The following is a 72,089-nucleotide window of genomic DNA, read 5'->3' on the forward strand; positions in this document are numbered from 1 at the left end:
ATGAATTGGTTTTATTGTTCTACGCCATTCCTCATGTGGTTTAAGTGATTAGACGACTTTATTCTTCGGGTCGGTGCGATTACAGAGATGCCAGATTCACATCGGGTTTTCATGTTGGGTGGCTGTCACACACTAAGACACTTTTTTGGGGCACAAATTTATGGAAAAAAAAACAAAAAACAATAACTTGGATTGTTTTTTTTCTGCTGTTCACCATGTGGTAGAATTTATAAAGCAGCTTTTTTGTTTGGGTCAATACAGTTACAGCGATACCACATTTATTTTTTTGATTGTTTTATTCTTTTCTTCAAGCGCTTCAATGAAAAACCAGTTTCTGCTATTTTTTTTCATGGCGCTCACTGGAGGGGTTAATTAGTTTGACAGTTTCATAGATTGGGTCAATACCGATGTGGGGATACCAAATATGTACTTTTTTTTTTTTACAAAGTGTATTTGTGTAATATTTTTTGTTCACTTTATTTTTTAAATAATTTTTTTCAATCTTAACCTTTTTCTTTTTACTTAGTCCCTCGATGGGACTTTAACTTATTACTCTGATCACTAGTCTCATGCCTTGCAATGCCCCAGCAACGCAATGCATGAGACCTGTGACATTATTAGATAGGCAGAATGCCTGTTAGACCATGCCTATGACTAGGTCTCACAGGCCAGAATACTTGGCATACCAGGTCATTGTTTGACATCCTGGGTGCCACGAGAACCATTGGCTCTACGTGATTTCATCATGGGGGTGCCAATGGGGGTAAGAAAGCAAGCTCACAACCTTCTATATGCCGTGATTGCTATCGATTGTGGCATCTGGAGGGTTAATCAGCCAGGGGTGGTCCCAGCTCTTACCGGAGGAGCTCGGCTGTCAGCTGTGCCGAGCTGCCGGCGGAGATCATGTGTGGGAAATGCCAATATCTCAGCACTTCACATCGGTCAGTGTGATGGATCAAAGTAATCAGAGAGCAGGGAACGCTGAAATGGGTCCTCACATCTCTAGCGGTGCTGATCTGTTGTCACTGTGTGTATATGGACAGCAATGCTCGGCCTGACTGCAGAACTCCCAAACCGAACCTACAGTCTGTGTGTCCAACATTAACCTACTGAATAATACGGATAGACCACTGAGAGTGCAACTGCCGAGACCTACGCTGGTTTCTAGATCTTTGGAATTTGATTCACCAGGACCAAGAAAGTGACTAAGAAGTTTCAAGTCTATGGCACTGACGGGAAAAAAAAAACAATCACATACATTTCTGCAAGATATAGATACAGCAAGGGCATAAATTATTAACCTACTTCTGTATAGTCCATATAGATACTGGGTAGATTTATAAAATGTCCTGAATTGCTGTGACATAATGCCCCAAACAGTCTCTTCAGAGAGGAAGAGGACTAGAACTCTAGTGCCACCTATTGGAAGTAGCAATCCTAACAGTCAATGTTGACCCTTTAACGAAGCCTTGTCACATGACTTAGGATAAAAGCCAAACCAGAATCTCAATTTGCAGACACTGTTTCGAGGTACTGCCCCTCGTCAGTGCAAAGTGGAGATCTGGTTTGGCTGATTGAGAGGTGTCTGACCGGGATCCAAGAAGTATCGTTTCTCCTTGCGGAGATGCCCCAGACACTGAATCACCCATTGTCTTCATGTAGTAAGTTTTGTCCATTTTAGGATTAGATTATTTCCATGACAAGCAAGCTGCTGTTTACTGATTCACAGACTTAATAGACTGACCATCATCTATCTACTAAGGAGAGTTACTCAAGTTATTAAGAAATCTTGGCAATATTCCGGTACATCAGTCGTCACATTTGTCTTACATGGTGACGGAAGCTGGGCAAGGCAGGGACTGGACCATCACACACCTTTGTAGCGCCTGTTGCCCAAGAATGTATAACCTGGCTGGTATGTACCGGCTCAGATCAAGATTATCACACCAACGTGAAGTGTAAATTCCTGAGAAGTGTTTTATTACTGCATATATTGTGTGCATGAGCATTTTTCTTACCCCCCCATCGTATAACCAGAGGTGGGCCTCTTTGCAGCTATAACATCTGCTGTCTTGGTAATCCTTTCTACAAGAGTTTGGAAGGGTCTGTTGGAATTTTTGCCCATTCATCCAGAAGAACGCTCGTGAGGTCAGACTGATGAACGAGAGGACCGGGCTCATATTAAGCTACTGGTAACATCAATGGGATAGAGGATAAAGTCTCGAACTAGGAGTCTGACCGCTAGAACTCCCAGCGATCCCAAGAATGGGAATCTGAAGAGTCTCATATAAAGGAGTTGAAGTTGAGCATGCGCACCACGAGATAGTCCAAGCTGTATTCTCCAGCAGCCCCGTGGAGAATGAATGCAGCGGAGGAGCAGATGCTATACCTTCATTCCATTCCAGAGTTCTTGGGAACACTGGAGATCTACAGTCAGACCCTCAGAAATCAAAATTGATTGGGGATAATTATTGACTTGGTAAAGGCCCTTTAAGGTCTATTCTGGAAAAAGACGCACAGCTTTCAATCAGAAATGTGTCTCTCTCGTGTCATGGTGTGGTGTGTGCAATGGTAATCATTGTGATGTCCCAAACTGAGAAACGTTGCTGTTGTAGCTAGTGATGAGCGCATGTGCTCAGATAGGGTGTTATCCGTGCATGCTCGTGTGCTAACCGAGTGACTTTGGCTTGCTCGACACACATGCTCGAGTCCCTGCGGCTGCATGTCTCACAGCTTTTAGGCAATCACTGCCGCGAGGCATGCAATCACGGGGACTCGAACATATTTCTTCAAGCACCCTGAAGACACTCCGCACGCGAGCTTGGTCCGAGAACACCTTATCTCGGAACGTTCGCTCATCACGGCTTATAGCCTCTACAGCTGACGAGAGGCTTCAGATGGCAGAATGGTTCATACACGAGTCAATGACATCTCAGTGCCATCCCCCAGTTACAGGGAACCAAGTCAGTGGGAAATACTAAATCTTATTTCTTTTAAAGGAAAAATTCTACCATAAAACAAAGCTGCATGAGCGTGTCTAAACTCCAGGTAGGTGGTCTGCTACAATCTGTCTGATTAAGAGGGGATACACAGATACAAAAGAGTGGATGGTTCCATTGTAAAATGTGCAATTAGACGCCCCTATAAACAAGGGACAATCGAATAATTGGTGTGTAATGCAATCGTTCCTTCTCAATTATCGGCCTATGTAACGATGCCAGCAATCACCCGAATAACAGGAGCGACTGGATGGTTAATGACCTTTGTGCTTGCATAAATGGAGAATGTGCCGCCGACATCACGAATGCTGTATCGGGACAGAACGCCCCCATTAGTTTGTGTCCACCTGTACAAATACGCCATTTAATAAGCAGTGATTGACTTGTATATAATTGATCTGTGATGGTAATGTCCCGAAATCTTAAAGGACATTATTTAATAACTAGCAAACCATCCAATAATATGTGAATAAATCCAGACATTTTACAAGTCCGGCAGGAGCCCTGCACCATCTCGCCCTCACCGGTATTATACCACCCGTTATATTCTTAGACAGTAACTGCGTCGTTTTTGTTTCCTTTAATCATAAATCAATAAAAACAGAGAAGAAACTATCACATCTTATTAGAGAAAAATGCCTCTCTCCCACTATAATCACTGACTCTTCCACTATTTACTCAAAAATCTGTATACAGGTCCGTCTGTAATGAGGGATCAAATCCCACCTTCTGCCTCTGCGGAGGGGAGAGGATGCAGCAGAAAGGCATAAAAAGGTGAAACTACTGACATTTCAAGTGCAAAACTGCAGGATACGACTGATGTAACGGCCAGAAATGAGTTATTCTTCATATATATGCACATCAGCTCCTGGAGAAATTTACATTGGAACCTTTGAGTTAAGCAGATGGAGGATAGCGCTTTATGATGATGAATAAATGCATCAGGAAGATAAGAATGGTGCGGTTACCGGGTACATAGAGCGACGGGTGCCATGAATTTCAGATGTTCGGTGCTCCGTGTAGCTGGAGAGGCTTCTAATGAGACCGCGTCAGACTGCAGCTAATTCACTTGTGACAGTAAGTACTGGAATACCTAATACAACCAGTATATACTCGTTATGGATGACACCTAAAACGAATTGCCGTCTGAAGGGCATGCAAATAAGAGAAAGTTTGTATCAACGTTTACATCATCACATTGGAGAACGGCCTCCATAATTAGGCCGATTGCCTTAGGTAGAAAGGTCCCAGCAGATTTTGCAGTGAAATATTACACTTAATACGTTTGTGAAATGAATGAAACAATTAAAAACAAAGTCAATCACAGACAACTGCGCATTTTTTTTTTAGAGCTCCAGAGGCAGCTGGGTGGCATCTCCCTGGTTGACCTATTGAGGAGATTCCCAGAGATCAGCCATTATATGTGGAGGAATCCTGCAGCACCCCCACAGGAGATACAGAGCATTACACCGTTCACAGGAACATCAGTAGGTCGGCCACGTACTGAGTGAACGGATGTATTGGTTCTTCCAGAACGACAACCCTTTGTGCTGTGGCTAACTGATGAGGCTACTAAGCAGGAGGGTAGGGCCATGGGACATGAACCACGCGGCGTCTCCACTAAGGATTGTCACTAATCTATCTGATTTGTAAGACACGTCCTAGATTGGCGGGGACAGGTGCCAACGTGCAGACAGTGGGAGTCTAGCCAAACCATCTGAGAACACTACCATAGGAAAGGAGAGTGCGCACGTACCACCCATGGGTAATTTGGTAGGAGGCCTAGATTACAACATTGCCACTTCATGTCTTTGTTGGAGGGTCTTGCCTTTTATACCAGAGAGGGTAGAATCAGTGGTGTTTGTCAGCAACAAAAAAAAAAATACCGTATTTTCTGGTGTATAAGACGACTGGGCGTATAAGACGACCCCCAACTTTTCCATATAAAATATGGAATTTGGGATATACCCGCCGTATAAGACGGGGGTTGTCTTATACGCCCACCGCGTGTGCGGTGTGTATGGTTCCCAGGGTATGGAGGAGAGGAGACTCTCCTTCAGGCCCTGGGATCCATATTCATGTAAAAAATAAAGAATAAAAATAAAAAATATGGATATACTCATCCTCTGACGACCCCCAGCTCCTAGCGGTGCAAGCGTCTGCCTTCGTTCCTAAGAATACATTGAGCGTAGGACCTGTGATGACGTCGCGGTTCCGTGACCGGCTGTGTGACCGCAACGTCATTGCAGGTCCTACGCTCAATGCATTCTTAGGAACGGAGGCTGCCGCTTGCAATGCTGAGAGCCAGGGGCCGTCAGAGGATGAGTATATCCATATTTTTTATTTTTATTCTTTATTTTTTACATGAATATGGATCACAGGGCCTGAAGGAGAGTCTCTTCTCCTCCAGACCCTAAGAACCATCCAGGATCGCTCCCTGCACACACCGTACCCGGTGTATAAGACGACCCCGGACTTTTGGGACCATTTTTAGGGGTTAAAAAGTCATCTTATACGCCGGAAAATACGGTACATGTTTTCATATCAACTAAAATAGGAGAGATGTAGACTGACTTAATGAATGGGGATGATCAAATAGCTTCAGCGCTTACTGAATAGCTGCATCGGGTACCCGGAGCGCTCCCAATAATCAGCTGTGTCCGGCGCCTAAGCTGCATGTGTCGTGGCTGTGTGACAGTCACTACACATGCATGGACAGCCTGTTTGTGGCTATTCAGATAAGGAGTTATCCGAAGCTATTCGCCTATCCCAAGTACCCAAGTAATAAACTCTTTAAGGCCATGTTCACACAGTGCGTTTTTTTCTGCGGAACCGCAGCGTTTTTGCCGCTGCGGTTCCGCAGCTGTTTTCCATGCAGGGTACAGTGTACTGTACCCTATGGAAAACAGGAACCACTGTGCACATGATGCGGGAATCGGGAAAAAAAGCCGCGCTGAATAGCCGCGGTAAAAAAGAAGTACCATGTCACTTCTTTTTTCGGAGCCGCAGCGGTTCTGCACCCATAGACCTCCATTGTGAGGTCAAACCCGCAGTAAAACCCGCAGATGAAAAAAATATCTGCGGGTTTTACTGCGGTTTGTGGTGCCGAACCGCTGCAGCAGGAAGTGCGGGGAAGCGGGGGAAGTGCGTGGGCGGAGTGTGGCTGCCCCCCCGTGCTCCGATCCCGCCCCCCCGTGCTCCAATCCCACCGCCCCGTGCTCCGATGCCCCCCCCAGTGCTCCGATGCCCCCCCCGTGCCCTAATCTCCCCCCCTTATACTTACCCGGCGTCCCGGTGTCCGTCCGGCCGTCTTCTCCCTGGGCGCCGCCATCTTGCAAAATGGCGGGCGCATACGCAGTGCGCCCGCCGAATCTGCCGGCCGGCAGATTCGTTCCAAAGTGCATTTTGATCACTGAGATATAACCTATCTCAGTGATCAAAATAAAAAAAAAATAGTAAATGACCCCCCCCTTTGTCACCCCCATAGGTAGGGACAATAAAAAAAAAATTAAGAATTTTTTTTTTTTTTTTCCACTAAGGTTAGAATAGGGTTAGGGGTAGGGTTAGGGGAAGGGTTAGGGGTAGCGTTAGGGGTAGCGTTAGGGGTAGCGTTAGGGGTAGCGTTAGGGGTAGCGTTAGGGGTAGCGTTAGGGGTAGCGTTAGGGGTAGCGTTAGGGGTAGCGTTAGGGGTAGCGTTAGGGGTAGCGTTAGGGGTAGCGTTAGGGGTAGCGTTAGGGGTAGCGTTAGGGGTAGCGTTAGGGGTAGCGTTAGGGGTAGCGTTAGGGGTAGCGTTAGGGGTAGCGTTAGGGGTAGCGTTAGGGGTAGCGTTAGGGGTAGCGTTAGGGGTAGCGTTAGGGGTAGCGTTAGGGGTAGCGTTAGGGGTAGCGTTAGGGGTAGCGTTAGGGGTAGCGTTAGGGGTAGCGTTAGGGGTAGCGTTAGGGGTAGCGTTAGGGGTAGCGTTAGGGGTAGCGTTAGGGGTAGCGTTAGGGGTAGCGTTAGGGGTAGCGTTAGGGGTAGCGTTAGGGGTAGCGTTAGGGGTAGCGTTAGGGGTAGCGTTAGGGGTAGCGTTAGGGGTAGCGTTAGGGGTAGCGTTAGGGGTAGCGTTAGGGGTAGGGTTAGGGGTAGGGTTAGGGGTAGGGTTAGGGGTAGGGTTAGGGGTAGGGTTAGGGGTAGGGTTTGGGGTAGGGTTTGGGGTAGGGTTAGGGTATTTTCAGCCATTTTAACTGCATAGAAAACTGCATAAAAAAAAGGATCAAAAAAAGGATCAAAAAAGGACAAAAAAAAAAACCTGCGTTTTCTGCCAAGAGCTGCAGTTTTTTAAAAAACAGTCCTGAAAAAAAAAGGATGGAAATCAGGAACGTGTGAACATACCCTAAGACGCTGGTAAAAGGAAAAGTAGCCAATTTTATTCTAAACATAATGTAACCACCTTACACCGAGTCGGGAAAGTGTAAGACGCAATATAATATATATTACAGGATTGTGGTCAGTAGAAGCCGGAGTCCTGAGCCGCCCAGTTTGGTGCCTGAAATAGAAAAATAAAAAAAGATGAAACATTTGCTGGAAGAGCATCCCCAATCCATCTTTGACGTCAGCCTGGGCGTAATGCCCTGACTGCCCGACGGCCTGGGCGTAATGCCCTGACTGCCCGACGGCCTGGGCGTAATGCCCTGACTGCCCGGGCGTAATGCCCTGACCGCCCGACGGCCTGGGCGTAATGCCCTGACTGCCCGACGGCCTGGGTGTAATACCCTGACTTCCCAACGGCCTGGGCGTAATGCCCTGACTGCCCGACGGCCTGGGCGTAATGCCCTGACTGCCCGACGGCCTGGGCGTAATGCCCTGACTGCCCGGGCGTAATGCCCTGACCGCCCGACGGCCTGGGCGTAATACCCTGACTTCCCGACGGCCTGGGCGTAATGCCCTGACTGCCCGACGGTCTGGGCGTAATGCCCTGACCGCCCCACAGCCTGGGTGTATTGCCCTGACCGCCCCACAGCCTGGGCGTAATGCCCTGACCGCCCAACAGCCTGGGCGTAATGCCCTGACTGCCCAACAGGCTGGGAGTAATGCCCTGACCGACCGACAGCCTGGGCGTATGATCTGACCAACAGCCTTTCTGTGGCTGGAATAACCCTTTAACAGGACCATTTTGATAATATAGAAATCGGTCCCGTTTAATAATATTTACAGCTGTCCCTCATACTGTGCCACAGAGCTGCAGTGCCGGACAGGGTCCTTAATGCGACGCTCATTCTTCTTACCTCGGTTCTGGTGTTCTGGTTCATCTTCTTCTCTATATTCATGGCTAGCATTTGACTGCGGAAGGCCAGACTCTTCGTCTTCTCGATGACTTGCTGGTAGGGCGATACGGCATTGTTTCCCATCACAACATGACCCTACAATTAAAGCAAGAAGCACATTATGCAGCGACCAGCCGTATTTATGAGCCGTCTAAGAACAGGCTGTTCGGGCCAATTGTAAATCAAAGGACGGTGTGCGGAGACGGGCGATGCAAGGTGCGAAGCTTCACAAGAAGTAGTATATGGCTGCATAAGAGTGGGAGACATGACGCTATGGGTTTAAAATAGAAGATCTGAACTACCACTATGTCTAAAATAATGAATTGCACGACTGAGAGGAAAAGCTGAAAGTTAAAAGGATGATATCCCCCTCCCCACCTGCGTCAAGGCAGGATTTGGCATGGTCAGGCTGTCCTGTGACGTAACGGGAAGTGTAAATCAGCAGACGTGCTCCCTCAAAATCAATGTCAAAAGGGTACTCCCTCTATAGAGGCGAGAAAGACCGCAATGATCCACCAATGAGAGGTTTGCACCGTGCACGTCTCATCACGATTAGTACAAGGACAGCAGAACTTAGTGTTGTCCTGATAATGGCGGATGTCCAGGGAGCAATGCAGACATAGTGCACAATAGAGATCCCTGGATATAACGTGTCTACAGGGGCTGTATAAAGACGTGTGCGTATACAGCGGTCTGCAGCCCCCGGCTAACATCTAAGCTCCAATAGTGAGCGGACATGTTGTGTATTACATACAATACATTAACACTAGGACTACCGGACTGGTCACCCCTCCTAGAACTACCGAATGGAGTCATTTTGACTCCTGGCTTGTTTTCGTTTATTTTTAGAGTTTCTTGCTCCTAGTATTGTTGTAACTTTAATTTATAGAATGCAAAATAGCAAGAATATCGTCAGGCTTTAGCGCAGTTCTTCTAGCCATATTAGCAATTAGCAAAACTGCAGGCCGTATTCTACAGACATTATGTCGTCCACTCGAGAGTTCACTGACGGACGTCCGGTATATGTCCTGTGTATGTCAAGTATATTTGCAAAAATGCTAATTATTCTAAGTCTAAGCCAATAATTCTTAACATACAAGTAAATGAATACAAAGAAATAATAACATTCAGCGACAAAGACTAGCAAGATATAGTAGGGAGTCAAAATTACTCCTTTTGGTAAGTAAAAGGTAAATTTTGAAAAAATTGGGTGTGTTCACACTGATGTTTTTTTAGCAGAAACTTTCCAAATTCTTCTCAAATACTTAAAACGTGGTTTTGATGAGGTCTTAATGAACTGCCGCTTATTCTGCTCATGTATTAATGCAAGTATCCCTTCTTAATTTTTTTGCTGCCCTTCGAATTGGTTTAGAATGATAATGTGGCCCTTGGACCAGAAAAATGTTGTGCACCCTTGGTCAACACCATACAAGTGAATGGAGCAACCAGGACATATGAAAACACTCTGCCCATTCATAAAGGGGACTTTGCTCTGAGGATCAGTGGAGTACAGAAGATCAGACTCCAGTGATTATACATATCTGTAAGTGGTGAAACCATTTTACCAATATTAGGAAATGACAGGAGGCACTCGCCATTACTCAGCAAAGCAAAACATAAGATTGCGGTGGCTGTAGAGCAGGCACTGTAACACCCAGCTAGGGTTGAAAAGTAGCTACGGTTTGGGGAGATTTTGTGTTCTATGTTTTCTGCTCTTTAATTCAGAGCAGATCGATGGAGTCCAGGTCCTGAGACCCCTAGCAATCGCTCAAAAGACCTCTCAGAAGTGCACAGTTCAGAACACAGGAGCGTACAATAGAAAGCATACGACGGTAATAATGCTGGTAATGATGGTGCCTGAAGTAGGTCCTATGGTGGATATATGACAGGTCACAGTGCCTGAAGCGGACTGCATGCTTTTACAGCTGGGTCTCCATCATTGGAGAGCATCCCGGTAAAATCTTACCAATTTGGAGTCTATCTTGGCATCCAGTCTGGCATTTCGAATTAAATTGACAATCCACCGCTCCGCCTCTTCTGGGCTCATATTCAGCTTATCGGCCAACATGCTGCAAATGGGAAATGGAAGAGATCATTACAGGAGGTAAAGGTGCTCCGGTCACAGCCTAACGTTCAAGTCTTGCACACTGTGAACCACTTGATTGTAGAAAGCAGTCACGACAGTCGGTACGAGCAGCTCTGAGATCTCAGAAGATCTGGCATCACATCTATTACAGTCAAACATCTAAAGTGCAACCATCTAAGATCCCAGGGCAGCAGCAGAAGGCCAGGACCTTACAGTTATAGGTGTGTGTATGTATATATGAGCACAAGCACCTCATGGAGGGGAAATGATTGGGGCTGTGTTTGCAGCTACAGGACTCCTTTGTATATGAAAGCATTATAGAGTCATATGTGAGGTCATCTATCCAAAACTGGATCATGCAAGAGGACAATGATGCCGCGCACACCAGCTTTGGAGGATTTGGGAATGTTTAGCTTGCAAAAGAGAAGACTGACAGGAGACTTCATCACATCACATCCAAAATTACTGCAGTGTGTACTCTGATGAAGGACCTAGTGGACCGAAATGTCACACCTGTACTGTTATACTTGGATTAAAGTCTACTTTTCACATCTGCAACCTGAGTGTCAAGTTCATCTTTAATACTATAAGGTTTGCGACCCTTCTTGTGCACCTTTCTCTAGGAGTGCCGTTATTTTCTTTCACTATAAGGTTTGGGACCCTACTTGTGCACCTTTCTCTAGGAGTGCCGTTATTTTCTTTCACTATAAGGTTTGGGACCCTACTTGTGCACCTTTCTCTAGGAGTGCCGTTATTTTCTTTCACTATAAGGTTTGGGACCCTACTTGTGCACCTTTCTCTAGGAGTGCCGTTATTTTCTTTCACTATAAGGTTTGGGACCCTACTTGTGCACCTTTCTCTAGGAGTGCCGTTATTTTCTTTCACTATAAGGTTTGGGACCCTACTTGTGCACCTTTCTCTAGGAGTGCCGTTATTTTCTTTCACTATAAGGTTTGGGACCCTACTTGTGCACCTTTCTCTAGGAGTGCCGTTATTTTCTTTCACTTTGTACAGACAATAAAGACATTTCAGAATAACACATAACTCAGATACTATGAGTAGTGAGGACTCTGCTACTCTGAAGCTGACAATCTATGGAGGAAATAGGGCGACACAAATGATGGATGGTAACAATTGCTTGTACAGTCATCAATGTAATAACCTGGTCATGAACGGGTCACCGACCAGTCCTAAAATATTATTCACAGAGATGGAATATTCTATATCAAGTACAGTTGGTGCAAATCTATTCACGTGACCCGGTCATGCGGCCACGTCCATGATATGTATCTGATGGACGGGAGTCAGGAGAATCCCCTACTTGCCGGCATTGTGGCTCTTCTTTTGATTAGCCGGCTTGATGCATTGTCATGGCTCCAGTTATTGACCATAGGACACAGACGTAGCTGATGGACAGGGTCCAATAAATCGATTTGCACCCACTCTATTATTAAGCAGTTCTGTGCCCAAAGACTGTATGGTCAGAAGGATGGGATTGCTGAATGAATGGAAACTTGCTATACTGGAGAATTTGCCACTTGGTTGTACCTTAATGAAAGTCTAGGCTGGGGGTCCTCAGATCCTAATAAGATGACATGTGCCCCTTCCCATCTACTATTTTCATCAATTATCACCTGTAAAGTCAGAGCTGTTAATCCCGTTAGAGGGGTGGGACATAAAGAAGCTGAGCCCTCAACGAACGCCAACCGAATTGCATTAACGGCAATATCAGGCTTGGCAGGAAATCCAAAGGCCGGACCCCCGTCAACCAAAGTAGCAGCAAATCCGAGCAATACGCTGTCTCTTTAGAACAGTGTTCCCCAACTCCGGTCCTCAAGAGCCACCAACAGGTCATGTTTTCAGGATTTCCTTAGTATTGCACAGGTGATAACTGCATCACCTGCACAGGCAATAATTCCATCACCTGGGCAATACTAAGGAAATCCTGAAAACATGACCAGTTGGTGGCTCTTGAGGACCGGAGTTGGGGAACACGGCTTTAGAACATACACGTACCCCTTTATTTATAGGTTCATAAAAGGACAACTGACAATAAGGAAGTTATTGATTCTAGGGGAAAACTAGGAGAAGTTTTCTCTGGCTGTGTTGTAACCGGCCAGGCATCTCAGGGTTAACCCCCTCACCCAGCGCTACCATCGGCCTCTTTTTGACCGTTTATTGCCATCGAATGTTGCATTCAGCTCCCGATTCTCCAAATTCTGTCCAGACTTGTGAGATAATAGGTCTAGAGAAGTGTTTCTTATTAAGTCAATTAGCAAGATGGTAGCGGCAGCTGGATGTCGGCTTTGATGTTCTTTGTCACGACACTTGTTCCCAAAACATCACAAGACGTTCCCCCTCCTCACTAAACCAACATCCATCCCATACCAGTGGGGGTCCCGTTCCTTAATTATTACAGGAGCGTCATAGGACCTAAAAATACACCCGGGTTACACACACAAGCATTTCCTGACAGCTAATACAAGGGCAACTCCCGACCTTGTGCAACTGTTTAATTAGCCGTGGACACGAATATGCAAACGAGGGAGCGAGCGAGCAGTCACCGAGCGAGTGACCAGTCACTGCTTCCTGCACAAACAGTGAGTAAGTCCCGGCCGGAGCAGACAATGCACTCTCACGCCAGACATGTGAGTACATAAACCATAAAGCGGCCCTGACTCAGGGGCTTCAGCCTCGGATCGGGTTTCCTAAATTCTCCTTTTCCTTGTTTCACTCACATGAATATGATCTCATGACCGGCAGACAGAAAACACTGGAGCAAAGGCTCTGTGGTGCAAGGGTTAATAAACGGGACGGAGGGCGGGGGGTGGTAGAAACTACTTAAAGGGAAAGTAGAGAGTCTGGAGAAGAATCACTGGACAGTAGTGATAGGAGAGGGCCTAGTGTTTACACAGGCTGTGGATGTTGGTCGCTCACGCAACTAATATTATCTATGATATTTTTTTCTAATCTATAAAAAAAAAAAAAAAAGGACAAACTGCAAAGATAAAAAAGGCAACTTTTTTTTTTTTTTTTTTTTAAATTAAATATAACATTAAAGGGGTGCTCACAATTTGGAAAACCTCAGTCCAACAGATGTAGTTAAAAAAAGGAAAAAAAACAAACAAACAAACAAAAAAACCTTCTTTACTCACCTTCCCCGGGTCCCACGTAGAGTCTCTTGTGCTGCTTTTAGCATCTGTTGCGCTGTCACGTCGACAGCCAATCAGTGAGCTGCAGCGCTGTGCATGTGACATCGGCGCTCCAGACGCTGGGAGCAGTGGCAGAGACTTAGTGCCGGCTCAGGACAGGGCGAGTAGAGTTGTGGTTTTGTTTTTTTATAAAAAGCGTGCAGTTCAAGCTAAAAGCTTTTTAAAACAGCATCCCTTTAAATGTTAATTAAGAGGAACAGTCACCTCTCTGGATAATTGCATTTCCCATATATATTCTCATGTATGGAGGTCGTCCTGTTTCCCCCCCCCCCCCCCCCCTTACTCCTAATTGACACTGGGCGTTACCAGTTAATGCGGTGTCCTTACACAATCTAGTATGGTAAAAAACAAACGGACACTGACTGTTCTGGACACCCCCCTTCAAGGATAGTACCGCCTATTTGTCACTTTATGCAGAGAATGTGGATTCCAGCTCCTCAGTCTTGCAGTATAATCCTCCTACAGGTGCACGGGCACACGAGCTTCTCAGACGATGAAAAGTTATCCGGCACTCCGAGAGTGGACTAAATTCTTCACATTCATTCTAAGAACATAAGTATAGACCGGACAGCTGATTCAGCAAAACTAAGGCGTTTCGCCCAGGTGGTCTTTAATCAGGGTTCACGATTCATCCACTCACGGACTCCCGGATATCTATTCACCGCTATTTGTCAATTTAGTGGTACACTTCCAGGAGAAAGAACGTAGGGACGACTGTACGAAACTTGATTTAATAGAATAAAAAATCCTATCCACAAGTTATTTCATGTTAAACATACAAGGAGAGCCGCCCGAACCTTCTAAAGGAGAGCCGCCCCAACCTTCTAAAGGAGAGCCGCCCGATCCTTCTAAAGGAGAGCCGCCCGAACCTTCTAAAGGAGGGCCGCCCCAACCTTCTAAAGGAGAGCCGCCCCAACCTTCTAAAGGAGAGCCGCCCCAACCTTCTAAAGGAGAGCCGCCCCAACCTTCTAAAGGAGAGCCGCCCCAACCTTCTAAAGGAGAGCCGCCCCAACCTTCTAAAGGAGAGCCGCCCCAACCTTCTAAAGGAGAGCCGCCCGAACCTTCTAAAGGAGAGCCGCCCGAACCTTCTAAAGGAGAGCCGCCCGAACCTTCTAAAGGAGAGCCGCCCGAACCTTCTAAAGGAGAGCCGCCCGAACCTTCTAAAGGAGAGCCGCCCGAACCATCTAAAGGAGAGCCGCCCGAACCTTCTAAAGGAGAGCCGCCCCAACCTTCTAAAGGAGAGCCGCCCCAACCTTCTAAAGGAGAGCCGCCCCAACCTTCTAAAGGAGAGCCGCCCGAACCTTCTAAAGGAGAGCCGCCCCAACCTTCTAAAGGAGAGCCGCCCGAACCTTCTAAAGGAGAGCCGCCCGAACCTTCTAAAGGAGAGCCGCCCGAACCATCTAAAGGAGAGCCGCCCGAACCTTCTAAAGGAGAGCCGCCCGAACCTTCTAAAGGAGAGCCGCCCGAACCTTCTAAAGGAGAGCCGCCCGAACCTTCTAAAGGAGAGCCGCCCGAACCTTCTAAAGGAGAGCCGCCCGAACCTCCTATAGGAGAGCCGCCCGAACCTCCTAAAGGAGAGCCGCCCGAACCTCCTAAAGGAGAGCCGCCCGAACCTCCTAAAGGAGAGCCGCCCGAACCTTCTAAAAGGAGAGCCGCCCCAACCTCCTAAAGGAGAGCCGCCCCAACCTCCTAAAGGAGAGCCGCCCAAACCTCCTAAAGGAGAGCCGCTCAAACCTCCTAAAGGAGAGCCGCCCGAGCCTCCTAAAGGAGAGCCGCCCGAACCTCCTAAAGGAGAGCCGCCCGAACCTTCTAAAAGGAGAGCCGCCCGAACCTTCTAAGGAGAGTCGCCAATCCTTCTAAGGAGAGCCGCCCGAACCTTCTAAGGACAACCGCCAATCCTAAGGAGAACCGCCAATCATCCTAAGGAGAAGCGCCAATCCTTTTCCTCTGCTGAGGTTTCAGACCTGACAACTAGCAGAATCACGGCAGCAATGTACAGGTGTCAGGGTTCTGCTATTAGATTGTCCACCAGGAGGCCGTTGTGGGTAACAAGAGCCACTGAACCTTCTAAAGAAAGCCGAGTCGCTGAACCTTCTAAAGAGTCACACCGCCGAGCCTTCTAAAGAGAGCAGTGCCGCCGAACATTCTAAAGAGAGCTCCACCGCCGGGGGGGCGTGACCGGATGTGGAGCTGAGCGGACGTGCGAGGCTCGAGCTCCCTAACCACCAGCTATCATAAGCGGCCCAAAGCACAGTGAGGTGACCGGAGGAGGTCAGATCTGAAGATAAGATAAGCCAGGCGGTGGTGCACTCCAGGAATGAAGCGAGGGAGAAGGAGGGGGCAGGCGCCCAGCAGGGTCCAGGTCTTTGAAGCGATGGGTAGTTGGATCCAAGATGGCGACCGCAACTCTCACCACGCAGCCGCCGGCAGCAGCAGGAGTGATGGCAGTGTGAAGCAAAGGTCAGAGCTGCACAGTGAATCACTCCACCAGCCCCAAACTCCCAGCAAAACTGAAAGATCCCTGAGCACACAGAGCTATTCACCAACGCTGCAGTCCCTGCTTTTCCCCCCTGCTAGGAATGCTGAAGGTTCAGAGCCTGAAGATTTACAGCCACTAAACACAGCCCTGACCGTCTCCTCAGACTCTCCTATTACAGACTCCAATTCTGCCCCTGTCACTGTAGCCACACTCAAATCCCTTCTGGGAGACCTGAAGCAAGCCATTCATACTGATATCACAACGGCTTTCACTGAGCTACATAAAGAAATAACGCAGATTGGCGACAGAACCTCACACATAGAGGGGAAACTGGAGGAATATACTACGGCGCACAACCAACTAGTAGACGCGCATAATGAAGCGGACGAAGAAATCATGGCCCTAAAACTGAAGCTTGCAGACCTAGAAGACCGATCCAGGCGCAATAACCTACGTTTCAGAGGAATCCCTGAGAGTGTGTCAGCGGATACACTAAAGGAGTTTCTAATGGACTTCTTCACAATTCTGGTGCCGTCAGCAGAACAGAGGGACCTGCTGATTGACAGGGCACATCGGATCCCCAAACCAAAGTCTGCTCCCAGCTCCGCACCGCGAGACGTGATAGCCAGGCTGCACTTCTACCATTTCAAGGAGGCAGTGACCAAGTCAGCGTCAGCAAAGCAAGAACTTCCAGAAAGATTCCGGAACATTCTGGTGTTCACCGACTTGTCTGCGACAACCCTGAACAGGAGGCGAGAATTCTCATCCGCAACCAAGATTCTACGGGACAACAGTATTGTCTACAAGTGGGGATATCCAGTAAAGCTCATCGTGACGAAAAACGGAACTTCACACGTCCTTGCGTCTCCCAGAGAGGCCATGACCCTGCTCCAGGAATGGTCCCTGACATCAGTGGATGAAGATACCAGCTCCCCACTAAAGAAAAGACCCCCGACACTGAACAAAGAATGGACCTGATTCTCACGCAAGTACTCTGTTACCATATGTATCCCCTGTGTGCCTATGCCAGGACACCACACTGTTATTTTTTTGCCTGGCTGGCAGGTTGAAGGGGCATGAGAATATTGCTTTCGTTTTTTCTATTCTCTCCCCCCCTTTAATACTGGATAGGAACGACTATCCAGTTGGTTCACATAGAACCGGACTCTGAGTTGTACAAGTTGTACTTGTTCTGGTTGTTGTTAATTACTTTAACCCCTTTGTTTCCCTTATTATTATCCTGTATCTGGTGACTGATTGAATTTTTTTTTCTTTTTTGTAACTGATGGTATTTCAAATATCTAGCATTAATGTGAAAGGCCTAAACAGCCCTTTCAAGAGATCGTTATTATGGAAGGAAGCCCAGGCACTCAAAGCGGACATACTATGTGTCCAAGAAACTCATTTAAATCGTGATGATACCCATAGACTACAACATAAAAATTACCCCCATATCTATGTGTCATATGCGGCGAAAAAGAAGAGAGGGGTAGCGATTGCAATAAAAGACACTGTAGCGTTCCAGCTTGTTGATAGCGTTCTGGATGATGAAGGCAGATATGTAATATTGATATGTAGCATCAATAACAAGGTGTATACAATTGCATCTATATATGCACCCAATACAGGTCAAATCACTTTTATTAAAGACCTCATAACTAAATTATCCAAAATAAAACAAGGATCCCTGCTAATCTGTGGAGATTTTAACCTCGTCCCGATCCCCAACATAGACAAATCTTGGTGCTCAAAGAAAAAGTCCCAATCCCATGCGCTGTCCCAGTGTCTTATATCAGAAGAATTGTATGACACGTGGAGGGTCCTTCATGCTTCTGAAAGGGATTATACATATTACTCCCACCCACACAAAGTATATTCAAGAATAGATCTAATAGTAGTGGATAAATGGCTCCTACAAAATATACAATCAGCAAAAATTGGGAACATAACCTGGTCGGACCACGCTCCTGTAACATGCCAAATTAAAGAGACGTACAATAATTTAACTTATTCTCCGTGGAGAATTAATAACTTCTTAATAGCCTCAGATAATATTAAATCCCAACTTAACGACCTTCTCCAGGAATTTTTTGATATCAATAGTACCCCTGACATATCCCCGACCACAGTGTGGTGCGCCCACAAGGCCTATATAAGAGGGCGGCTAATACAGATAGCAGCGCAACACAAAAAATTGAGAATGCGACAAATAGAAGAGCTCAATAAAAATATAGCAACAATGGAAAACATCCATAAACATAGCCCATCACCCACGGTATATAGGAAACTACAAAAGGCAAGATACGAACTATATCAGCTATTCCAATATAAATATGAGCATAATTTGAGGAGGAATAAAGCTAAATATTATTGGCAGGGGAATAAGGCGAGTAAAATACTTGCCAATAAGATTAAAGCGAGATTAACAAAGCAAAAAATAGCTCACATACAAGATGATCAAAAGAACAAAATATACAACCCTAAAGAAATTGCGAATACTTTCGCAAGATATTACTCCTCACTCTATAATCTCAAGACCGACAACCTTATCCCACAACCCAACGCTGAGCTAATTAATAATTTCCTGAATAGCATATCTTTACCCCAAATCCCAGAGGATAAATTGATGGCAATAAATCAACCTATAAGCCAAAAAGAAATCCAACAAACCATTCAGGCAACAAAAAATAATAAATCCCCAGGACCGGATGGTATAACTAATGAATACTTGAAGTTATTCAACCAAATATTGTCCCCACATCTATTATTAGTCTTCCAAAATATATTTGAAACAGGCAAAATACGAGAAGAAATGTTACAAGCGACTATAGTCCCTCTTCCCAAGCCAGGAAAAACTCCCGATCATCCAAGTAATTTCAGGCCAATATCCCTACTAAATACTGACCTCAAGCTGTACTCCAAAATCTTAGCAAATAGACTCTCCGATGTAATCCCTTCCCTGGTGCACAGAGACCAGGTTGGATTTATCAAATCTAGACAGACATTGGACGGCACCAGACGAATGATTGACCTCATCCATGTGGCGGGGAGCGACCGGACGCCTTCTCTGCTCCTATCCCTGGACGCGGAGAAGGCGTTCGATCGGGTGCATTGGGGATACCTGTTTGAGGTTCTGGCCAGATTCGGATTTACGGGTAATATTGCTAAAGCAATCACTCTGCTATATTCTCACCCATCAGCATCGGTTTCTGTCTCTGGAATGATGTCGGACAGGTTTACTATTACTAACGGGACGAGACAGGGGTGTCCGTTATCACCCCTTATATTCGCTTTGGTGATTGAGCCTCTAGCGCAGAAAATTAGATCACACTCGATGATATCAGGAATTCAGGTGAATAAAACGGAACACAAAATAGGTTTATTTGCTGACGACATCATTCTAGCGTTAACAAACCCGACAGAATCATTACCGGCAGCAATGCAAGTAATCGATTCATATACTAAAATATCATATTATAAGCTGAACGTGTCTAAATGCCAGGTATTAAACCTAACCCCTTTCACAAAACACCCCAAAAGCTTTGAGAATAAGTACCCTTTTAAGTGGGAAAATGACCACATTGAGTATTTGGGTATTCGGCTGACACTCTCGGCAGATAAAATGCTATCACTGAATTATGAGTCTCTAAGGAAGAAAATCCAAACTGACATGTTACGTATGAAGAAACACGAACTATCATGGCTGGGCAGGATTGCATCGGTAAAAATGTTCATTCTCCCACAAATACTGTATTTGTTCCGCAATCTCCCCATCATATTCCCAATGAAAATATTAAAAGAGATTCAAGCAATGATTTTAAAATACATTTGGCAAGAGAGAAAACCCAGAGTCCAAGCGGACACGCTTTACATCCCTATGAGTAAGGGTGGCCTGGGGTGCCCCTCAGTGGTCCGGTACTACAGGGCCGCATTATTCGAACAGTTACGATTCATGTGGAATAATGATGATGATCGGCACTGGATAGCAATTGAAAAACATTTGATGAGAACCTCCAAGGTCTCAGCTTTTTACCATGCAAATCAAACTAAAGTCCCTAATAGAAACCTAAAAATGTCCCCAACAATAGACGCGGCTCTGGAGCTATGGAGTGTGTTGACTAATAAATTAGGCCTTATACAAACCGCATTCCTCAAAGCTCCTATAGAGACACTGGAGCATTGTATCCCGGACCTCAAACTTAAAAATTGGAATTTACCCAAAACCACCTCAATTGGGAACTTGTTTGAGGGGGAGGAATTAATTACTTTTACATCATTGAGAGATAAATACAATGTTCCTCAAAGGGATTTTTACAAATATTTGCAGATCCGGCATTTCCTAACTGAAAGGAAAAAACAGATGCCTGCACCGCCATCTAAACTTTACTCTATGCTGATGAACCCGACATCACAGATTAGAGCGCTGTCCACAAGCTACGACTGTATGTTGGAGAATACTCTGCCCTCTCTAACTACATACCTGCAAAAGTGGGAAAAAGACCTAAACTGCACATTCACACCGGATCAGTGGAGGGCATCCTTCTTAATTATTGGAAGCCAATCTAAATGTACTAACCACATAGAAAACGCCAGGAAATTGTTATATCGGTGGTATTTCACTCCCAGTAGATTGTCCAGGATGTTCTGCAGTTCCCCAGACACGTGCTGGAGGTGTGGAGACCCCTGTGCAGACATGCTACATATATGGTGGAGTTGTGACAGAATTAGACGTCTGTGGGCAGCCATAGATCATCTGATGTTCCAGATTTGTGGTATACCGGTGACTCTTAATGCACAGCAGGCGTTACTCGCTATTGATTTGGACTCGTTTCCCTATGAGTTCCGTACAGTGATTGTACATATTATTGTAGCAACAAGACTCAAAATTGCTAGTTACTGGAAAAACTCCAGGTGCCCCTCACTGCCCGAGGTCGTATCACTGATCAACGAAAATTGCCTATCAGAAAAAATAATCGCTACATCTAATAATAATATAGCTCAATTTCAGAAAAAATGGAACAATTGGTTATCTTTCCGTTTAAATACCGTTCTTAAATGACTTTGCAGATTTGCATATAGAGAATGTGATTGGATAGTTATTGTAATGTCACCATTTCCCCTATCCTCTTCCCTTCCCTAATCCCCATAACGTTGTGTTAATTATTAAGAATTTAATGTCAATAAGATGTAATGCTTGACACAATTTGTAAATAAAAATTTATGTTTAAAAAAAAGAGAGCTCCACCGCCGAACCTTCTAGGGAGAGCCGACGAACCTTCTAGGGAGAGATGCCAAACGTTTTAAGGAAATCCACCGAACCTTCTAAGGAAAACCACTGATCCTTTTCCTCTGCTGAGATTTCAGACCTGACAACTAGCAGGATCACTGCAGCAATGTACAGGTGTCATGGTTCTGCTCTTACATTGCCCACCAGGAGGCTGTTCTAGTGAACAAGTGCATACACGCTACCCCTAGAAGAAAAGATCCTCGGACCCTTTATAGGCACAGCAATTCCCGGAAAGATGAAGTAACAAGTGAATGACAAGCAGCTGTATAATTAAAGTAACGGAGAACAGCCCAGTGCCCCTCGTCACGGGAGGGAACAAGATAAGGCCGCCATTACCACATTATGTCAGGGGGAAAATATAAGAAACAGATGAAGGATTGAGGATTTAATAAACTGGATCTGCTGCTTCTCTACTACGGCCGTATATCACCGGGAAACCTCAAAAAGGCTGCAGCAAATCTGACTAATCGCGATGGTGTAATTAAAGGGCAGGACATCCAGCAGCCAGATGTGGTGGACACCTCCGCGATGCCCGGGACGCTCACATCTGGACGCTGGGTGCACGTGAGCATTAGATATACAGCCGATGGCCAGCGACATGAAAAATCCAACCACCGACTGATTCTTCCATGAGAACTATCCATCACCGGGTGTCCCTCCTCTTCTCCTCAGTCTGAGATTATGGAAGTGGTGGAGGCACAATCGGTTGCTACAATGGCAGGATTCGGACTTAAAGGGGTTGTCCTGTGTTTTTTTTTTCCTGGAGCACAGCTCTTCTCAGCCTCACGGCTTTTCAAAGGAAAAAGCCGAGATCCCAATCTACAATTCGGAGCAATTGCACAACTGTCCCACAAGCTGCGCTCTCCCAGGTCGGGTTTACCTCTGCGGCATCGGAGCTGCGTTGAGTCACTGAAGCTTGGCAGATCATTAGGTCTCACCAGATTCAGAGCAGCGCTTACAAGCTGTATAGAGATCAGCTTGTAAGGGCCCTCCATGCCTACGAGACTACCAAGCACAGACTGCGGCGGTGGCCGGAAGCTAAGGCAATGATCTATACACTACAAAACATTGAAAATCCCTCCATTCTTGAGAACAGAGGGGATTTTTACCAAGTAAATTGCCAATTAGGCTGTTTACAACATCAGTGGGAGTCCAACTGCTGGGACACTAACTAAAAGCCAATCCGCAGAGGTAACTGTGTAAGTGGATCTATTACATTATTATCACCATTATTTGTGGTTTATATCAACTTTCCAGAAAGCTTTGTGGCAGCAAATTCTAGAAATGGGCACTAAACCACCAATTGTTTAATCTCCCCTTATGTTATGTAACTGACTGCAGTTTATGGTCCTTAGTTATCAGCGCTGTCAGACGGGGACGGAGCGGTGAGGCTGCGTGATCTTACCTGATGCTTATACACTGATGAATGCGGCAGAAGGTCTCGAATATAAAAAGGCGGGCGTTTTCGATAAAATCTTCCAGACATGCCACAAGGAAGAAGTCGTTCACCAGCACCTAGGAAAGAGGTAGCTAAAGGTTAGCAAAAAAGCAAATGGAGAAATCTGCCCCACCCCGGCGACAGGCCAGCCCCGCCGGCGACAGGCCAGCCCCACCGGCGACAGGCCAGCCACGCCGGCGACAGGCCAGCCACGCCGGCGACAGGCCAGCCACGCCGGCGACAGGCCAGCCACATGATTCCATGTTGTGGAATTGCAACATTCCTATAAAGAGTGAAACCTTATCCATCCGGGGCTCGGCAGCAGGTCAGGTCGTCCCTGCCACCCACCCTCCTTCCACCGTGCACACATGCAATAGCTTCATGATTAATTATTCTCAGTGGAAGCGGTCAGGAGAATCATCCATCATTATTTTCCAAGTGGAGAATGTCTTCCCCATTCTGGAGGGGTACAAGGATGACATAGAAAAACACGATCAGCTGCGGCTCAAGAAACTGTAGCATGTCAGCTTCTCTATGGGGATTAGGGGTCGGACATGAGTTGCAAGAGCTGAACGTACAAATGAGCAGAGAACGGCTGTGACGTGAAGCCCCCCGGGGCCGAGTTGCTCCCATACGTGGGCTTATGTGAAGGGTTATACAAACAACCTCCACGTTTGTGACTAAGTCCTCGCACAGCTCCGTGTTTCTACCCCGATGACTCACGAGTCGCTGCCATTAATGAGATTGTTACAAGTTCTCCACTTCAATAACTCCCCGGCTAATTACTAGTAGCCGTGTCCTCAGTGTTTCGGAGTTATATTGCCTCGTTACACGTACAGGAGCTCAATGCTTCGCCGGCTGACATCAAAGCCGCGGGGCAGAGCTGAGCAGGACACCTATGTACAAGTGCGGATCCTGCACATGGCCGCCCGGCCTATAAACTAGGGACGTATGTTTCTAATTACAGCCCTGGATTCGTGTGTACGGCATCCTACACATGCTGAGGCCGACAGCATCTGCCCGTCATGGGGTGTATGGGCCAATAATGCTCGGAAACAGCTTGTACGAGATGTTAGGGAACTCTCCTACCTGCAGAACATGGGACCAACCCTACTGGCAGTGTGGATCGCTGGCCACGACGCTTACATGCAGGCACCACGGCCGACGCCAATGACTTGCATATTTTAACATTTTTCACCCTCACCCCCAATACAAATCAGGATTTTTAGGAAAATGTACAAACTTTCTGCTGTTTGCAATAAACCCAGGAAACAAGAACAATATAAATAGCTCAAAATCGAATATAACAAGTGTTTTCTCCTAAAATCACCCGCCCATGACAGGCGTCTTTAGAACTTAGTAGAGCACTTCTGGCTGTTATAACCTGCTGCAAACGACCTGCAGTAAGATCTGGTGGCAAGACGCAAGGAGGTTTCACTTTGTACAATAACGTGTGCACTAAATGCTGAAAATCTCCATGGCCGAACAGCCTAGCGACTCCAACTGTATACTGGCTGAAGTGGGGTACTGCAGATCCATCCGATTTATTAAAATAGGAGCAGATGTGCATTAACGGCCACGGTCACTATGCAGATCAGCAACAGGTTACATCAGCTGCCGCTGGCACTGGGAACAGCACATCATCGGGAGTGCTGGGTGTCACAGCTCCACCGACAGTATACTGATTACCTATCCTAAGGATTGGCCATCAATATAAAAGTACTAGGCGACCCCTTAAATGAGGGAATATACGAGTGTGATACTGGCGGTCACCCGGCGTTCCCAGAAACGGATTTCAGCTCACTCCAATAAATAAACTATAGCACGTCCAGTGACTTTATGGTTTAACATCCAGTCAGTGACAGAATACCCACCTACAAACATTTCTGCCGCCACTTACCGATTCACACTCTCTTAACTTCTTCTGAGCCCCATCAAAGTCAAAATTAACATATAAGCACTCCACAAATTCAGTGATCGGGTCCTTGTACGTATAAGATTCCTGTACGGGTAAAAAAAAAGAAAAAGGAGACAATAACTAAGAGCACAAGCCTCAGACAAGACGCGGCACAGGCTCACTGCGGCAACGGTCGCCCCGGCTCACTGCGGCAACGGTCGCCCCGGCTCACTGCGGCAACGGTCGCCCCGGCTCACTGCGGCAACGGTCGCCCCGGCTCACTGCGGCAACGGTCGCCCCGGCTCACTGCGGCAACGGTCGCCCCGGCTCTGCCACATCAGCCTGATGACATCTTACCAGCAGCGCCTGTAATGACTATGTATTCCCACTAGACAGGTCATCCGCCATCTTCAGCCTCCATCTACTACTGGCATAATGGTCACTCCGATAAGCAGGGAGCATTCAGATTAGCAGAGAAGAGTGCGGCCGTCTGGAAACCTAATTGCCCACTGCTATCCTTTGCTTTTAGGATGTATTTGGCAAAGGGGAGAACAGATGAAGTGTCAAAGTAAGAAACCGGACAAGTTCCCCATCCCTGAGATCAGCTGTGATCACAGAGGGAAGCAGCGTCAAGGCTTGTGTTTCCCCTTCAGTGGCCTGTACAGTGCAAATAGGGGATTTCATGCTGCCCTTTAAAATGAATGCCAGTCCAAAATCTGCCACCCCTTTATTATCTCACCTGGCGGGGGTCCCAAGTGACTGTGCACAACAAATCCAATACTATAGATACTTTTACGTGGTTACTAGTGATGAGTGAGCATGCTCGGGTGCTAACTGAGTGTCTTCGATTGTGCTCAAAAAATATGATTGCGTCAATGCTGCTGCATGTCTCACGGCTGTTCAACAGCTGCAACAGATGCGGTGATTGTCCAACAAAACAGCACAAGAGCATGCTCAGATAACACCTTATCCAAGCACTTTCGCTCATCACTAGTGGTTACTTACAGGAACCAGAACTCAGATTTCAGTTCTTCAAGAGAACCTGACAATAAGATTTATGCTGCCGGCACCACGTTATTGCAGCCGTCTAGGTTTTCTAGAGAGTTTCTGATAAAACATCCTTTGAAAAGCCGGATACTATGTATCTCAGACAATTAGTCCGAGGTGACTTCTCCCTGCTCACGTAGACTGACAGGTGTCTCCCTAGACAAACCCACAGGGAGAGACGGTCAGTTTATGGTAAAGGTGCAAATGCCGTCCTTGGACTAGTCATCTGAGAAGCATAGTCGTCGGCTGATTTTTCAAAGTAAACTTTCTCTGAAATGGTGCGTTATCTCCGAATAAGACCTTCATGGCTGCAATAATGCAGCCGGGTCTAATCCGTGCTCCCCAATAACGCAGCCGGGGTCTGATCCGTGCTCCCCAATAACACAGCTGGGGCCTGACCCGTGCTCTCCAATAACGCAGCCGCGTCTAATCCGTGCTCCCCAATAACGCAGCCGTGGTCTGATCCGCGCTCCTCAATAACGCAGCCGGGGTGTGACTCGTGCTCCCCAATAACGCAGCCGGGGTGTGACCCGTGCTCCCCAATAACGCAGCTGGGGTCTGATCCGTGGTCCCCAATAACGCAGCCGGGGTGTGACCCGTGCTCCCCAATAACGCAGCCGGGGTCTGATCCGTGCTCCCCAATAACGCAGCTGGGGCCTGACCCGTGCTCTCCAATAACGCAGCCGCGTCTAATCCGTGCTCCCCAATAACGCAGCCGTGGTCTGATCCGCGCTCCTCAATAACGCAGCCGGGGTGTGACTCGTGCTCCCCAATAACGCAGCCGGGGTGTGACCCGTGCTCCCCAATAACGCAGCTGGGGTCTGATCCGTGGTCCCCAATAACGCAGCCGGGGTGTGACCCATGCTCCCCAATAACGCAGCTGGGGTGTGACCCGTGCTCCCCAATAACGCAGCTGGGGTGTGACCCGTGCTCCTCAATAATGCAGCTGGGGTCTGACCCGTGCTCCCCAATAACGCAGCTGGGGTCTGCTCCGTGGTCCCCAATAACGCAGCCGGTGTGTGACCCGTGCTCCCCAATAACGCAGCTGAGGTCTGATCCGTGGTCCCCAATAACGCAGCCGGGGTGTGACCCGTGCTCCCCAATAACGCAGCCGGGGTCTGATCCGTGATCCCCAATAACGCAGCCGGGGTCTGATCCGTGCCCCCCAATAACACAGCCGGGGTCTGATCCGTGCTCCCCAATAACACAGCCGGGGTCTGATCCGTGCTCCCCAATAACGCAGCCGGGGTCTGATCCGTGCTCCCCAATAACGCAGCCGGGGTCTGATCCGTGCCCCCCAATAACGCAGCCGGGGTCTGATCCGTGCCCCCCAATAACGCAGCCGGGGTCTGATCCGTGCTCCCCAATAACACAGCCGGGGTCTGATCCGTGATCCTCAATAACAGCCGGGGTCTGATCTGTGCTCCCCAATAATGCAGCCAGGGTCTGATCCGTGCTCCCCAATAACGCAGCCGGGGTGTGACCCGTGCTCCCCAATAACAGCCGGGTGTGACCCGTGCCCCCCAATAACACAGCCGGGGTCTGCTCTGTGCCCCCCGTGGCTCAGCCAGCACGGATCTTCTGTCCCCTTCCCATTAAACGGCTCTGGAAACATGACGACCGCACTGCGAGAGGTAGTGGCCCTTACCTGCTGGATCACCTTCACCAAATCTTTCAGGACCTGCCGCCTCTTCCTTACGTCTTTGTTGGTGATGACGGCTGTGGTCAAGTATCGGAGAATGTGTGGGCACATGGTCTGGATGGCATTCAGGTATCTAAGGGAGATAAAACACCCAAATAAAACGTCTGCCATGAAATACCGGATACAGAATGTATGGCGACGTTTCATCGGCTCGGCTGAATATTACTGTAAAGCTACCTGCCATTTACAGGCGGAAGCGGAGAACAAACCCTCGAAATGACAACGTCTTGTCTATAAACGGACATGTCCCCCTGTAAGAATGTGGATATGACAATTTCACGCGCTACAACACCAAGTGTAACATTTATCCTAAAAATAAAAGCCAAATGTGACCCGATGCATTTCGGTAGCACGTGGACATCTGTAAGAGAAGGTTTTTCTTTTTTCGCTCTAACAAGAAAAAAAAAAACCTGATGGCGAACAGATGTGGAGAAGCGGAGACTGGGAGCGCGGCGCAGGCTGATCTGCAGCTGGAACCTCGGCTCCGTGCAAATATCACTCCTGGTCAGGTAGGACGCCATGTAAGGGTTATGTAATACAAGAGTAGCACGATGTAGGAATAGAGACCCTGATTCCAGTGATGTCACTTACTGTGCTGTGCATATCACTACAGGGATAGGTGTCTCGTGCTCATCTACCGCCCTGTGTAACCACGCCCCTACCACTGTGACAGATTTCTGCCTATGCACAGTGCGTACAGAAAGCAGCCAGTCAGTGGTGGACATTAGTTTCCCTGCAAAAAATGAGGACGCTGGGAATCTGTCAGCGAGCTCGTTCTGATATATAAAGTACACTCAGCTGGTCTTATGTGAAAGTATATTCAGACTAAATAGGAAACACTGAGTGGGAAAAAAGTCTGCGTTTCGGATGAAGGAGGACACAGCTGGGAAGGGCGGAGCGTTTTATATGCAGGTACATGCCAATTTAATCAAAGTGGTCGGCCCCTTTTTTATTTATATATTTATTTTTAATAGATCCACATCCACTGGAAGGACAGATTTTACACAGTACATTGTGGCCACATACAGCCGCCGCCAGGAAGTTATGGTCGCACCCCCCCCCCCCCACAGAGAACCGCTTCCCTAATCTTCTGAAGACTATGAAGTGTCCGAAGGGAAAAGAGCACAGGCAGGGCTGTGGAGTCGGAAGTCGTGGAGTCGGAGTCATGGAAATTGAGGAGTCAGAGTTGGAGTCGGAGGTTTAGCTTACCGACTCCACAGCCCTGGTTTTACATTAACCCCATCTGCTGCTGCAATACCAAAAACAGCCTGGGGTCAGAGGTGGCGCACCTGCGCTGTGGGAAGAGCGGTTCAAATGATGGGGTCTGAAAACCTATAGCATAAGCGCTGCTAACCAGGAGAATGAGTAATGGTTTCCTAGTGCATTGCATGGCAGGACAGTGGCTCCAATTAAACCCGACGGCCATGCATGTGGCCGATCAGACAGACAAGATGTGGGAGCGTTGGGATGAAAGCGCGGACGTCCCACATATCAGCGCTCACCATCCTTTATAATTGGTTGCTGTTAATTACCCGTGGCCGCGGGCGGGAGGATACGCCGCACATTTGGTAGTAGTTATAGGGGCAGAGCCGGCTTGTGAAACAGCAGATGCGCCTCATTTCGGGCCTTCAGACAGCTGATTTACAGCCGCTCTCCTGGAGCTGAGTAATGGAGGCATTGACGCAGGATATGCTCACACAGATATCGTGTACTTCAGGCAACTGAGGGCGGCATAGATGCTGGACTCTTATTTCCTAACCTGTCAGACTTGTTCAGAGTCAACACCGTCCTCGGGAGAGACAAATTAAAGAATCGAGGGTGAGCGCCACACATGGGACGAGCCAAAGGGGCTTCATCTGGGGGCATCAAAGGTCTACAGTCACGCTTTATATTGCGCACGCTCCCGTCTGCCAATATCAACCGGCAAATTGATCAACAGCCGAAACGAGCCCCCCTCCACTCTGGGGCCACTGACAAATAGGAGAAATACACAGCATAGGGATACATTTCTAATCAGTGGTGGTCCGACCGCTGGAACCTGCAACGATCGGCACAACGGAGAACTTCTACCCCCGTTAGATGGGAGCAGTCGTGCGGGCGCCTACCCTATAGGAAGTGAATGGAGCAGAGGTCAGGCATGTGCCCTGCCCTCCATTCTCAGAGTGCTAAACATGCCATCGATCAGTGCAGGTCACAGCTGTCGGACCCCCACCGGTCTATACGCTTTCACAGGGTGGTTGGGAAAAAACAAGTCACTATGTGGCTATTGCTGAAAGAGAACCATTTTCACTATAACAAAAAAATATACATTTTTTTTTAAGTTTTGTGTGTTTTTTTTACAAAATAACAAGACGACATAACATTGGTGTATGGGGCACTTACTGAGGCTGGTAGAGGAACAGGTCAATTATATTGTCTCGTCCCTTAGGGTGGTTGAAGAAGACGAAGAGAGACCAGTGGATGAGCCAGGTCCTGTGCTGGAGAGACTGGAGTGGAGAACTGACGGACTGGAGGTGCAAGAACACAACAAGAGCAAAACATTAATGACATCCACTGTCGGACGAGACCTGCGTGGCGCTCCGGCGACGGGACCTGCGTGGTGCGCAGTCTAAATTCATGGTTTGCCTCTGTATGACTCAACGCTGCTAAGATCTCAACATAAAAACATATTTTGGTTGTTCCGGAGGCGAGACATTTAATGAAGCCACGTACATTGTTATCGATGGTCTCCTTCAGCCTGGTCAGGTCTTCCATAGCGGCATCCCAGTTCTGCATCAAGATCTCTGAAGCCAGCTTTCCCCAGAGGGAGCTGAGGGCGTTCCTGTCTGTGGAGGGCACCTGCCAGCAGAGGAAGAGCAAAAACATAAGTGTGACCCCGAGACATCACCATCCATACCCGACAGACATGTTCCCGGTGCGGGCTTGTGGAGCGTCCGATGTTGGATTCCGTGAGACGTCCACACAACAGCTGTGAACACTAGAATATTATATAATATATATGTTCTATTTGTTTTATAACTTATCGTCATTTAGAGATAGGTATATACATGGCCCACGATCCATAAGTAGCCGGGCTTTGGATGCAGCGTATTTTCGCTGCCTTCTATTGAACACATGTGTTCACCGAACCGTGCGGATTTACCTCATTCAATACATTTCTATTGATTACATTTCTGTTGCGAAGACCACAAGAGAACCTCACATTCTGCATCCTGAAAAATGTCCCACCTTGGACAACATCTGCAAAGAGTTTCTATGTTCTCTCCGTGTTTGCGTGGGTTTCCTCCGGGTACTCCGGTTTCCTCCCACATGCCAAAGACATACTGATAGAGAATTTAGATTGTGAGCCCAATCGGGGACAGTGATGATAATGTGTGCAAAACTGTAAAGCGCTGCGGAATATGTTAGCGCTATATAAAAATAAAGATTATTATTATTTATTTATTATGCCGCATGTCAGTTTCAGTGGGTGGTCCGCGGGCACACATAGTGAACATGGCATTTCTAGAAATCACATCCACTAAGCAACATCTGGCCACTGCGGTTTTGACGTTGATCGTGGGCACACACCCTTAAGCAAGTTGAAGATGAAATGATCTCTAAAACTTAAAAGTTAGAGATGACCCATTTCCTTTGTATTTTACGCAAAAAAATAAATAAAATAATTGGAGGTCAAGATAAGGTCCGGAAGACCAAGGAAAAAAGGATTGCTAGAGAGGCTAATCAGAACCCCCACTTCACTGCAAAAGACCTTGAAAGATTCAGCAGACTCTGGAGTTGTGATACATTGTTCTACTGTTCAGAGACACCTGCACAAAAAAGACCTTCATGGAAGAGTCATCAGAAGAAAACCTCTCCTGTGTCCTCACCATAAAAGTCAGAAGTATGCAAAAGAACACCTGGACAAACCTGATGTATTTTGGATACAAGTTCTGTGGACAGATTAAGTTAAATTAGAACTCTTCGGCCACAGTGAAGACAGGTATGAGAAAAAAAAAAGGGGGGGGGGGGGGAGGGAACGGAATTTCAGGAAAAGAACATCTTGCCAACCATTAAAAAGCATGGGGGTTGATCAGTCATACTTTGTGGTTGTGTTACAGACAATGACACAGGGAACATTTCACAGGTAGAGGAATGAATGGATACAGATAAATGTTAAATTCTTGATGCAAACATAACTCCATCTGAAAAAAAAAAAAAAAAAAAGCTAGAGGATGACTTCTACAAATGGACAATGATCAAAATCATGTCAAAATCCACAACTGATGACCTCAAAAGGCGCAAGCTGAAAATTTTACAATGGCCCTCACAGTCCCGTGATCTGAACATCATTGAAAATCTGTGGCTAGACCTCAAGACAGCAGCGCATGCAAGAAGACCCAGGAATCTCACAGAATTGGAAGAATCTTCCAAGGAAGAATGGATGTAAATGCCTCAAACGAGAACTTAAAGACTTGTCTGGCTACTTTTGTAATACTCGCACAAGTGGATGTAACTAGGTACTAACCACGCAGGGTGCCAAACTTTTGCATCAGCGCATTTTCGTTTTCATAATTTTTAAAATGTAAAAGATGAAAATAGGTGGTATTTTGCCTCAAATACTACGGAAATGTGTCATCTTTAACTTCAGGCCTTTTAGAGATCATTTCATCTTCACAATAACAGTACTTTTGACCAGGGGTGCCCGAACTTTTACATGCCACTGTATATATAGACATCTATCCCATCTCTGTCCATCCTATATGTTTCTTGCTTGCTCACCATCCCATATTCATCTTCACTAAAATAAACATTAAATAATTAGTATCTTCGTTGTTCCGCCGAGCATATGACATGACCAATGCAATTCAATAAGGATATTTTTCACATGGGTCCAGTCCCGTAAAGAAAAAAAAAAAAATGAAAAAATGCACCATCCATCTATCAGATGAAATTCACGCATTCCAGTCCATGGGTGAGCAAAAAAAAAATAAAACCTAAGAACTGTATTTCACAATGTACATTTTTAACTGCTGATGTATAATTATGGATGCCATATGGGTGTAAATCACAGGTCACAATTGTCTGAGTTTTCAGGATGAAAATTGGAGAGTTTTGGGGGGTTTTGCACCAATAACGCAGCAAAAAACGATACCTGCTGTTTTTGCACTTCTCCATTGTTTCCTATGGGTGAAAAAAAACCGATGCTCATGAGGAGAATATAATTTTACCTCTATACAAGTCACTAGTTCGACCACACTTAGAATACTGTGCACAGTTCTGGTCTCCGGTGTATAAGAAAGACATAGCTGAACTGGAGCGGGTGCAGAGAACAGCGACCAAGGTTATTAGAGGACTGGGGGGTCTGCAATACCAAGATAGGTTATTACACTTGGGGCTATTTAGTTTGGAAAAACGAAGACTAAGGGGTGATCTTATTTTAATGTATAAATATATGAGGGGACAGTACAAAGACCTTTCTGATGATCTTTTTAATCATAGACCTGAAACAGGGACAAGGGGGCATCCTCTGCGTTTGGAGGAAAAAAGGTTTAAGCATAATAACAGATGCGGATTCTTTACTGTAAGAGCAGTGAGACTATGGAACTCTCTGCCGTATGATGTTGTAATGAGTGATTCATTACTTAAATTTAAGAAGGGACTGGATACCTTTCTGGAAAAGTATAATGTTACAGGGTATATACACTAGATTCCTTGATAGGGCGTTGATCCAGGGAACTAGTCTGATTGCCGTATGTGGAGTCGGGAAGGAATTTTTTTCCCCAATGTGGAGCTTACTCTTTGCCACATGGTTTTTTTTTGCCTTCCTCTGGATCAACATGTTAGGGCATGTTAGGTTAGGCTATGGGTTGAACTAGATGGACATATAGTCTTCCTTCAACCTTAATAACTATGTAACTATGTAAATACGCTGATAGAAGTGACATGCTGCAGGTTGCAAAAACGCAGTTTTCCAAATAAGTCAGAAAAAAAACAAAAAACTAAGATTTCTGAAATCTCAGACTTTGTTGCTTCTGTAAAACGCAGCTTAAAAAAAAATGCAGAAAAAACGCAAAGTGTGAATATAGCCTTAATACACACATTTGCAGTAGACATTACATTTTTATTTTGCGTGCAATGTAATAAAAAGCCAATATATAAAAACTAAAACTTGCTCAGTGAGCATGAGATACCATCATACCCCGCTGTGATATAGGGAGGCTGACGTATGGAGTCCAGGCGTTGCGGCCATTAAAAATGCAATCTTATCGCAGCCGTCTGGAATCATCCAATTGTCACTTGCCCATCGCTAGAAAAACTTACTCAGCAAAATTGGAAAGAAAAAAAAATTATGGGAATTCCGTCAAGTTACAATATGGAAATTTTTTTTTTTTTTTTTTTTTTTATAGACGTCTCATTGCAAACAATGTGTTATGAAACAGACACCTGTATCCCCCCTCCCCCAATCAGCGGGCGCTGCCCTCCCACCACCCACTTCGCTGGATCTTGAGAACAGGTCTAGTTATTTTATCTGGTGGAGTTCAAGTCTTCAGAAAGCGGAGGGTAACGGCGGGGTCATAGAGCTGTAATTTATACAACTCTGAACTACACTAGGTCATTGAGAGTGTCAAATTCTAATCTCAGAGCGGCCGCACAATGGGCCTTTCATGGCTTCGGTTTCTCCAGCCATCACTTTAAATGAATCTTCACCCGGCAAACGGGTCCCAGCGCAGAGAAAGTCAGAGCAGACACTGAAGCCGGGCTAGCCTCCGATTCCCAAGGGAACGCGAGTGTGTAGACTTTCCAACGCACCGCGAATATTATACATATCTGCCGTCCATCAGATTCCTACCAACGACAGATCATTCCTAAATATCCTTTCCGAGCTAATCCCAGATCTCAGGGTCCTTCTGCCCCATTTTATTTAAAAAGGTAGTTAAGATGGCTGCAAAATATTAAAAAAGTGCAGTTTTAATTGTAGGGACCTAGTAAGGACTGCATTTCCTTTCGCCTCCACTGATTCCAGAACAGTTTTTATTTTTTTTCTGTGCCTCTCTGTTTTAAAGTTATGCCCCCCGATAATAAAGGTGCAACTTTTTCCCTTCTACCAACTGGGAGTGTACAAAAAGAACTTTTCTGTGGGTGTGTGCTTTTTCATCCTCTGACACTAGCCAATCACAACAAAGCCACGCCCACAGAAGCTGCATGGTACACGCCCAGTAGGATGAAGGAAAAATGAAAATCACTATTACCAAGGGGCATAACTTTGGAACAGAGGGTCGCAAAAAAGAAAGAAAAACTAATCTAAAATCAGTGGAGCAGTAGGAACTGGAGGAAGTACTCTGTATAAACTCAGTGAAATGTCCTTTATGTAATGCTAGAACCTGGGAGCAAGGGACATGGTGCCCGACATCCTCATCTACAAATCTGTTGCCATGAGGAGAATCTGTAGCAATCAAATTATATTGTCTCGATGGAAAGCGATGTCATTAGAAATAAGATCTCGCCAAGGACACATTTACAAGTGATGGCCCGTCCCAAGACAATCTTTTACCCCTTATTTTGCTGATGTGTCCGAGTTGCAATATTGGGCAGAGAATAAATAATGATGGGGCTGTAGTAGATAGGCCAGCAATTCTTCCATGTCTGACCCCTGTAGATCCAGCGATAACCAAAAAATATTTGCGTCTTGCATCAGTAATGCAGAGCCCGAAATGATGCGCGTCACGTCCACCATCTGAAGTATGGGCTGGTATTTTGGGCAACTGTCGAATGTATGACGAGTCACTTGCATAGAAGCTTTATAAACTCCAAACCTGGATCTGCAGAGTTGTAATGCCTAAACTTTTTATTTTAGAAGTTGGAGTAGTAGGCTGGACGTGCTTCATAAGTAGAGACGGACATAGCGGTGGCTGGTGACTTTAGGTAAGGAGTCCCGCGATCGGTGAGGACAATGCAGTCATTACTCGCATCGTAAATGGTGGCAGTGTGAAACTTGCCTGGCTAGCGGAAGATACAGCAAGTCACCTGAGTGCTGCGATGTCCTATCATGCATACTAACCGCTCCTACAGATGTCACATTGCAGCAGTATTAAATGTCGGCTTTAAGACCAACATATAAAAAAAATTAAAAAAAAAATAAAAATTGCCCCCCTCCCAGCTCCATTATATGCGGCTTACATCCATCCTGCGTCAGAACTTAAATCAACGGATCGGTCGGGGTGCTGTGTCTTGGGCCCCAATGATGGGATATTAATGACCCAAGTTCAGTCCAGCAGATCCATGCAAGGTCTGGTGCTGCACCCTTTGCTGTACGTTTGCCCATATGTCACGTATGGTCCATATGTAATGCACACCATCTGTTGATATCCAATTTTTGATAATGGGGCAATGAATGAGTTAGGGGCTCCCCGGACAGTTGTGTATGACACCAATGTATACAGCCCCGCACATCACAGTGACAAACTCCCATACAGGGATCATTAAAAACAGATTAAACCGATGGAATGGCTTCAGGCCTCGGATGTCATTACTCCTCTCCATCCCAGACTGATGGATTTGCTTTCCTGCTGCAGAAGATCCGTATTCTGCGCAGCACAAAAGCCGTCTCTACAGGTGGCTGACAGCTCCCGGCCCGTGCCAGTCCCGGCTCAGCCAAAGGACGGACTTAAATGTCTGCACCATTGTGTTTATTCATGTACGGTAAGAGAGACCGCACTCACCGCCTGGCATCGATAGTCTCCCTGCCCGGGTGGGACAATACAGAGCTCGCAGCAGGTGTCACAAGGTGTCCATAGCACCCGCAGAACGAGGCAACAAGAATGCTGACCCCCATGTCAAATGCTCCAGACTTTCGCTCTGGAGGACCGGTCCGGTTTTAGATTACACAGACAGTCCAATGACTGCGACGGGCACTGTAACAAATACTCCTGTGGTGGCGCTGCGGGGAAAATGAACACTTATGGCAAGGTTTGCCCACTGATTACAGCCAATCGCTGGAGGACCCAGACAGTGTGAGCTGTTGATCGACAAGAGACTTGCAAAACGTTTCACAAAGCTCGAATATCCCTTTAAAGAGCCATCTGTTAGTTTCACCAGACGGGTATTTAACCAAAACTGAAGTTATTTCATATTTGATTCTGTTTTTGGATACAGCTACTAAAACAGATCAATATGTATCCACGGTAACAGACTACAAACCTTGTGTAGTCTGATCCTGCAGTAATAGTCCATTTTAGCAAGATGGAAGGGACCCGCAGGATCAGAAAACACAAGGCTTCTTTTCAGTCTGCTGCCATGTAAACGACTAAAATTCTATCATAACTTGAAATGATTCATTTTAGATTTGGAGCAAAAAAAAAAAAAAAATTCGATTCCAAAAGTGTCCTGCAACAACTTCAAAGGCGAAAGCACAACAAACAAATAAAGGGCACAATCACTGCGTTTGCGCCTTTTATGGTCTAGATTTTTCATTTTATTCTTTATATTTGTACTCTATTTTGCATGAGTTTGCCACCTGTTTTTGTCTTTTATTCTATACTAGTTGGCCCGTGAGAAATTTTCGCACATTGGTTGTCGGGGGAGCAGGCAATTTCAGGAAAATCAAACTGGTCAAATGTAAATGTATTTAATGAGACTATGAACACAGAGAGGTATTTCTACATGTAGATTGGTAGTACAATAAATTGGTTTGATAAGTAGAGGCTAAAAAAAAATGTCTAGAGGTTGTCGTGTCACCTGTTGGTTATATTTTTTCTGCAGGCTTCTGAAAATGAATGTTTAAACTGTATTTACTGATCAAATCGTGAATGAGTGGTTTGTTTGTTTCTTTTCTTGCTGAAGGGGGCAAGTTTACCTTTCAAATGGTGTATTATTTGTGTGTGGGGCAAAGTAATCACCGAAAAAGCAGTGCATGTTTACAAATGTGTTTGCATGTGACTTACCTGCAGTGAAGTGTGCAATCCTTGAATTTGACTGAAATAGGCTGGGCAAGCACTTCGGCAAGCTGGAAAGACCCCAAGGCAAATGCCACCTGCAGGTAATTTGACCTTTGAAATTGTGTATCATTTGTGTGTGTCGGTGGAGTATAAATGGAGCAAGTCTGCAATTGAATAGGCAGTGCATGTTTACAAATGCGTTTGCATATGTGGCTCACCTGCAGTGAAGTGTGCAATACTCCAATGTGCCTGAAATCAGCTGGGCAAGGAGTTGAGCAAGCTGGAAAGCCCACAAGGCAAATGTTAGTATTTGTTTGTGATGTCTGTAAGCAGCTTTGTGGTAGTGTGCTTTGGGGTAGTGTGATGCCACCTGCAGGTCATTTTTCCTTACTGCAGGTTTATGAAAATTAATGTTTAAACTGTATTTTGTGATCACATTGTGGTTTGTTTGGCTATTTTCTTGCTGAAGGGGGCAAGTTTACCTTTCAAATGGTGTATCATTTGTGTGTGTGGGTGCAGAATGAACGGAGATACAAAGTAATCACCGAAAAAGAGTATTTAGAAATAATATAAAAGGATACTTTTATAATTGTGGGCAAGACTTGGGATTTCCCAGATGTTTTTTGCCTCCCCATGTGTGTTTATTTTGGGCAAATTTTGCTAAATTTTAGTCCTCTAAAAAGTTGCAAAAAAGGTCACGCACAAAAAAAAAAAAACTCTTATTGTGCAGATTAGCAACGTGTTACAATAAATTTGGTACAGAAAAAAAAGCAACAAAAACAACTGTAAATGTCGAATAAGGGTCTAAATGATGGATGCAGGTTTAGGCAACTATCAAAAGAATGGCGAGATGGGTGCTCAGATGGGCTCTCATTTAGCTTTTAAGGGAGCTATGAAAATTGACAAACAAGTTGTGGGACCCGCATTCATTAGACAATCAAGCTGGGGATCTACCATAAAAGGTCTACATTCCGCAAGCTTATTAACGAAATAGAGGAGGAATTCTAAACATTTAAAGATGTCACCTGTCCACAGAATATTTGAGCACTTTCTGATAAGTGTGGGTTCGGCTGGTGGGACCCCCACCAATCCAGAGAACAGAGATAACAGAGATCAGCAAGGAGTGGCAGACACGCATGTGCACCGCCACTCCATTCTTTTCCAATGACGTACTTAGCACTAGACTGCTTAGTCTGCTCTTGCACATTTGCAGCTCCAACTTCGAAGGGTAGTTCCAGAACCCTACTCTTGAGCGTGGCTGGAGAAAGGCACTGGTCACAAAGTTACCACCAGTCTACTGATACGTCAACATTTTTCAATGGTGGGAATCACCAACCAGGAAGGTCAAGATGTACACCGGTAGATCCAGATACGTCAACATTTTTCAATGGTGGGAATCACCAACCAGGGAGGTCAGGATGTACACCGGTAGATCCAGATACGTCAACATTTTTCAATGGTGGGAATCACCAACCAGGGAGGTCAGGATGTACACCGGTAGATCCAGCAATCCATGTTATTTGGGGCAAAAAAAAAATGATTAAAATGACTGTCAGGCCATATTTATTACCAGGTGTCAGATTATACCAGGTAATCAGTTTACCCCCCGGTCTAGCAGGTTGTGGGGGCTTTTCTGTATATTGCGGTGCGCTGGTTTCCCTTAAGTCGAGGGCTCATGTGAGCTCTTTGGCCCGGCTCCATGTCATTACAGTTGGCTCTGCATACCAACCTTTCAGGAGAGGATATGCTAGAATAGTTTCAATATCTGGGTTTTTACAGGGGTTACCTAAAGTTCCATTTGCTGGGGGAACGGCACATTCAGTCACTGGCCAGCAACAATAAATTTACTGTGCGGAGCCTCGAACAAGACATTAAATCTTCATTCTCAAAATTCACTCCCAGCATTAACAAATGATATGAATAAGCAGCTCTTTTCAGGGGCTTGTAATGAAACCACGGCTCGGCTTTTATTAACCTCATTTAAGCTGTTTACATTTCCCCAGTAAATGACTCTTACTCTCCTAAATCCGTAGTAATATTCCAGCAGAGGCAGATGGAAGTGGCCGATAAGAGGAGGCCGGGCCGCCGCGGGACATTACTGACGATTACCTACAATTTGCCAGTCTGCTTTTCAGCATTTGAATTTTCTGCTGGAGATTCAGATTACAATCGCTGCTGTTGTGCCCACCTGGTCTGCACCGAGCCGACCCCACCGAGCAGACAGCCCAGGGTCCGCCGCTGTGCACATGGGACGGTTCGGCTGCATTTTGTGGTTTATTTTTAAAATTACAGCAAAATAATGGACTGTAATAATGAAAAACATAAAAAAAAAAAAAAAAAAGATAAGATAAGATACAGCAAGGGTGAACACAGCTTTAAAAGGGGTTGTGCACCTCGGGACAATACCTTCATAGGGGTTTACATGCTGACAAACTATAAAAAAAAATAATGTACACACGATTGTCGCAAGTAAGGATGCGAGTGAGTATTTGGCTTAATGTTATATATATCCTGACTATTGGGAGAAAGTACCGTATATACTCGAGTATAAGCCGAGATTTTCAGCCCATTTTTTTGGGCTGAAAGTCCCCCTCTCGGCTTATACTCGAGTCATACCCGGGGGTCGGCAGGGGAGGGGGAGCGGGGGCTGTCTAATTATACTCACCTGCTCCTGGCGCGGTCCCTGCAGGTCCCTGGCGCCCAAGCTTCTTCCTGTACTGAGCGGTCACATGGTACCGCTCATTACAGTAATGAATATGCTGGTCCACCTCCCACAGGGGTGGAGCCGCATATTCACTACTGTAATGAGCGGTAACGGTGACCGCTCAGTACAGGAAGAAGCTGCGGTGCTGGGGAACCAGGGACTGCACAGAGCCAGGAGCAGGTGAGTATAACGGGGAGGGGAGCGCTGTGCTGCGGAATATTCACCAGCTCCCCGTTCCGGGTGCCGCTCCGTCTTCAGCAGTGACGCTCACGTCAGAGGGCGCGGTGACGTGGTTAGTGCGCGCACTCTGCCTGGACGTCAGTGCAGAAGACGCTGCGGCGCCAGAACGAGGAGCAGGTGAATACTGAAAGTTCCGGGGGCCTGAGCGACGGAGAGGTGAGTATGTGATTTTTTTTTTTTTATCACAGCAACAGCAAATGGGGCAAGGGTCTGTATGGAGCATATTATGGGGCCATAATCAACATTTGTGCAGCATTATATTGGGCAAATGTGTCTATGGAGCATCTTATGGGGCCATTATTAACCTTTATGCAGGATTATATGGGGCATACTTTAATATGGAGCATCTTATGGGGGCATCATAAACTTTATGGATCATTATATGGGGCTTCAGATTCAATATGGATATTCAAAAACACTTAACCTACTGATGTCTCAATTAATTTTACTTTTATTGGTATCTATTTTTACTTTTGACGTTTACCGGTAGCTGCTGCATTTCCCACCCTAGGCTTATACTCGAGTCATTAAGTTTTCCCAGTTTTTTGTGGCAAAATTAGGGGGGTCGGCTTATACTCGGGTCGGCTTATACTCGAGTATATATGGTAGATTAATTCCCCCTGGAGCCATCGGCTTCGGCCAGCCGCAGATGTGTGCCGGAGGGGAGAAGGTCAGCGCTCAGTACAGGGCGTGTACAGAGCCGCCCATCACAGTGCTGCGAGTGGTTACTTTACCAGCGTTGTGCAGGCCTGTATGAAAGAAAGCCGGCAGCTTGTGGAAGGAAGAAAGTTAATTTTCTCCAGGTAGCCGCACTTTCAATAAGACGGCTTGACAGCGTTGTAACGCTACTAACCTTCAGATTAACCTATTATCTGCAGGTGAAGAGTGTTTGAAGATATACAAGGTTTTCTTTAAGGCTTTTGTTGTGATCACAGGCCTGGATGATCTTTAGGACCACGCTGGCCACCTTTAACTTTATAGGAGAAAGTAAAGCTTCACCCGGTCCTCATTGATGCCCTCTCTCTTTCCTTAGTCGATCTCAATGGATAGATGCATTTACCCCCACAATACTTATGCAGTAATGACACCACGTCCTCTCTAAGGGCTCGTTCTGACGGCCATACTCTCGGGCAGTGCGCAATGGACGGCGCATTGTCCAATATTAACCTATGTGCCAATTCCCTGGCGCCTGCACTGGTCTGGTCCATTTTACATATTAGAATAGTATATAATATAGCAGACAGATTTAGCACATGAGCCCCTCATCTCCCCAGTTTGCGGACCAGTCTTCATTTGTCTGGCCCACTTACAATCATGGAAGTGTGAACCCCTAAATAAACCAAAGGCTTCAATACCAGGCACGAATGATAGCTCCCATCTGCAAGACCCCACATGGCCATTGCCTAAAGTGTATACATCCGACACACACCTGCATGGATGTATCAAGGAGTAAACCATTGCCGACCTACCACCAGAAAATGCAATAGCAGATTGTATATACGATTTTCAGAATAAATAATTACTAGATTAATTGGTATCAAACAACAAAAAAAGCAACTAAATAAAAACCAAAAGACTCGTAAATACAGCAAAATACAGTAAATGAGCAGCAGCCAAAAACCACAAACATCCCACTGTGACTGCACATCCGCAGGGAAACGACTGGTGATCAGATCATGGGTCCTCTGTACCCCGTAGACAATCAGGGCAGAGTGGAGAAATATGCAGCTGTGCATGGGTGCCCCCTACATTACATCCTACGGAGCCTTGGGTGCCCCCTACATTACATCCTATGGAGCAGTGGGTGCCCCTTACTTTACATCCTACGGAGCAGTGGGTGCCCCTTACTTTACATCCTACGGAGCAGTGGGTGCCCCCTACATTACATCCTGCGGAGCCATGGGTGCCCCCTACATTACATCCTACGGAGCCATGGGGTCCCCCTACATTACATCCTACGGAGCCGTGGGTGCCCCCTACATTACATCCTACGGAGCCGTGGGTGCCCCCTACATTACATCCTACGGAGCCATGGGTGCCACCTACATTACATCCTACGGAGCCATGGGGTCCCCCTACATTACATCCTACGGAGCCATGGGGTCCCCCTACATTACATCCTACGGAGCCGTGGGTGCCCCCTACATTACATCCTACGGAGCAGTGGGTGCTCCCTACATTACATCCTACGGAGCCATGGGGTCCCCCTACATTACATCCTACGGAGCCATGGGTGCCACCTACATTACATCCTACGGAGCCATGGGGTCCCCCTACATTACATCCTACGGAGCCGTGGGTGCCCCCTACATTACATCCTACGGAGCAGTGGGTGCCCCCTACATTACATCCTACGGAGCAGTGGGTGCCCCCTACATTACATCCTACGGAGCAGTGGGTGCCCCCTACATTACATCCTACGGAGCAGTGGGTGCCCCCTACATTACATCCTACGGAGCCGTGGGTGCCCCCTACATTACATCCTACGGAGCAGTGGGTGCCCCCTACATTACATCCTACGGAGCAGTGGGTGCCCCCTACATTACATCCTACGGAGCAGTGGGTGCCCCCTACATTACATCCTACGGAGCAGTGGGTGCCCCCTACATTACATCCTACGGAGCAGTGGGTGCCCCCTACATTACATCCTACGGAGCAGTGGGTGCCCCCTACATTACATCCTACGGAGCCGTGGGTGCCCCATACTTTACATCCTACGGAGCCGTGGGTGCCCCATACTTTACATCCTACGGAGCCGTGGGTGCCCCCTACTTTACATCCTACGGAGCCGTGGGTGCCACCTACATTACATCCTATGGAGCCATGGGTGCCCCCTACATTACATCCCAAGGTGCTATGGGTGCCTCCAACTGTGCGCTCAGCAGTGTCTTCTATATAATATCATGTAACGAGCATCAGCATCACGGTTGAGAACAAAGATCTAGTGGTCACGGAAAGTCCAGCCATTGGTCACCCACCAAATATTTAAAGAGGGTGTTTCATCTTATTAAATGGGTAAAAATGCAATGTGCTTATAAAAACCAAGCAAGTTTGCAATTAACGTGTTAATAAAAATCATCTCCACTCTTAAGAATGAAGAGGTTAAGGGTTGCTTGCAATATTGACCAGTGGTCAGCCATGTTGCTGGACTGTGACACTACAGACGCTCATGGACCCCCTCTCCAAGAGGGAAAAGGCCAGGAGATGACTGCCTTAGAGAATATTCTGTGAATATTAAAGTATGTCAGAAAAAGCTTAGAATACAAAGATTCCTACATTCATATTCTGCACAGACAGGGAACCATGAATTAAATACATGGAGACTTACCAGCACCCGGAAGAAGTACAAGTACTCGGCAGCCCCGGAGTAGTTCCCGCACTCGTACTGGAACTTGGCGTATCTGTACAGGGTGTCCAGGTACTCCTGTCTGAACTGAAATAACAAACTAGTCATATACTGAACACAAGATACACGTAGGCAACATGCACAAACTACTAGGTCTGTGAAAGGTATATTCCTTACCCCATGTTTATCAGCAAGGTGGTCAAAAAGCATCCGTCCATCCCTGAAAGGAAAAAGACATGGCAATTCAGTCAGGTTCAGCACCAGCTAAAGGGATATTCCTATCTGTAGCTGGAATGCATTACCACATTATAAAACTCGAGACCCGCACTGACCTTGAGAAAGTGGTAGACATGGCCCCAATTTACAGTGAATAAAGCCTTGATGCAACTCCATGAATGTGCAGGGAAAAATTGTAAAGCGGACATGCTCCCCAGAATGTAAGAAGAACAGGCATTCTAATGTGTGAGACATGTGATGATAGACAGCCCCATATTAAACACCCCCAGCTTTCATCTCACGGCAGAGTGTCATTACAGGTGTGTCATTACGGTGTGTCATTACATTATGAGGCCTCCACTTCACCCACACCCCTCGACCCGGCAACAAACATGGTGGAGGAGTGGGTCTTCTCCTTTCTTCAAACTGCACCTTTAACCCAATCCCACCTCTTCCCTCCCTTATCCTCCCCTCTTTTGAAGTCCATTCTGTCCGCATCTACTCTCCCTCCAACCTCCAAGTGGCCGTCATATACCGACCTCCGCGCCCGGCCACTGCCTTTATTGACCAATTCTCCACCTGGCTTCTTCACTTTCTCTCTGCTGACACTCCCACCATCATCATGGGTGACTTCAACATCCCCATTGATACCCTTCAGTCAACAGCCTCCAAACTTCTGTCCCTTACCTCATCCTTTGGACTTACTCAGTGGTCCTCCGCAGCCACCCACACGGATGGGCATACACTAGACCTGGTATTCACCCGTCTCTGCTCTCTATCTAACTTCACCACCTCCCCTCTCCCTCTATCCGACCATCTGCTCACCTTCTCATCCCTGTCCTCCTCACCAATCATCCATATCCAGCAACATGCGCACCCACGCAGAAACCTTGCACACCTAGACACCCACACACTCTCTGACTCCATCCTACCACTGGCATCCATATCCTCACTCCACGACACAGACAGTGCCGCTGCTTTCTACAATGCCACTCTCGCATCAGCTATTGACACGGTTGTCCCTCTCGTCCATGGCAGAGCGCGACGTATCAATAGACAACCTTGGCATAATAACACCACCAAAAAGCTAAGGCAAGTGTCCAGGGTTGCGGAGCGGCGTTGGAAGAGAACACACTCGCAAGACGACTTCACTGTATTCAAACAAGCAACACTCGCTTTTAAATCTGCACTCACCTCTGCTAAACAGGCCTACTTCACAACCCTCGTATCTTCCCTATCCCACAACCCCAAACAGTTATTCAAAACATTTAACTCCCTCCTCCGCCCCCCAATGCCCCCTCCAACCTCCCTCATCTCTGCTGAGGACTTTGCCACACACTTTAAAAATAAGATCGACCAGACAAGGCAAGACTTTATTGTTCAACCACCACAACCCCTTTGTATACCAGACCAATGCCCAAACCCCATAACCTCCCTATCCAACATCACTGAAGGGGGACTTAATTGTCTCCTCTCCAAATCCCACCTCACCACCTGTGCGCTCGACCCCATCCCATCCCACCTCCTCCCCAACCTCACCACCACACTTATCCCATCCCTAACCCACCTCTTCAACCTACCACTAACTTCTGGCACCTTCCCCTCTGCGTTCAAACATGCCACAATCACGCCTATCCTTAAAAAGCCAACCCTCGATCCAACTGCTATGTCCAGCAATCGCCCAATATCGCTGCTCCCATTTGCTTCCAAACTCCTGGAGCAGCACGTCCATGCTGAACTCTCCTCCCACCACTCATCTAACTTGTTGTACGACAATCTACAATCTGGTTTCCGCCCCCATCACTCAACTGAGACTGCCCTGACCAAAATCACGAACGACCTACTTATCGCCAAAGCTACTGGACAATACTCTGTACTCCTCCTTCTAGACCTGTCCTCTGCTTTCGACACAGTTGACCACTGCCTCCTACTGCAGATGCTCTCCTCCTTTGGCATCAAAGACCTCGCCCTATCCTGGATCGCCTCGTACCTTTCCAACCGCACATTCAGCGTCTCCCACTCCCATACTACCTCCTCATCCCACCCTCTCTCTGTTGGAGTCCCCCAAGGCTCTGTTCTAGGACCCCTACTCTTCTCAATCTATACACTTGGCTTGGGACAACTCATAAAGTCCCATGGATTCCAGTACCACCTCTATGCTGACGACACTCAGATCTACCTCTCTGGCCCAGACGTCACCGCTCTGCTGTCCAGAATCCCAGAGTGCCTATCAGCCATATCCTCCTTCTTCTCCTCTTGCTTCCTCAAACTCAATGTGGACAAATCTGAACTCATCATCTTTCCTCCATCCCACAAATCTTCCTTGCATGACCTATCTATCGCAGTCAATGACATCATGCTTTCCCCTGTATCCGAAGTCCGATGCCTCGGAGTAACCTTCGACTCTGCCCTGTCCTTCAAACCACACATCCAAGCTCTTTCCACCTCCTGTCGCCTCCAGCTCAAAAATATCTCCAGGATCCGTCCTTTCCTCAACCCCCAATCTACTAAAATGCTTGTGCACGCCCTCATCATTTCCCGCCTTGACTACTGCAACATCCTTTTCTGTGGCCTCCCTGCTAACACCCTTGCACCTCTCCAGTCCATCCTTAACTCTGCTGCCCGACTAATCCATCTCTCTCCTCGCTACTCCTCCGCTTCCCCCCTCTGCAAATCTCTTCACTGGCTCCCATTCCCTCAGCGTATCCAGTTCAAATTGCTAATACTGACCTACAAAGCCATCCACAACCTGTCTCCTCCATATATCTCTGAACTAATCTCTCGATATCTTCCCTCACGTGATCTCCGGTCCTCCCAAGACCTCCTTCTCTCCTCCACACTTATTCGCTCCTCATCCAATCGCCTCCAAGACTTCTCCTGAATATCCCCCATCCTCTGGAACTCTCTGCCCCAACACGTCCGACTATCAACCACAGTCGGATCCTTCAGACGGAACCTGAAAACTCATCTCTTCAGGAAAGCCTACAGCCTGCACTGACACCGCTGCTGCCTCATCACTATCGAAGCTACCGCCTCACCAACACCGGAGCTCCTGCAACCCTCAACCTACTGTCTCCTTCCCCATAATCCTGTAGAATGTAAGCCCGCAAGGGCAGGGTCCTCGCCCCTCTGTATCAGTCTGTCATTGTTAGTTTGTTTACTGTATGTGATATTTGTAACTTGTATGTAACCCCTTCTCATGTACAGCACCATGGAATCAATGGTGCTATATAAATAAATAATAATAATAATAATAAAATTACAAACACCTCTACAGCTGCAGCTCTCCTCTCACAGAGGCGTCACCTCTGGTGTACTACCCTTCTCCCACACTTACTGCCATGACATCAAAGTTGGAGGTGTTTGTAATGGCACTCAGGTCTGCTCTACACATATCAGGGCTGTCTGCCATTACATGTCTCACAGGATAAAGCCTGTTCTTCTAACCTTCTGAGGGTGTGTTCTTTTATCCCATCCTGGTTGTGATGGGTCATAGTCATGCAGGGGAAAAAGTACAACTCCAAGAGAAGCCAATTGGGCTAATCATAATTCATATCTAATCATTACAAGATAATATTTCCACAAAGGGGAGGAGAATACCATTTAAAAAAATAAAAATAAAATACATTTTAGCCAGCTCAGCATCCACTATTCCATTAGGTGGCCAGGTTAAACATGCTAAAACTGTTTAAAGATCCTTTTAAAGGGGTTGTTCAGTGAAAACAAGTCATCATCCATCCATGGTAAAATTGGCAGTACCGGGGAAGAATGGAGCAGCAGCACAGATGCTTAACCGCGGATTCATCGACTCCCTATGGGGCTCTTGAGCCCATCGAGCTCAACCCCATCAAGAACAAATGGATTAGTGATAGTTCGTCCAAACTGCAATATTTTGTAATGGGGTAAAAGTACCCCATTCTGTCAATTGGTGAGGGTCTCAGGAAGACAGACCGCCACCGATCAGTAAATTATCACCTAGCCTGTAGATGGGTGATAACTTGTTTTCACTGGACAACTCCATTAAGGTCTGATGCGAGACCAGTGTTTGGACGGACAGTCCACAACCCTACGTGTTTGCTGCTATTGATCACTGCAAGAAACCATGTCCAAGCTGCCAGTGGCGGAAAACTTGAAATAAGAAGTCTCATAGATCCTTCTATCATTCTTATATCTACGGCAACGTTACCAGCCAAGTCCTAATAACAAAACTTCATTGGACATAAATGCCCCCGGGACAGCCAGACGGCGCTCATCTGGTCACATGGTGGCCATCTAAGATCCCGAAGACCAGAGCTAGTTTGTGAATTCCTTTCGGTCTGTTCACCTGGGATTTCCCGCCATCACTAATTATCTTTAGTGCGCACTAAAAGCCTGCAATCTCATTAGCGAACTTTACAAGGTGACGTCCAGCAGCTCTTGCGGTTCCCAAGACATAGATGCCTCAGAGCAGAAAGCGATGAAGAGCATTTTATAGAAAACATCGCGTCTTACAGTTATTATAACGCCGCTAACGTCGAAGACATAAGAATCGCCACGATTAGGACAAATGTTAGGTAACGCCTAAATGCGACCACAGGTAGCCTTCCAGTCCATGTAGGCATAGAAATGGAAAACGCTCTGGGAATAGCAGAGACGTTGGTGCGGGACCTGAGGTTCTGCTAAATTCAGGTCATCAGTAACCGCTCGTCTACAGGTTTGGCAACAAAATGAGAAAAATCTTAGAAAGCAGCTGGAGAACAATGACGGATAATGCTCATTCTGCACAACCGGCGATATGCGGCCACTTCATAATCAGTGGGGTCCGTCCTTTAGTATCCCACTGATCCGGAGGACAGAGGTTGCATCGGTGGTGTAACGTTACATCCCTTTCACAGAGCACCGTGCCCAGCAATGGAGGCGGCCGAGCGGTGCCGGTGGAGCACCCCGCAGAGACGAGTGGCTGGGAGCACTCTGTGCAGGGAAGAAAACGTAAGAGGATGCAGTGCGAAAACCAGCGCCGTTTCCTTCCATCATAAAGCTATGGCATATCCTCAAATATGAAATCACATTGGACAGATGAAGGAAAAAGAAGAATAAAAACTTCGACCAACTGGACATCTGCACAAGTTCACCAGATAAGCTGTTAAGACCCCTGTACTCACCGTCGGCCGAATCTGACGATAACGACGGGTTTGGCCGACAGTCTAACATGTATTGAGCACTTTTCCATTATCTGATAAGGAGCCGGCGTGTCCGATCTGAGACTAGACATAAGTCACCGCCAAAGGATTCTGGCAGCCGCTCTCTCATAGAGAACATAGGAACGCTCCTGTGTTTGGGACTATAGAGCCATCAGCCAAATGGTCGTTCAGCTGACGGCATCTAATGTGTATGGGGGCTCGAATGGCTGCACTAGGACATATACGATGAATGATGGAGGTGCAGAGAGAAGGATCACCACCGATATGATATTGATGCTGTACACGGAGGATAGGGCATCAATACTCCGATCCTGGGAAACCCTAGAGAGGAAGAGGGGCTTGCCAATCAATATAAAGCTAAGTATTGGGCTCGGGTTTGATGATTTTTACACCTGAGTGCATGGTGGTATTACATTAGTAGATTGTGGTATTACATTAGTACATTTGCAGTTTTAGTATTGCAATTTTTGTAAAGATCCAACAAAAAAAAAAAAATACATCCCTATCCCGTTCTATAATCTGTGGACTGATCCTTGAAGACTACAAAGCAATTGCACACTCCTTCCCAAACCAGCAGAGCGGGGAGGCCCCCAGCCACAGGAATAGGGCCGATTAGTAGGGGATGCTTCCAGCAGCTCGTCCTTCGCCATTATACAACTATATCAAACGCTGGGAGAAGAGAGAACCTCTCGCTGCCATCTGTGTAAGTAGCCCGCACATTGCACAATGTCTACGACACCCCGTGTTATTAACTGCTGAACGCTGCAGGCTCTGAACCATGAAAGGCAGACAATCCCCCATAACCTTTAATAACGGCAACTACAGAAATACCAACATTTGGAGATAATTACACAGAAAGAACAAATTTCCTCATCCTCGTTAAAGAGGATGAACCAGAAGCTACTAACTACTTGGGAGAGGATTACTGCGATACACTGGCAAGTGTCAGCCCTGCAGGTGGAGTAGACTGGATGGCAGCACGGCTGGGAACCCGGGACTCCCATGTCCTAGTGGCTCCTGCCTCCTAAAGCCTCGGGCCTGGACTACAGATTCCAGCCGGATAGTCTGTACTACAATATGCAGGGAAACACTCAGGATTTTTCCTACAGAAGCGCTGACCAGGTAGGGACCAGATATGGTGCTGCCCAGGGAGCGGCGCATACAAAGCTGCCGTCACGTGCCACACCTTCATAATCCGGCCCTTATCGCCTCCACAAAGGGACATCAAACCCACAGATACTGGCCTCCACCACTATTGATAAGGGAATGTGCTCAGATAAGATGTTATCCATGCCCGGGTGATAACTGAGTGACTTCAGTGTGCTCGAATTATATTTATATGTCGTAAGCCCAGCAGCAGAGATGACAGATGGACGTTGTACCCAACCACACAATCTGCTAGGACAGCCAACATGGCCAGGTAAAGAGTTCCTCTGGCACCTCTCGCTTCCACATCAGGCTGAAGACATGGTTTTGACAGGCGCTTGCCAAGAGTCCTGGGGGGCACCTGTCTGCACAATCTCATCACCATGATGTGGAAACAAGAGGTGCTGGAGAAACCCTGTAAATAATTTGGACACGAAAACTAAGACATCTTAAATGTATTCAACCCTACAGGATTCCTACAAACATCTAACAGACATGGTTTGCCTTCTCTGGAGCCCACACTGATTTCGAGAAGAGTAGTCCCCCCAAAAAATGTATCTTGTAGACACAATGAATGAAAAGGAAGGCAGAAGTTACGTCACCCATCTCAAGCCAGAACGAGGCGCTCATAGAGTTGTATTGAGTTGTGACCTCCGGCTTACACCATGAAACACCGGAGCGATCCAGCAGGTCACAAACTGACGGAGACCGATGGCAATATAAGGGGTGTACTAAATATGCCAGGACCCCTGGTGATTGGGAAGATGGTAAATTGCACCAAGATAAGGTAAAGTAAGGTCACCATTGTTTTGAAGGGACTGTCAGCACTGAATGACTGCTCAACCAAGTGGGTGCTTCATGGCAGGGACGATCATTTACATACACCTTTCCCCCTGCTCGTTATCCCTCTGTACCTACCCCGTCTTTTCTTTGATTGACATCTCTGGCTTCATAGAGTCAGAGAAGGGTGGAGATAGATGGAAACCAAGCAGGTGAGAAGGTGTATATAAATGCACAGAGGTAACAAAGCACCGAGCGCCTGTGCTTGCTCTGAACAGTCAGAGTCCCTTTAATGGCACTTAATCCCTTCATCTCCCATATGACCAGGACAATTTTTTCAATTCTGACCAGTGTCACTTTATGAGGAACTCTGGAATGGATCCCACTGATTCGGAGAATGTTTTATTTTATCCATGAGATATTGTACTGCATGCTAATGGTAAAGTTTAGTCAATATTTTTTGCGTTTTCTGAAAAAAAAAATCTAAAATTTGACAAAATTTTTAAGATTTTGTAGTTTTCAAACTTTAAATTTGTGTGCCCTTAAATATCAGATCGTTATACCACACAAAAAAAAAACAACATTTCCCACAATTCTACTTTACATCAGCTTCATTTTTTAAACTACTACTTAGCCATATGGAGAGACTCCGCAGGAACGGAGCGCTATTAAGACTCCTGGAGCGCAGATTTTCCTAGAACAGTTTGCGAACTCCATATACAGAGCCCCTAATTCTTAGAAGAGCAGAACTCTCCTTTAAGTGACCCCATTTTGGAAATTATACCCCTTTGGGAATTTATCTCTAGGTGTAGTGATGATTTTGACTCCATGGATGTTTTCCAGAAACAAGCAGCAGTGGATGTTACTGAGTGAAAATTGCCGTTGTAGTGACCAGTACGTTGTAGTTACCAGCTCATACTTATGGCGACACGCACCTGTAAATTATGCAGGCTCTCATCGCTTCAGAAATGCCAAACATGTGGACGCTAAATGCGGTTTAGGCACACTAGGGCTCAGAAGGGAGGGGGCATTTTGATTTGAGAATTCGTTGGATTTGTTTATGAAGAACAAGGAGCCATTTCGCTTTTCCAGTACCTTTACACTAACAGTAACGCAGAAGCCTCATATTTCCGTTAACTGATGACAGATCCGAATGGAAACTTGCTTTTTTTGTTGGGAACATTTTACGTAACGTTTGGGATCACATTTATCCTGTCCTCTAGGCTGAGCACTTAATTCTGAGTTTCCATCTAACTCTGAGTGACGTGATTCAGATGAAAGCCCAGAGGGATCCATTCACTATAATGAGGCAGCAGAGTTACTCTGGACTACGTCTTGCCTCTGTTCAGTGTTGCCTTTTTCAGAAGTGCACAAAACTGTGGTCAAATGCACTTTTATGCATGCCTAAAAAGACAGCCAGACGGCGTCCACAGTGCCTGCATCTGCCACATTATAGGGAATGTTCCGCCGGGAGCTCCGTCTGAATCATGTATTTCACAGATTTATACAGAAACCCCGAAGTAAGCGCTCAGAGTAGTGCGCAGGATAAATGTTACCCGAGCCTTACTGCGATCTTTGGGAGGAAGAATGAACAAATCAACAGCAGGTAAAGAATTGGATTTATATATTTATTGTTTTACAGAGTTATTCGTGTGATTAGGAGACTTTATTCTTCGGGTAGGTGTGATTACAGATTTATATCAGGTTTTTGATGTATGGCTGTTGTCGTACACTAAAAGACGGATTTTGCATCACCATAATTTGAGAGCTATAATTTTTCCATATTTCTGCTGACAGTCAGCGTTTTGTTTTTTCTATTGGTACTGTTTTCGAGCACATGATAGTTTTTGATCGCTTTCTATTCCAATTTTTTGGAGGCGGAATGAACAAAATCCAGCAATTCAGGAATTGTTTTTTATTCTTTGGGGAAGGGGGGGGGGGGGTCTTTTTTGATGCCGTTCCGCACATGGTAAAATTGATCAGGCAGCTTTATTCTTCAGGTCAGTACAATTACAGAGATGCCACATTTATATATTTTTTCTGTTTTGGAACTTTTACACAAAATCTATTTTATATAAAAAAAATATTTTTACATCTCTATTGTGAAAACTATAGCTTTTTATTTTTCCACATATGAAGCTGTATGGAGACTTTTGTCCAAGATGACGTTTTCAGCTATACCATATTTCTTTCCATTCTGACTTTTTGATATTGTTTAATCCACTTTTTGTTCGGCGGTATGAAAAAGCATATTTTTTTTTACCACGTTTATTGATTATTTTTTTTAAGTGTTTACTGAACGGGTGAACTACATAAATCTTTTTTTTTTTGTTATTGGTATGTTTTTGTTCAAATATTTTTAGAATATTTTTTTTTTTCTTTACTTAGTCTCTCTATGGGCCTTTCATGGCTATGATCATTGGCAGTAGCTGGCAGACCTGAAGGTCATCATGACAATCTTAAGTTGCCATGGTAATGATTGGGCCCTCGCAATGATGTCACGGGGGCACTGTTCGGAAGGGAGAGGGCGCTCAATCCCTCCCCCAGCCTTCCAGATGCTGCAATCGATATCACTGCATTTAAGGGGTTTAATTGCCCAAGGCGGCGCGGGAACCGCTCTTGGCAGTGACAGCCCGGTCGGTCTTGGCTTCCATTTAAGCCCAGATCCTGGAAGCGATGGGGGGGGGGTTACAGTCCCTGTGCCCCACACAATCGCAATGACGTACCCACACTTCAAATGTCAGGAGCCCCTATACGACAATTGGGTACGTTAAAGGCCATGAAGGGATTAATAAACAACTATATACCGGTAACTACCCCCATTCAACATGTAGGAAGAATTGGTCGCTTTGTTTTATTTTAATGACTAAAGAAAACAATAATTTCATCTTATTAAAGCACATTACATCAGGTAATTACCTTGTCGACTGCATCTGCCGAGTTGTTTCAGGATCTTCAAACATCTTCACGATCGGTTCCGTCTCCGCTTGAAGCTGCTTTAGTTGTGCTACAACTGTGGTCCTTTTTTCCCTTAAGGCTAGAAAGAAACAGCCATGTTAGCCGTGTTATACAAGTAAGGCTACTTTCACACTAGCGTCGTACTCGGCCCGTCGCAGTGCGTCGGGCCGAGGTACCGACGCTAGCAGTGAATGCGCCGCACAACGGGGGCAGCGGATGCATTTTTCCAGCGCATCCGCTGCCCCATTGTGAGGTGCGGGGAGGAAATGGCGGACCGTCGGAAGCAAAAAAACGTTACATGTAACGTTTTTTGCTCCCGGCGGTCCACCATAACACGGCGCAACCGTCACACGACGGTTGCGACGTGTGTCAATGCGTCGCTAATGTTTGTCTATGGGGCAAAAACGCATCCTGCAGACAACTTTGCAGGATGCGTTTTTTCCCCTAAATGACGCATTGCAACGTATTGAAAAAAACGATAGTGTGAAAGTAGCCTAACAGACCGGCCAGGAGTATAACACAGGATCATCTTTAGCTCCATGAAGACTGAGATCAAGGCCTGTTCACAGCCCTGAGAAATACTGAGCCCTTCTAACATGTCAGAGGCATGTGTAACAGGCGGGCTCAGGAGCAAACTCGCACTATACTTAGTAGATGCCGGCTGTGTTATACAGCTATCTGCCTTCACCTGTCCTATCATTACACCTGGCAGAGTAGTGAGCCCTGGGGAACCCATTGTCCTCTGGCCACATGACTGCAGCGGGGTAGAGTTGCATGAAGCAGCCGGCCTCACGTCTGCCCTGCTGCTCCATATTTAGGTCTATGGACTGGCACACACAGCCAAATGCTGCACTCATCTCCTCCTCCCCTCACCCGATTCATACCTGGCCATAGGACCATGATCAATGGAAAACCAGGGAAAAGGGGGACTAAAGTCCCCTGTCCTGCGATTGGTGTGGGTACCTGCAAAGGAACCCCTCAATCTTTCAGAGGATTTATGACACTGAATTAGCGCTTTAAGCCTGACTTTACAGGACCACACAAAGCAATGGACGGACATCCCACGTCATTAGACCTGTCTGATCATACACCAGTACATCTACTATGGCTGTGGGCAGAATAATGACTTACCGTGTGGGATCTCTTTGTCAGGATAGAGGTTTTTATAAACATCCATGGCAAAGTCCACCATGTTGGTGTCACTGAGGAGGTCCAGCTTCCCCTGCAGCAGCTCCTTCTCATTGTAAATCTGGGGAGATAAACGGCACATTAACAATCATATCTTAGATGAAAAGTATCTTGTGGTGACACCGCTCCCACAACCCTGTAGCCCACCAGTGCAGAGCTACTACAGGGGCATATCAGCACAAAACGACTGTTCAAACCAAGCACAGAGTCTGTGCACCTTTGGCGTGGCCGAAAATAATAATAATAATAATTTTTATTTATATAGCGCCAACATATTCCGCAGCGCTTTACAAATTATAGAGGGGACTTGTACAGACAATAGACATTACAGCATAACAGAAATACAGTTCAAAACAGATACCAGGAGGAATGAGGGCCCTGCTCGCAAGCTACAAACTATGGGGAAAAGATCAGTCCACATTCACACCTACTCGTCGTCCATCTGTCCCCTCCTACCTTTGGCTCCTGAAATGTCAGTTGACAATCAGGGTGGAAATAGATATAGACGCACAGACCCTTTTGGCCATGACGAGGTGCACCCAGCGCCTGTGCTAAGTCTGAACAGTCAATTTCTGCTGACAGTTCACCAACAGGGACCAGGAGGAAGGCAGGTTACTGTAACATCTACATTATCAGTGTGATCACCAACGATGCCTAACTCAGAGGGCTGAAATGGAAAAACGTACCCGGATGGGCAGCGATCAGATCTACCGCCTCCCTGATGGTAATGTTAGAATAGACAGGGGGTGATAGGGAAATGCCCGAGAAGATGACCGTTACCAAGACAGGCCGTTATCAGCGACAGGCAATACAGGAAGAGTGTAACATACAGCCTGGACGTGGCTCCAGGATCCACCATCCACTGTGCGGTAGGTAAGGGCATCTGTCAGAGGGGCCGGACGTGGCATCACATGGGCACTGATCCAAGGAAACTAAGATGGAGAAGATTCACCAAAACTTACAGGGACTGTCAGCACAGGATGACTGTTGAAACCAAGTACAAGCGCTCGGTGCATCATGGTGGGACCAATCATTTAAAGGGAACATGTCACGTAAAAACCACTCGGTGGCTCAGTGGTTAGCACTGTTGCTTTTCAGCGCTGGAGTCCTGGGTTAAAATTCCACCAAGGACAACATCTGTAAGGAGTTTGTATGTTCTCCCCGTGTTTGCGCAATTTTTTTCCGAGTTCTCCAGTTTCCTCCCACACTCTAAAGACACTGATAGGGAATTTAGATTGTGAGGCCCATCGGGGACAGCGATGATAATGTGTGTGAAGTACTGTGGAATTAATTACGCTATGTAAGTGAGGTAAATAAGCCTGCAGATATGGGGTTAATCTGCAGGATATTGGCGTTCTGAACCTGCCAGACTCTCCGTGCAGAGCGCCGGGTAGGCTCAGAACGTTATTCACCTGCAGATTAAAGGAAACCTGTCACCCTAAAAATCATATATGAGCTGCGGCCATCGGCATCAGGGGCTTATCTACAGCATTCTGCAATGCATTCTGAAATACTGTAGATAAGCCCCCGATGTATCCTGAAAGATGAGAAAAAGAGGTTCGATTATACTCACCCAGGGGCGGTCCGGTCCGATGGGCGTCGCAGTCCGGCGCCTCCCATCTTCGTAGGATGATGTTCTCTTCTCGTCTTCCCGCTCCGGCGTACTGTCTGTCCTGTTGAGGGCAGAGCAAAGTACGCCTGTGCCGGAGCCTCAGTGTGAAGACAAGAAGAGGACGTCATCCTATGAAGATGGGAGGTGCCGCAGCGGGACGCTGGGTGAGTATAATGTAACCTGTTTTTCTCACCTTTCAGGATACATCGGGGGCTTATCTACAGCATTACAGAATGCATTCCAGAATGCTGTAGATAAGCCCTGATGCCGGTGGCCGCAGCTCATATACGATTTTTGGGGAGACAGGTTCCCGTTAACCCCATTTCACCAGGTTAATGGCATTTTTTCATGTGACAGGTTCCCGCTAAATGTCACTTCATCCTGAGGACAGTTCGTTTAGTGATAGAAAGCGGAAGTCTTTGGGATCGGTGCCAACGTCCTGATTTCTGGGGTTCTGACCGCTGGGACCCCAATAGATGCAGAGAATGGGGGCTCTCCAGTTGGCATGGAGCAGAGGCCGATCATGTGCAGCTCCCCTCCATCCATCCTATGTGGGTCTGACCGCTCCTGTGCACTCCCATATGGTGCGGCCGCTGCTCCATACATCCCCTATGGAAAGCTCCGGCGTCTCGCACTATTCTGTACCTGTAAGTGAGCAGCAGCCAATGATACGAGCCGGGGGACCAGGCGCCAGGGCAGAGCTGGTTATTGGGGGTCAGAGACTGGAAATCCAGAGTATATGGCACCAGCGCCTGGGAAACCCCATATATAATGGCTGACGATGCACTACACACTGTGGAGCTGCCCTTTAATTACCATGACAACAGCAGGACTGGCCCTGTACCATGTGTGCACTGCTCCCCGCCCGGCGCCCCTTTAGCCCAGGCCGCAGCCCCTCACATGGCCCAGGCCGCAGCCCCTCCACAGCCGCAGCCCCTTCCCGCCTGCTGCCCCCTGGTCACACACAGCGGTTACCTCTTTAACGGACAAGAACTCGAGCAGCGGAAACACCAGATGCCGGTCCAGAAAGTGAGCGATCCTGGTGGTCAGATCGTAGTCCGCCATGATGGCTGCCGGCGTGAAGAGGAAGGCTTCAAAACCGACCAAACTTTACACAAACAGCGGAGGACAAGACACACAACGTGCAGGAATCACTGAGAGGCGTGGCTGCCAGAAGGGCGTGGCGTGCGCGGTGACGTAGCGAGAAACGTCTCTATTCTCAATAGGTCCAGTGTCCGAGATGGCGCCGCCATTTTCTTGGAGTCCAACTAGTTTTTTTTTTTTTTTTTAGCTTTGTCACTTGAATATTGGCGGCAAACATATAAAATCCCCCCCTTTTTTTTTATTGACACCTGAGCTGTAGTTACGGGTCAGATATGTATATTATATTATGTTATATTATAGTCGGTTTGGTTGGGTAGAAAGCACCTCTGACTATTTTTACAGGATTTTTTATGGCCTCTGTTTGTTTTTTGCAGCATTTATTTTTTACTTATTGCCAATAGTTCAATATTTGCGTTTTTTAAGTTTTATTTTGTATTATTATTTTATTATTTTTGTCTTATCTTTCTTCTGGTGGATTTTGCACAAATTCAAAGATTAATTCTTTTTCTCCCCTTGTTTTGCACCTTTTTAGAGGAAAAGGGGTCTTCTTGTTTCAGAAAGCCCCTGTCGCGCAGCGGCCGTTTGATTAAAAATAAACTCACCCTCCCCGGGTCCAGTGCTGAATCTCTGTGCTGTTATTGCCTACAGCCTTGACTTCACGCTGAAAGCGCTGCAGCCAATCAGTGATTTCAGCAGCTTGTTCTGTCAGCGTGGAGTGGCTGGTGTCACTGATTGGTTGCAGTGTTGTCGACTTGATATCAGCACTGCAGCCTGTAATAGACACCATGAGCAGTGGAGGCTGAGTGCTGGACCCAGGGAGGGTGAGTTACGAACAATTTCTTTTTGTTTTGTTTTTAATTGCAGCCGGTTGGACGGGTTTTTTGAGACTGGAAAACCTGTTTAAAATGTTGCACATTAGGCCTCATTCACACATGCGTCTGTCACTGAGTACAGACAACGATTCACAGATCTTGGCCAGAGTCTGACAGCCTCATGTACGTATGTGTAAGGTAGTAGCTGGTACGCGGGATGCAGTGACGAGCAGGAGGCAGAGCAAGAGTTAACAGGTTTTTTTTATATAAAGTTATCACTGCAGTAAATATACACAAGGCGTAAGGGGGTGAAGGTAAATAGGCACACAGCGTGTAAACGGTAATCAAGTAATAACAAAGGGTCAAATAACAAGTTAACTTATCAGTCTCTGGTTCCTGGACGATGGAGGCTGGAAAAAAAAAATCCCACGATAGCGCCGTAGGTGATGCATGACGTCTCGGAGCCGGTCCTGGAGAAAGGTGAAGCACTGTCTCTGAACAGTGACAAAGTATCCTGGTCTTCCTACACGTGGTCTTGTCCTGGAACGAGGTACTGACCGAGGGCAGGTCTGATGCACCGCCAATGATGCACAAAGTCCCGAAGCGGAGGCCGCATTCTCACCACTACAAACTGCGTGCACCGCAGGATCAGGGCTGCAAAGATTGTCGGCAGATGTCAGCAGTACTGACCGGTTAGTACTGTAGAGGTCAGAGGGTAACGGGGAGATTGTGCATCTCCAGAGACTGTCTATGCGCTGGGGATGGAAAGGTGCAACGCGGGCCAGCTGGTTGGCGTTGGTCAGCGGAGAGGGAGTCAACCTCTTGTCGCACACACTGGGTATCCGCCAAAAGCACAGTTCCCGCACGCTCAGTTTCTTTTATATCACACCCGCCCCAACACATGCCTCCCAACTTTTGAAGCCGGGAAAGAGCGACAAAGTTTGCGGCGCGCAACGCGTGCCGCGGCAAATTTTAGGCCACGCCTCTGGCCACACCCATTCACTAGCCACACCCATATTCACATCCCAACCACACCCATTTAGCACTGCTGATCACACTGTTCATAAAGAATAATTAAAAACAAAAAAATATGGCCACACAGTTCTCCATACTGTATAATGGCCACACATGATGCTCAATACTGTATAATGACCGCATATGGTGCTCCATACTGTATAATGGCCACACATGATGCTCCATACTGTATAATGGCCACACATGATGCTCCATACTGTATAATAGCCGCACATGATGCTCCATACTGTATGATGACCGCACATGATGCTCCATACTGTATAATGACCGCACATGATGCTCCATACTGTATAATGACCGCACATGATGCTCCATACTGTATAATGGCCACAAATGATGCTCCATACTGTATGATGACCGCACATGATGCTCCATACTGTATAATGACCGCACATGATGCTCCATACTGTATAATGGCCGTACATGATGCTCCATACTGTATAATGGCAACACATGATGCTCCATACTGTATAATGACCCCACATGATGCTCCATACTGTATAATGACCGCACATGATGCTCCATACTGTATAATGGCCACACATGATGCTCCATACGGTATAATGACCGCACATGATGCTCCATACTGTATAATGACCGCACATGATGCTCCATACTGTATAATGGCCGTACATGATGCTCCATACTGTATAATGGCAACACATGATGCTCCATACTGTATAATGACCCCACATGATGCTCCATACTGTATAATGACCGCACATGATGCTCCATACTGTATAATGACCGCACATGATGCTCCATACTGTATAATGGCCACACATGATGCTCCATACGGTATAATGACCGCACATGATGCTCCATACTGTATAATGGCCGTACATGATGCTCCATACTGTATAATGGCAACACATGATGCTCCATACTGTATAATGACCCCACATGATGCTCCATACTGTATAATGACCGCACATGATGCTCCATACTGTATAATGACCGCACATGATGCTCCATACTGTATAATGGCCGCACATGATGCTCATTACTGTATAATGGCTGCACATGATGCTCCATACTGTATAATGACCGTACATGATGCTCCATACTGTATAATGGCCGCACATGATGCTCAATACTGTATAATCACCGCACATGATGCTTCATACTGTATAATGACCGCACATGATGCTCCATACTGTATAATGGCCGCACATGATGCTCCATACTGTATAATGGCCGCACATGATGCTCAATACTGTATAATGGCCCCACATGATGCTCCATACTGTATAATGACCGCACATGATGCTCAATACTGTATAATGACCGCACATGATGCTCAATACTGTATAATGACCGCATATGATGCTCCATACTGTATAATGGCTGCACACGATGCTCCATACTGTATAATGACCGCACATGATGCTCAACACTGTATAATGGCCGCACATGATGCTCCATACTGTATAATGGCCGCACATGATGCTCAATACTGTATAATGACCGCACATGATGCTCAATACTGTATAATAGCCACACATGATGCTCCATACTGTATAATGACCGCACATGATGCTCCATACTGTATAATGACCGCACATGATGCTCCATACTGTATAATGGCCGCACATGATGCTCAATACTGTATAATGACCGCACATGATGCTCAATACTGTATAATGACCGCACATGATGCTCCATACAGTATAATGACCGCACATGGTGCTCCATACTGTATAATGACCGCACATGATGCTCCATACGGTATAATGACCGCACATGATGCTCCATACTGTATAATGGCCGTACATGATGCTCCATACTGTATAATGGCAACACATGATGCTCCATACTGTATAATGACCCCACATGATGCTCCATACTGTATAATGACCGCACATGATGCTCCATACTGTATAATGACCGCACATGATGCTCCATACTGTATAATGGCCGCACATGATGCTCAATACTGTATAATGGCTGCACATGATGCTCCATACTGTATAATGACCGTACATGATGCTCCATACTGTATAATGGCCGCACATGATGCTCCATACTGTATAATGACCCCACATGATGCTCCATACTGTATAATGACCGCACATGATGCTCCATACTGTATAATGACCGCACATGATGCTCCATACTGTATAATGGCCGCACATGATGCTCAATACTGCATAATGGCTGCACATGATGCTCCATACTGTATAATGACCGTACATGATGCTCCATACTGTATAATGGCCGCACATGATGCTCAATACTGTATAATGACCGCACATGATGCTTCATACTGTATAATGACCGCACATGATGCTCCATACTGTATAATGGCCGCACATGATGCTCCATACTGTATAATGGCCGCACATGATGCTCAATACTGTATAATGACCGCACATGATGCTCAATACTGCATAATGGCTGCACATGATGCTCCATACTGTATAATGACCGTACATGATGCTCCATACTGTATAATGGCCGCACATGATGCTCAATACTGTATAATGACCGCACATGATGCTCAACACTGTATAATGACCGCACATGATGCTCAATACTGTATAATGACCGCATATGATGCTCCATACTGTATAATGGCTGCACACGATGCTCCATACTGTATAATGACCGCACATGATGCTCAACACTGTATAATGGCCGCACATGATGCTCCATACTGTATAATGGCCGCACATGATGCTCAATACTGTATAATGACCGCACATGATGCTCAATACTGTATAATGACCGCACATGATGCTCCATACTGTATAATGACCGCACATGATGCTCCATACTGTATAATGGCCGCACATGATGCTCCATACTGTATAATGGCCGCACATGATGCTCAATACTGTATAATGACCGCACATGATGCTCAATACTGTATAATGACCGCACATGATGCTCCATACTGTATAATGGCTGCACATGATGCTCCATACTGTATATTGGCAGCACATGATACTTCGTACCGTATAATGGCCACACATAGCTACTCCTACACACGCGGCTGCGCTCTATAAACTTTGCACACACGGCTCCGCTCCGTGCACACGGTTCCACTCCATACATCTCATACACACACGGCTCCGCTCTGTACACCTCATACACATTCAGCTCCGCTCCATACACCTTGTACACATTCAGCTCCGCTCCATACACCTCATACACACACGGCTCCTCTCCATACATCTCGTACACACGGCACTACTCCGTACACCTCATACACACACCGCTCCGCTCCATACACATTGCACACGCTGCTCCGCTTCGTATACCTTGCACACACACGGCTCCGCTGCGTACACCTCATACACATACGGCTCCTCTCCATACATCTCATACACACACGGCACTACTCCGTACACCTCGTACACACACGGCTCCGCTCTATACACATTGCACACACTGCTCCGCTCCATATACCTTGTACACACGTGGCTCTGCTCTGTACACCTCGTACACACGTGGCTCCGCTCCGTACACACGTGGCTCCGCTCCATACACCTTTCACACTCTGCTCTGATCCGCACACCTCTTACACACACGACTCCGCTCCGTACTCCTGTCACATGCTGTTCCGCTCCATACACCTCGTACACACGCAGCTGTGCTCCGTACACCTCTTACACACGACTCCGCTCCGTACACCATTCACATGCTGCACACACGCGGCTGTGCTCCGTACACCTCCTACACACGACTCCGCTCCGTACACCTTTCACATGCTGCTCCTTACACACACGGCTGTGCTCCGTACACCTCGTACACACGCGGCTGTGCTCCGTACACCTCGTACACACGCGGCTGTGCTCCGTACACCTCGTACACACGCGGCTGTGCTCCGTACACCTCGTACACACGCGGCTGTGCTCCGTACACCTCGTACACACGCGGCTGTGCTCCGTACACCTCGTACACACGCGGCTGTGCTCCGTACACCTCGTACACACGCGGCTGTGCTCCGTACACCTCGTACACACGCGGCTGTGCTCCGTACACCTCGTACACACGCGGCTGTGCTCCGTACACCTCGTACACACGCGGCTGTGCTACGTACACCTCGTACACACGCGGCTGTGCTCCGTACACCTCCTACACACGCGGCTGTGCTCCGTACACCTCGTACACACGCGGCTGTGCTCCGTACACCTCGTACACACGCGGCTGTGCTCCGTACACCTCGTACACACGCGGCTGTGCTCCGTACACCTCGTACACACGCGGCTGTGCTCCGTACACCTCGTACACACGCGGCTGTGCTCCGTACACCTCGTACACACGCGGCTGTGCTCCGTACACCTCCTACACACGCGGCTGTGCTCCGTACACCTCGTACACACGCGGCTGTGCTCCGTACACCTCGTACACACGCGGCTGTGCTCCGTACACCTCGTACACACGCGGCTGTGCTCCGTACACCTCGTACACACGCGGCTGTGCTCCGTACACCTCGTACACACGCGGCTGTGCTCCGTACACCTCGTACACACGCGGCTGTGCTCCGTACACCTCGTACACACGCGGCTGCGCTCCGTACACCTCGTACACACGCGGCTGCGCTCCGTACACCTCGTACACACGCGGCTGCGCTCCGTACACCTCGCACACACGGCTCCGTACACCTCATACACACGCGGCTGCGCTCACACGCGGCTGTGCTCCGTACACCTTTCATATGCTGCTCCGCTCTGTACACACGCGGCTGCGCTCCGTACACCTCATGAACACGGCTCCGTACACCTCGTACACACGCGGCTCCGCTCCGTACACATCGTACACACACAACTCCGCTCCATACACCTTTCACACGCTGCTCTGATCCATACACCTCGTACACACACGGCTCTGCTACATCCACACTGTAAACACCTCCTGACCTCACACCACACACATACACGTACCCTCCTCCGGCGACCATGGCAACCAGCAGAGTCCTGTACAAAGATGTCCTCCGGTTCATGTGACCCCTGACTCCTCCCATCCTGTGACCTCATCACAGGTCCTGTGCGCACAGAGCTGCCATTATGTGGTGTGCTGCTGTGCGGGCTGGGTGCAGGGACTCGGAGCTCTCAGCTGACCGGGTAATATCACATACCTCCCAACCAGTGCGGGACAATTAATGTCCCGCCCGGGATCGCGGGGCTGACTGTCAAAATCAGGACAGTCCCGCTGGATCCGGGACGGTTAGGAGGTATGCCAACAGTCAGGTGCAAAGGTCTGTTCCGGTCAGCAAGTGCTTCCCCCAGCCACAATGGTGACAGCCCCGACGGTTCCAGACCAGACACATGAGAGAGAACACTATTCTGATCCATCTTCCTACATTCCCCCACTCCCTTTGCTCGCCATTCCATGGGCGAGGATTCTTGTAAATTTTTGTAAAACACATGGCCGTCTTCCTCTCCTTCGTACATTTTGCTGCCAGATGAAGTGTTCTTGATCAAAACGACTGGGGCGTTTGCCTGCTGTTGTTCATTCGGAGCGTCGTAAGTTGAAAGGAGTAGTGAAGTCCCCTTGAGTGGCAGAATCAGGTTGAACAGGAGGGAGCAATGGTGTGTTTGTATTATCGGGATCAGTTTCTTGAGGGACCCCAGGTCTTTGTTCATCACTCTCCTCTTCCTCTTCTACTACCGTGGGAACTGGCTCGAGAGTCTCTGGTGCCTCTCCAGCTTGTACCGGATCTTTCGACAGGCAAGACCGAAGCTTATTCTGGTGAACTATCCGAGTGGGAGAGCTCCTTTCTCCTTCAGGCCGAATCTCATACACAGGCCCCTCGGAGCTGACTCATCGCTTTAGGCCGGTTTCACACGTCAGTGGCTCCGGTATGTGAGGTGACAGTTTCCTCACGTACCGGAGCCACTGACACACGTAGACACATTAAAGTCAATGGGTCCGTGTAAAACACGTACCGCACACGGACGTTGTCCGTGTGCAGTCCGTGTGCTGTGCAGGAGACAGCGCTACAGTAAGCGCTGTCCCCCCCACTGGTGCTGAAGCCGCCATTCATATCTTCAGTGCAGCAGCGTTTGCTGTAGAGAAGATATGAATATTCCTTTTTTTGTTGTTGTTTCTCGTGTTTACAATAAAGATCCATGTCCCCACCCCCTGTGCGCCCGCCCGCTGTTCTTAAAATACTCACCCGGCTCCCTCGCTGGCTGGCGCTTCCTGTCCTGGCCGCACCTTCTCCTGTATGCGGCTAGCTAGTTTCTCAGGCTGTGCCTGAGGCGCCTAGGTCTGGTCAGGAGCGCTCCACGGCTACCTCTAGGTATGATAGGATTAGGGATTGCGGTCAGCAGAGTTCCCACGTCTCAGAGCTCGTCCTATGTGATTAGCAACTATCAGGTCATTTTCTGTGCTCGTAACCACCAGGTCCATTGTGGTTCTGAATCACCTGTTCATAACAGTACTGGAAGACAAAGTACTAATGCTTCTCAATAGAGGGAAAAGAGAAGTTCTGAGACCATTTTTTTTTCTTTGCACTGTGTTTTGTCTTTCTTTTCCCCTTTACATCAGGGTGGTTCAGAACACAGGTGTAGACATGGACATTCAAGGTCTGTCCTCTTTGATGGATAATCTCGCTATAAGTGTACAGAACATTCAAGATTTAGTAGTTCAGAATCCTATGTTAGAACCTAAAATTCCTATTCCTGAGTTATTTTCTGGAGATAGAGCTAAGTTTCTGAATTTCAAAAATAATTGTAAACTATTTCTGGCTTTGAAACCCCGCTCCTCTGGTGACCCAGTTTAACAAGTAAAGATCATTATTTCTTTATTACGTGGCGACCCTCAAGACTGGGCATTTTCCCTTGCGCCAGGAGATCCTGCATTATGTGATATTGATGCGTTTTTTCTGGCGCTCGGGTTGCTTTATGATGAACCTAATTCAGTGGATCAGGCAGAGAAAATCTTGCTGGCTCTGTGTCAGGGTCAGGATGAGGTAGAGATATATTGTCAGAAATTTAGGAAGTGGTCTGTGCTCACTCAATTGAATGAATGTGCTCTGGCAGCAATTTTCAGAAAGGGTCTCCCTGAAGCCCTTAAGGATATCATGGTGGGATTTCCTATGCCTGCTGGTCTGAATGAGTCTATGTCTTTGGCCATTCAGATCGATCGACGCTTGCGTGAGCGTAAAACTGTGCACCATTTGGCGGTATTACCTGAGCATAAACCTGAGCCTATGCAATGTAATAGGACTTTGACCAGAGCTTAACGGCAAGAACACAGACGACGGAATGGGCTGTGTTTTTACTGTGGTGATTCCACTCATGCTATCTCTGATTGTCCTAAGCGCATTAAGCGTTTCGCTAGGTCTGCCACCATTGGTACGGTACAGTCAAAATTTCTTTTGTCCGTTACCTTGATCTGCTCTTTGTCATCTTATTCTGTCATGGCATTTGTGGATTCAGGCGCTGCCCTGAATTTGATGGACTTGGAGTATGCTAGGCGCTGTGGGTTTTTCTTGGAGCCCTTGCAGTGTCCTATTCCATTGAGAGGAATTGATGCTACGCCTTTGGCCAAGAATAAGCCTCAGTATTGGACCCAACTGACCATGTGCATGGCTCCTGCGCATCAGGAGGATATTCGCTTTTTGGTGTTGCAGAATCTGCATGATGTGGTCGTGTTGGGGTTGCCATGGCTACAAGTCCATAACCCAGTATTGGATTGGAAATTAATGTCTGTGTCCAGCTGGGGTTGTCAGGGGGTACATGGTAATGTTCCATTTCTGTCTATTTCATCATCCACCCCTTCTGAGGTCCCAGAGTTCTTGTCAGATTACCGGGATGTATTTGATGAGCCCAAGTCCAGTGCCCTACCTCCGCATAGGGATTGCGATTGTGCTATCGATTTGATTCCTGGTAGTAAGTTTCCTAAAGGTCGACTGTTTAATTTGTCTGTACCTGAGCACGCCGCTGTGCGGAGTTACGTAAAGGAATCCTTGGAGAAGGGTCATATTCGCCCCTCGTCGTCGCTATTGGGGGCAGGGTTATTTTTTGTGGCCAAGAAGGATGGTTTGTTGAGACCTTGTATTGATTACCGCCTTCTAAATAAAATCACAGTCAAATTTCAGTACCCCTTGCCGCTGCTGTCTGATTTGTTTGCCCGGATTAAGGGGGCTAGTTGGTTCACCAAGATAGATCTTCGTGGTGCGTATAATCTTGTGCGTATTAAACAGGGCGATGAATGGAAAACAGCATTTAATACGCCCGAGGGCCATTTTGAGTACCTGGTTATGCCATTCGGGCTTTCTAATGCTCCATCAGTGTTTCAGTCCTTTATGCATGACATCTTCCGAGCGTACCTGGATAAATTCCTGATTGTATACTTGGATGATATTTTGGTCTTCTCGGATGATTGGGAGTCTCACGTGAAGCAGGTCAGAATGGTGTTCCAGGTCCTGCGTGCGAATTCTTTGTTTGTGAAGGGGTCAAAGTGTCTCTTTGGTGTTCAGAAGGTTTCATTTTTGGGTTTCATTTCTTCCCCTTCTACTATCGAGATGGACCCTGTTAAAGTTCAGGCCATTTATGATTGGACTCAGCCGACATCTCTGAAGAGTCTGCAAAAGTTCCTGGGCTTTGCTAATTTTCATCGTCGCTTCATCAATAATTTTTCTAGTATTGCTAAACCGTTGACTGATTTAACCAAGAAGGGTGCTGATGTGGTCAATTAGTCTTCTGCTGCTGTGGAAGCTTTTCAAGAGTTGAAGCGTCGTTTTTCTTCTGCCCCTGTGTTGTACCGATTTTTCCAGTACCGGAATTATCTGGACGTGTGAGACTGACCTTACCCGGTACAGGTCCTTTTCCCATCGATTTTCCAGTTTGTCTCGAGGACGTCTTTCTCGCACTAAGACATGGTCTCCAACCTGAATATCTGTTGCCCGCGGTGGAGTTCTCTCAGCATGCTCTGACTCTCGAAGCTTGGTCTGCACCAATCGATGCAAAGTCTGCAGGCGATGATGTTCTCGAACCCAGGAGAACACCCCTGTCCGCGGGTAGTCCTCTTCTGGATCCAATTCTAACTCGGTGATTCCCTTTCCAGCCCTGCCGAATAGGAGAGAATAGGGGGTATAATCCGTGGTTCGGTGTACTCAATTGTTGTATACCCACACCAACTCTGATACATACTCAGGCCACCGGGCTTTCCGATCTTTCAGAGTTCTCAACATTTGAATTAATGTCCGGTTGAACCGTTCACAGATGCCAATTTCCTGAGGGTGATACGGTGTGGTGCAGAATTTATCAATCCGGTACATACAATGTAATTTTTTCATCACTTTACCCAAGAAACAGGCTCCCTGGTCAGAATGGATCCGTAGAGTTGAATGAAATTTTTATAGATTGCATGTGCAGCTGATTCTGCAGTTTGATCTCTAGTTGGAGTCACAACAGCAAATTTCGTGAAGTGATCTACCATCACTAAATAATGTTCATACCCCTTGAGGGCCGGCCCAATGGTCAGATAGTCTATCATTAACAGCTCCAAGGGGGCGGATGTCACAATGGATTGCATGGGGGCTCTCTGCTCCAGCGGTTTAGCCAATTCACATGTCCAACATGCCCTACAAGTCTCTTCCACCACCGCCTTCAGCCGAGGATGATAAATGAACTGCTGTAATTACTGAAAAGTCTTCTCACCAAAGTGCACACCTTTTTCATGTGCTTCGGTGGCTATCTCGGACAACAGTGCTTCCGGAATTATGACTTGCCAGGTGGCACCTAGCTCCATCTGAAGTTGCACTTTCCGATACAGCAATCCATTCTTCATCTGTAGGCGTTCCCACTGTCGCAGAATTCGCAGAGTCTCCTGGGATAGAGTATTTCTCTCTGCCAAATTGGGAAGTCTCTTTAAAGGTCACACACCGTCTGAGCAGCGCAAGCTCAGTATCTTCTTGCTGTGACCAAACCCTCTCATCCCTTGACTGGCCCAAAATGCTCCCCTGCCCTGAGGCAGGGTTTGTACCTGGTCCTGCGGCGTCACCACCGTCCTGGCAAAATCTAGGAACCTGTGGACCTTCTTACTTTCCAGTTCTTCATCAGTTCTATTTCGCTCAGGTTTAGCATGTTTCACCCTGGATAGGGCATCAGCATTGGTGTTCTCTGCTCCTCTTTTGTAAGCAATTTGGTACCAAAACTTTGCCATTCTGGCCACTTGGGTTGAGCGAAATGGGTCGGTCATTTTCATAAGTCGCCGACTTTTGGCAAAGTCGGGTTTCATGAAACCCGACCCGATCCCTGTGTGGGGTCGGCCATGCGGTACGCGACTTTCGCGCCAAAGTCGCGTTTCAATGACGCAAAAAGCGCCATTTCTCAGCCAATGAAGGTGGACGCAGAGTGTGGGCAGCGTGATGACATAGGTCTCAGTCCCCACCATCTTAGAGAAGGGCATTACAGTGATTGGCTTGCTTTCTGCGGCGTCACAGGGGCTATAAAGGGGCGTTCCCGCCGACCGCCATCTTGCTGCTGATCTGAGCATAGGGAGAGGTTGCTGCCGCTTCGTCAGAAGCAGGGATAGCGTTAGGCAGGGTACATTAACCCCCAAACCGCTTGTGATGTAGCGATTTCCACTGTCCAACACCACCTTTTGTTTGCAGGGACAGTGGAGGCTACATTTTTTTCCCTCAGCGCTGTAGCTCATTGTGCTGCCCTAGAAGGCTCCCTGATAGCTGCATTGCTGTGTGTACGCCGCTGTGCAAACCAACTGCTTTTTTCAAAGCACAAATCCTGTTGCTCCTTCCTTTCTGCACAGCTATCTTGTTTGTTTGTCCACACTTTTGACTTTTTTGTGCAGCAGTTCACTCCTTGTTATTGCTGCCTGCCATACTTTGCTGAGATTACTGCAGGGAGATAGTAATTGTAGGACAGTCCCTTTTTTTTTGTTTCGTTATATCTCTTCAAGCCACTTTCTGCCACAGAAAATATACTCTAATACAGTGGCCCAGATTTATTCACTAATCTCCCTGAAAAAAAAAAAGGGGTGCAGATTAAAATTGGCAAATCTGCATCAGTGGCAGTCCTGTGTGTGGCATCTGTGTCTCATTTTCTGGCACAGAAAACATACAGTCTAACAGTGGGCCTGATTTCTTGCCAATTCTCCCATAAATAAAAAAAAAATAGTGGGAGATTAAGATTAGCAATTTTGCCTCAGTGCCAGTGCTGTGTGTGGCATCTGTCTCTAATTTTGTGCCACATTAAACCTAGTGTGTAATACTGGGGCAGATTTCTTTTCAATTCTCCCTGAAAAAAAAAGTGGGAGATTAAGATTGGCATTTCTGCTTCAGTGCCAGTCCTGTGTGTGCCACCTGTCTCAAATTGTGTGCCACATTAAACCTAGTGTGTAATACTGGGCCAGATTTCTTTTAAATTCTCCCTGAGAAAAAAAAACAGTGGGAGATTGGCATTTCTGCTTCAGTGCCAGTCCTGTGTGTGCCACCTGTCTCAAATTTTGTGCCACATTAAACCTAGTGTGTAATACTGGGCTGTTGTGAATTCTGTGGTCAAGCTCCCTCCTGTGGTCATGAGTGGTACTTCGGCTGGTTCTGTCTATGAGCTTCCTCTGGTGGATGTGAGTGGGGCTGCGGCTTCTGAGTTTCCTTCCTCAGGTGACGAGGTTAAGTCGTTAGGTGCTGCTCTATTTAACTCCACCTAGTTCTTTGTTCCTGGCCTCCAGGCTATGTTCCAGTATTGGTCTTGCTCTCTCCTGGATCGTTCTTGTGGCCTGTCTGCCCTGCATAAGCTAAGTTCTGCTTATGTTACTTTTGTTTGCCATTTTTTCTGTCCAGCTTGCTATATTGGTTTTTCTTGCTTGCTGGAAGCTCTGAGACGCAGAGGGAGCACCTCCGTACCGTTAGCCGGTGCGGAGGGTCTTTTTGCCCCCTCTGCGTGGTTGTTTGTAGGTTTTTGTGCTGACCGCAAAGCTATCTTTCCTATCCTCGGTCTATTCAGTAAGTCGGGCCTCGCTTTGCTAAAATCTATTTCATCTCTGTGTTTGTATTTTCATCTTAACTCACAGTCATTATATGTGGGGGGCTGCCTTTTCCTTTGGGGAATTTCTCTGAGGCAAGGTAGGCTTATTTTTCTATCTTCAGGGCTAGCTAGTTTCTCAGGCTGTGCCCGAGGCGCCTAGGTCTGGTCAGGAGCGCTCCACGGCTACCTCTAGTGTGGTATGATAGGATTAGGGATTGCGGTCAGCAGAGTTCCCACGTCTCAGAGCTCGTCCTATGTGATTAGCAACTATCAGGTCATTTTCTGTGCTCGTAACCACCAGGTCCATTGTGGTTCTGAATCACGTGTTCATAACACTGGGCCAGATTTCTTTTAAATTCTCCCTAAAAAAAAAAACCAGTGGGAGATTAAGACTGGCATTTCTGCTTCAGTGCCAGTCCTGTGTGTGCCACCTGTCTCACATTTTGTGCCACATTA

At 47.0% G+C, this 72,089-nt stretch overlaps 1 protein-coding gene across 1 annotated transcript; it reads right to left on the bottom strand.

Moving 5' to 3' along the window:
* Positions 1 to 7,383: 7,383 nt before the first annotated feature.
* EIF3E (eukaryotic translation initiation factor 3 subunit E) lies at positions 7,384 to 57,869 on the bottom strand. The gene is made up of 13 exons (XM_069731777.1): positions 57,713 to 57,869; positions 55,069 to 55,186; positions 53,899 to 54,016; positions 43,835 to 43,877; positions 43,640 to 43,744; positions 30,163 to 30,288; positions 29,833 to 29,957; positions 27,397 to 27,523; positions 24,705 to 24,806; positions 22,772 to 22,881; positions 10,269 to 10,371; positions 8,264 to 8,398; positions 7,384 to 7,524 (listed from the first exon to the last, which is right to left on the bottom strand). The coding sequence occupies exons 1-13, from the start codon at positions 57,800 to 57,802 to the stop codon at positions 7,486 to 7,488; spliced, it is 1,341 nt and encodes a 446-aa protein (XP_069587878.1). The 5' UTR covers positions 57,803 to 57,869; the 3' UTR covers positions 7,384 to 7,485.
* Between the last annotated feature and the right edge of the window lie 14,220 nt (positions 57,870 to 72,089).

This window comes from Ranitomeya imitator, chromosome 6, assembly GCF_032444005.1.
Source record: "Ranitomeya imitator isolate aRanImi1 chromosome 6, aRanImi1.pri, whole genome shotgun sequence".
Lineage (NCBI taxonomy): Eukaryota > Metazoa > Chordata > Amphibia > Anura > Dendrobatidae > Ranitomeya > Ranitomeya imitator.

Excerpts from the sequence above, each read along its gene's own strand:
- EIF3E (XM_069731777.1), bottom strand. The coding sequence starts at position 57,802 with ATGGCGGACTACGATCTGACCACCAGGATCGCTCACTTTCTGGACCGG. Across the intron at positions 24,807-27,396 it reads TGGTGAAGGTGATCCAGCAG|GAATCTTATACGTACAAGGA; the intron begins GTAAGGGCCACT and ends TTACCCGTACAG. Across the intron at positions 8,399-10,268 it reads CCAAGATAGACTCCAAATTG|GGTCATGTTGTGATGGGAAA; the intron begins GTAAGATTTTAC and ends CTTTAATTGTAG.